The sequence below is a fragment of the Medicago sativa genome, chromosome 6 (assembly GCF_051527215.1).
Source record: "Medicago sativa cultivar Bolivia chromosome 6, Bolivia_mono, whole genome shotgun sequence".
Classification (NCBI taxonomy): domain Eukaryota; kingdom Viridiplantae; phylum Streptophyta; class Magnoliopsida; order Fabales; family Fabaceae; genus Medicago; species Medicago sativa.
The window spans coordinates 28,557,163-28,629,251 of NC_140754.1; the positions used below are offsets into that span (position 1 = coordinate 28,557,163).

The 72,089-nt window shown below is 34.8% G+C and overlaps 3 protein-coding genes, 2 long non-coding RNA genes and 1 pseudogene across 7 annotated transcripts; 3 read left to right on the forward strand and 3 right to left on the reverse strand.

The window, feature by feature from the left end:
• Positions 1–749: 749 nt before the first annotated feature.
• On the reverse strand, positions 750–5,767 carry LOC146914342 (uncharacterized). The gene is made up of 7 exons (XM_085721049.1): positions 5,096–5,767; positions 4,239–4,768; positions 3,060–4,109; positions 2,225–2,810; positions 1,796–2,089; positions 1,414–1,682; positions 750–1,221 (listed from the first exon to the last, which is right to left on the reverse strand). Exons 1-7 carry the CDS (start codon positions 5,765–5,767, stop codon positions 750–752), a joined length of 3,873 nt encoding a protein of 1,290 aa, XP_085577175.1.
• A 9,509-nt stretch (positions 5,768–15,276) lies between these two features.
• Positions 15,277–23,255, forward strand: LOC146914343 (uncharacterized). 2 transcript variants are annotated; one of them, XM_085717196.1, is made up of 12 exons: positions 15,277–15,580; positions 17,709–17,774; positions 17,934–18,009; positions 18,145–18,222; positions 19,077–19,174; positions 19,580–19,653; positions 20,553–20,640; positions 20,853–21,010; positions 21,197–21,239; positions 21,519–21,584; positions 22,174–22,251; positions 22,913–23,255. In XM_085717196.1, exons 1-12 carry the CDS (start codon positions 15,416–15,418, stop codon positions 22,979–22,981), a joined length of 1,059 nt encoding a protein of 352 aa, XP_085573322.1. In that variant the 5' UTR covers positions 15,277–15,415; the 3' UTR covers positions 22,982–23,255. The 2 variants fall into 2 exon arrangements, with proteins under 2 accessions (XP_085573322.1, XP_085573323.1); XM_085717197.1 differs by lacking the exon at positions 20,553–20,640 and having other exon boundaries at positions 15,295–15,580; positions 20,945–21,010.
• Positions 23,256–24,909: 1,654 nt separating this feature from the next.
• Positions 24,910–26,086, reverse strand: LOC146914344 (uncharacterized). Its single transcript, XR_015014116.1, has 2 exons — positions 25,523–26,086; positions 24,910–25,403 (listed from the first exon to the last, which is right to left on the reverse strand). It is a non-coding gene; the product is annotated as an uncharacterized LOC146914344 (long non-coding RNA).
• Positions 26,087–32,947: 6,861 nt separating this feature from the next.
• LOC146914345 (uncharacterized) lies at positions 32,948–35,341 on the reverse strand. Its single transcript, XR_015014122.1, has 2 exons — positions 33,561–35,341; positions 32,948–33,441 (listed from the first exon to the last, which is right to left on the reverse strand). It is a non-coding gene; the product is annotated as an uncharacterized LOC146914345 (long non-coding RNA).
• A 5,038-nt stretch (positions 35,342–40,379) lies between these two features.
• On the forward strand, positions 40,380–43,946 carry LOC146914346 (putative LRR receptor-like serine/threonine-protein kinase At3g47570). Its single transcript, XM_085717195.1, has 2 exons — positions 40,380–43,085; positions 43,178–43,946. The coding sequence occupies exons 1-2, from the start codon at positions 41,771–41,773 to the stop codon at positions 43,558–43,560; spliced, it is 1,698 nt and encodes a 565-aa protein (XP_085573321.1). The 5' UTR covers positions 40,380–41,770; the 3' UTR covers positions 43,561–43,946.
• LOC146914347 (putative receptor-like protein kinase At3g47110 pseudogene) lies at positions 40,385–42,074 on the forward strand (annotated as a pseudogene). Its single transcript, XR_015014121.1, has one exon. The product of XR_015014121.1 is annotated as a putative receptor-like protein kinase At3g47110 pseudogene (transcript).
• Positions 43,947–72,089: the final 28,143 nt, after the last annotated feature.

Genomic DNA, 72,089 nt, shown 5'->3' on the forward strand with positions numbered 1-72,089 from the left:
CTCATTGGAGAGTTTTTCACAATAAAACAAGATATGGGTATAGCAAGAACACAAAAAACACAAGAAACCACTTTCATGTACAAGAAACAACCTTTAAAGAAGAGACAAAACAAAAAAATTTATGCCAAATTTTACATTGAAAACAAGCTACTAGTCATGCCTTTCACTATAAAAACAAAACAAAAGAATAAAGTTCAAGGGAGTTTGGAAACACTACGACTCTAGACACTTTATTAGCCCCCCCCCCCCTCCCCACACACACACACACACACACACTTAGGGGAAGCATTGTCCTCAATGATTCAAACAAAAAGAAATTAAAAGAGAAGAAGGGGTGCAGAAAGCTCACAATGGGCTATAAATAGCAGAAAAATTTGAATTTTGGAGTCTGCAAGCTGGCACGGCCGTGCCAGCCTTAGCACGGGCCGTGCCAACATTCTGTGGCTGGACACCCTTTTTGCTTTAAAAACATGGCACGGCCATGCCAACCTTAGCACGGGCCGTGCCAACCTTCTGGTCCAGGGGGCTTCAAAATTTTTTTCTTTTTTCAATTTCTTCGGATCACACTTGGACAATTACCTATAAAACAACTTAAAACAAAGAAAAACAAACAATTAAATGTGTGGGTTGCCTCCCACGAAGCGCTCTTTTAATGTCATTAGCTTGACAAAAAGAAAAACAACTTTAAGGGGGGTCAATAAGTTTCCAAGCAGCCACTACTTCAGTTCTTTCTCCTACATTGTAAACTTTTAGCCTTTGTCCGTTAACCTTGAATGGTTCGGTTTTTCAGAAAAGATTTCAATAGCCCCATAGGGATAGACCTTGCGTACTTGAAACGGGCCAGACCACCTAGACCTTAGTTTTCCTGGGAAGAGCTTCATCCTAGAGTTAAAAAGTAGTACAAGGTCACCAATTTTGAAGTCCTTTTTAAGGATATGTTTATCATGCCATTTTTTTGTTCTTTCTTTATAAATGCGAGCATTCTCATAGGCATCTATCCTAAGTTCTTCTAACTCACTTAGTTGAAGTTTCCTTTTTTGACCGACTAGATTTGGGTCCAAGTTAAGGTTCCTAATTGCCCAATAAGCCTTGTGCTCAAGCTCAACTGGAAGGTGACAAGATTTCCCATAAATTAGTTTAAAAGGAGTCATTCCAATGGGAGTTTTATAAGCCGTTCGATAGGCCCAAAGAGCATCATCAAGCTTACTTGACCAATCTTTCCTAGAGATAGAAACTATTTTTTCAAGAATGGCTTTTATTTGTCTATTTGAGACCTCAACTTGTCCACTAGTTTGTGGGTGATAGGGTGTTGCAACTTTATGTCTCACTCCATATTTTTGTAAAAGTTTTTCAAAATGTTTAGAAATGAAGTGAGACCCTCCATCGCTTATGACAACCCTTGGCACCCCAAACCTTGGAAAGATAATTTTCTTGAACAATTTCATAACTACATGTGCATCATTGGTGGGGGAAGCAATGACCTCAACCCATTTGGACACATAGTCAACAACCACCAATATGTATTGATTACCAAAAGAAGAAGGAAATGGCCCCATGAAATCAATACCCCATACATCGAAAATTTCAACTTCAAGGATATTGTTTAAGGGCATTTCATTCCTTTTAGTAATATTACCGGTGCGTTGACAATTGTCACATTTAGAAACAAAGAGATGCACATCCTTAAAAAGTGATGGCCACCAGAAACCAGATTGAAGAATTTTGAAAAAGTTTTTTGACTACTGGCGTGGCCACCATAGGAAGAGGAGTGACAATGGTGAAGAATACTACTTACCTCGCTTTCAGGGATGCATCTTCTAAAAACTCCCTCCGAGCCTCTTTTGAAGAGGTAAGGCTCATCCCAATAGTAGTGCTTGAGATCATGGAAGAATTTTTTCTTTTGCTGGTAGTTCAAGTTAGGTGGTAGTACTCCTGCTGCAAGAAAATTAACAAAATCTACATACCAAGGTGCGTTAGTTTGCGCCAATAAGAAGAGTTGGTCATCCGGGAAAGAATCATCCAAAGGCAACTCGTCCTCATTGGGTTCCCTAAGGTGGGACAGGTGATCAGCTAAACCATTTTCAGTGCCCTTTTTATTTTTTATTTCAATGTCAAATTCTTTGAGGAGCAAAATCCATCGGATCAACCTCGGTTTGGCATCTTTTTTGTTTAACAAATATTTTATTGCCGAGTGATCTGTGTAAATAATGATTTTTGATCCTACCAAGTATGGCCTGAATTTGTCAATAACATAGATTACTGCTAACAGCTCCTTCTCGGTTGTAGCATAATTTACCTGTGCCCCATCAAGGGTCTTACTTGCATAATAAATGGCGTGCATCTTCTTGTCTTTTCTTTGTCCCAACACAGCCCCAACTGCATAGTCACTTGCATCACACATTATTTCAAAGGATAAGTTCCAATCTGGTGGTTGTATGATTGGGGCAGTGACCAAAGCTTCTTTTAACCTGCAAAATGCTTTTAGGCATGCATCATCAAACACAAAATCTGCATCTTTAAGGAGCAAACTTGTTAGTGGCTTAGTGATTGAAGAAAAATCTTTAATGAAACGGCGGTAAAATCTGGCATGCCCTAGGAAACTTCTTACTTCCTTTACTGAGGTAGGAGGAGACATTTTTTCAATAATTTCAATTTTTGCTTTGTCTACCTCTATACCTCGTTCAAAAACTAAGTGTCCTAGGACGATTCCTTCTCTTACCATGAAGTGGCATTTCTCCCAATTCAACACTAAGTTCACCTGTTCACATCTTTCTAAAACTTTTTCCAGGTTAGTTAAGCAATTATCGAAACTGGATCCATGCACAGAAAAATCATCCATAAAAACTTCCATTATATTTTCAACAAAATCGGAAAAAATAGACATCATGCATCTTTGAAAAGTAGCGGGAGCATTGCAAAGACCAAAAGGCATTCTCCTATAGGCAAAAGTGCCAAAAGGGCATGTGAAGGTAGTTTTCTCTTGGTCATTAGGGTGGATGGGTATTTGGAAGAATCCAGAATAGCCATCTAAGTAACAAAAGTGTGAATGCTTAGCTAACCTTTCTAACATTTGGTCTATAAAAGGGAGTGGGAAGTAATCTTTACGGGTTGCTTTGTTGAGCTTCCTATAGTCAATAGACATTCTCCAACCGGTGACGGTTCTAGTGGCAATGGATTCATTTTTATCATTCTTAATAACAGTGAGACCACCCTTTTTAGGTACAACTTGAACGGGGCTGACCCATTTAGAATCAGAAATTGGATAGATAACACCTGCATCTAGGAGTTTTAAGACTTCTTTTTTCACAACTTCCTTCATGTTAGGATTTAACCTTCTTTGGTGCTCAACGGAGGGCTTATAGTCCTCTTCAAGTAATATCCTATGTGTACACAATGAGGGGTTTATTCCTTTAATGTCATCAATGGTATAACCTATAGCCTTAGGGTATTTCTTGAGGACGTAAAGCAATTTTTCAGTTTCAACCTCACTCAAGCTTGCATTCACAATAACAGGGTAGGTTGAGTTAGGGCCCAAGAATTCATACCTCAAGCTTGGTGGGAGCGGTTTGAGCTCCACTTTTGGTGCCTCTTTTGGTAGAGGGGCTGCCTCTTCTTTCATTAGCTCTTCCATGCCCAAGCCTTCCATAGGAGGGCTTTCATTCAATAACTCCTCGTAAGCTTTGGCATCTCCTTCTAGCTTTGTACCTGCATCACTAACTAAACATACCTCCAAACCGTCACGTGCAGTTGATGCTAAAGAGCACTCTTTCACACAACGGTCAATTATATCTAACATGCAACAAGAGTCTTTAATGGAGGGATTTTTCATTAGTTTAGCAAGCTCAAATTCAATAGTTTCTTTACAAACATTAAATGCCAACTTACCATTCTTAACATAAATTATAGCCCCAGCGGTAGAAAGGAAGGGCCTTCCCAAAAGTATTGGTACATGGTTATCTTCCTCTATTTCCATCACAACAAAATCTGCAGAGATATATATCTCTCCAATCCTGACAGGGACATCCTCTATGATTCCAGCTGGGTACTTAATGGAACGGTCTTCTAATTGTAGGGTCATCCTAGTTGACTTAAGTTCCCCCAATCCCAACCTTTCATAAAGAGATAAAGGCATTAAACTGACACTAGCTCCTAAGTCACACATCGCCTTTTTTACTATTTCAGAACCTATGACACAAGGTATGGAGAAACTTCCTGGATCCTTAAGCTTGGGTGGCAACTTATTTGGGATGATGGCACTACATTCCTCCGTAAGGTTCACCGTTTCACTCTCCTCAATTTTTCTCTTTTTTGAAAGAATTTCTTTTAAAAATTTAGCATAGGTAGACATTTGAGTTAGGACATCGGTGAAGGGAACATCAATGTAGATTTTATTCATCATTTCAATGAACTTTTTAAATTGCTCATCAAGCTTAGACTTGGCAAATCTCTGAGGGAAAGGAATTTTTGGTTTGAAGGGAAGTGGTGTAACTTCCTCACTTTGTGGTTTCTCACTCTCTTCTTTAGTCATCTCACCTTGTGGTTCACTAGTCTCTTCCTCAACCTCACTAGGCTTGACTCTTAAGGGGTCCTCTAATTTCTTACCACTCCTAAGTGTAACGGCGTTCATTCTAGGTTGGCAAAATTCTTGAACAACTAGAGAGAGCTGAGTCTCTAAGATTTTGTTGTGAGAGGAAATATAGTCTACTTTTGATGTAAGTGTAACAAAAGAGTCATTCAAAAGTCTAGTTTGATTCACAAGCTCCTTGAGCTGTTTGGATTGGTTAAAAAGATAATTTTCCATTAAAAGTTCAAGATTAGACTTTTGAATGACCTTTTGAACATTTGCATAACTTGGTGGTGTTGTTTCTTGAACCAAGGGGTTTTTATTGGGGCTCTGGTTAAAACTTACCCCTTGGTTGTTTTGAATAAAGTTTATTTGCTCAACACTACCTAGTTTGCATTCACTACATGTTTTACAATAGGGAGGTGTAGAAGTAGAAGTGCTAGCACTAACATTAAGTTTTTCAAATTTGTGGGTTAGTGCATCAATCCTAGAAGCAAGGTGGTCATAATTAGAGACTTCGTACATACCTGCCCTCTTTTTGGAGGGTGAAGACTTTGTAGTGAATTCTTCATTGGTCCATAGAAGGAGATTTCGAGCCATGTCTTCAATCAAGGCATAAGCTGTTTCGAAGTCCTTATTCATTAGAGCACCACCTGCAGCTGTATCAACAAAGATTTTAGTAGCATGAGATAAACCATTGTAAAAAGTGTGGATGATTAACCATTCCTCTAGTCCATGGAGGGGGCAAAGTTTAAGCATTTCTTTAAAACGTCCCCAGGAATCATGAAGAGATTCCCCCTCATTTTGAGTGAATTGAAAGAGCCTTGCCCTTAGTTGGCTGATTTTTGACGGAGGAAGGAAACAGATGAGAAATTCTCGCTTCAATTGGTCCCATGAGGTGATAGAACCAACTTTTAGGGAATGGAACCAATTAAGAGCCTTGTTTTTTAGAGAAAAAGGGAAGAGATGCAGTCTTAAAGTTTCTTGGTTTTTCTTATATGTTACAGTGAGCCGCCAAAAAGTTGAGATATGGAGATTGGGATCCTCATCGGGGGATCCCGAAAAATAGTTTTGCTGCACCATCTTAAGTTGGGCAGGCTTAATTTCAAAGTCATCACCCTCAACCGTTGGATGCACAATAATAGCATATGGCTCTTCCGTTGAAGGAGTCACGTATTCTTTAAGAGCATGTTTTTCAGCCATGTTGGTATTATTTTTGTGCTTTCCAAGAAGTTAATGGTGAAAGAAAAATAAAAAGAAAAGAAAAAGGAAGAAAAGATTTGAGAGGATTCTAATCACTAAGAAAAAGTTAATCAAATTAGTTAACTCCCCGGCAACGGCGCCAAAAACTTGATAGGGCCAAACCGCAAGTGCACGGCCTATCGAAGTAATAGTAGTAAGAAAAGTATCGTTCCGCTAGGGAGTTGGTCAATCTAATTAACTTTTAGAAAATGATTAGAGGAGAAAAGAAATAAGAAGTTTGAGAGTTCAGTTGTTGAAAGTAAATAACAATAATAAAAATAGCCTTGGGATTATTGGTTTGTTATAATAACAAATCTTTCACTAGACAAGGCTTTAACTTCTAATTCCATGGTTTACACCGTAATTTCTTTAGACCGGTTTCCCTTTAGCCCCTCACCTTTCTGATGAAAGTCCGGTGAGAGTTTACTTCTAGTAACCAAGCCTATTTCGCTGACTTGATTACTAGAGGATGCTTATAAGGATTGAAACTACTTGTGTCTCAATAATTGCAAAGATTATTTCGCTGCCTTTGCAATTATTGTCTAGATTCACTTGTTCCAACATCAAAACTCCGCTCTTGCTTTATGAATTGATGGTTGGGATAATGGATTAACAATTATCAAACCCTCCGCTTTCGCTTCCACAGTTTGATAATTGTTAATTCATGTTAAAACGGTGAATCTAAATCAGAAATTACGGTTACATAGAATTAGGGTTAAAGCTTGGTTCGTTAGGATTATGTCATTAGACTTTCCCAAAAATCCCAAGACAAAGAAGTCTACTCACTCATGTTCATCGTAGACATGGGGGAAGAAGAGAGAAGACAATAAAAATAAATTGCGAAAGAGAAAGTAAAGGAATAAAAGACTTTATTGAAATAATAACTAAAATATTCTAAGCAAAAGGTGAATGTTTATGGTGGAGAGCTACTCTATTTATAGATTTACAATCGACTTAGAAACTAAGCAACTAAAAGGGCAAAACAGTAAAGCTGCAACAGGGTAACTTGGGCTTGAAGAAAAAGCAGCAAAAGTGGCTTCTGGAGGTGGCACGGCCGTGCCACATGTTGGCACTGGCCGTGCCAAGCTTCTGACTTGGTGGGAACATATTTTTGTTCCGTATCTTCGTATTTTCGCACTGTATTTGCTCCAGTCTCTTTCTTTTGCTCCAAGACACCTTCCACCATATATTCGTTCCTAAAATATAATAAAAAGTAATTTGAAGTAAAATATTCAAAAAGGAAATAAATTGCAATAAAATAAAATCAAATATTTAATAAAACTAAACTAAATAATGCGATGAAATAGACTAATTATTGACTCATCAACCCACAAGTTATACTAGCCTATTTCTCTAGTCTTTTTCAAAGATGAAATGATAGCAAAGTACTTGGCGGCTAAAGCATTATGATCCATAAGGATTACCCCTATATATGCAGCATCAGGAGAACAAATTGAAGATCAATCGGTATTGACCTTTATCCAACCCATAGGAGAGGCCTTCCAATACAACTCAGTTATTGAATTTGAATTATTGTGCCTCTCGGTTACCTCGAAAAAACGAAGAACCACAAAATCTTCCATCGTAGAGGACATACAACCTTTGGATAGAGTGCTACTATGTCTAACCTCAACCATGACCTTATCAATAATCCCTTAAAATATTAATGAATATGAGATATTCGTAAATACTAATAGTAAAATATTACCCTTCAAATAATACAAATTTATTAGTGATATTATAATAGTTCTAAGATACAATAATAAGAAATCCGGGGGGTGTTACATTGGAGTTGAAATTCATATATACTTCTTGGACTAATAAGCCCATCAATGAAATTTAACCTAATTACATCAACAAAGTCTCATGTGAGCTCTTTATAAATTTGTTATTAGGTTAACTATTAGAAGACAAGCACACGTCGCCGCTTGAATTCTTCCTCTTTGTTTCTCTCTATTTCTCCAAGCTATCTTTCATTTGGCTTTCCGATATCTTTCTATCACTCATCTATATATAATACAAGTTCACACGTATCTATATGTACGGTTGAAGTGTGTATGATATGTAAGGGGGATACATCCTTTTTGATATCATTTTAGTCAAATCAATTATGTGTGTTTCTGTGTTTAGTCTATATATTTTATAATATTTCGTCATATATCGATATTTTATTTTTGTCGTTGGGTTCTTTTCTCTTATTTAATCTTGTTTTTTTTTCTTCTACTAGATCTATGTTGAGGCATAAAACCCAGATCCATGGGCTATCCTTCGATGCTTGATCAAATTCAAATCAATGATTATGTTTTGGACTTCTACACATTATCAATTATGATTTGCTGCTACACACTTAGTTTTTGCAATGTCCATGACAAATTTGTGACGGGTGTAATTTCTTTGATTAAATATGCAGAGCAGGTAAGCTTGGAAGAAATATAATTTTCTTTTAATTTTTATATAATATTAAATTAATATAATAAATATATTTTTTTTTTGTGAATTAATTGTTTTTATTTTGATGAGTAATATTTTTATACTTTATTTATATGGTATTCTTCGTTGAGTTTTTCATCTTTTGCTGTGAGTATTTTAGAAATTAGGATAACTTTAAAAGGAGTAATTCTTGATTTGATATATATATGTACTATCTATATTTTTTGGTTAATTTTATAATTTTGTTGATATGATATAGAGTCGATAGTGTGTATTTCGATTTTGTGTTTTAGATCCGATTTTAAACTGAATTTCAAGAGTTTATGTTAAGATCGAACATTGGAATGCGTGAAATTGTAGTTATCTTGATTGCATATAGGATATGTGCCTAATTTTTCTTAAGGTTGAACAATTATAAACCTTTATGGTTTGTTCGATGTTATTCAAAATGAATATTCTTCGGTTACGCAATTACATTGTTAGAGATTAAGATCATTCAATAAAGATCATACTCGTGTTTATATTTGATTCAACAATTTCTAAATCATATAATATTATTATGGCAAATTTTAAACAAATACTTGCATTCCCTCCCATGAATTATGATCCTGGGAAATATGTTGTTGTTACTCCACTTGATTTTATTATCTTGTAAACTATTAAATGTCTTCAATACGATTTGATGCGGCAAATATTTAAACATAAAGATCAACTTGTGAAATTTGTGTCGAAATTTTTTTTCTCTGATATTACTATTAGAATCTTCATGAAATGATGTATTTTCTGACCCTTTACTTTGGCTTGAAGGATTATAATGCAAGTTGCTTACATTTAAGTTTCTTCAGATATGCACCTTTAATCACTGGTGTTCCTAAAAGTTATCATTTTTAATTTATCCTTCTAGAAAACTTATATGTTAGGTAGAACTATGATCATATTTGTTCATTTCCTATCTCATTTTGTACATATATACTGAATTTGGGATTCATTTTAGAAAAACTGAATAATAATTATAAGAATTCATTCTTAGTTTTTGTCAAACAAAAAGAATTCATTCTTAGTGATTTATTTTTCAATCAATGACTATAATCCCCCTATTTTTTAGACTATCTTTTATTTTTCACTTTTATTTAAACCCCCTATTTTTTAGACTATCTTTTATTTTTCACTTTTATTTAAATTTAATTAAACTCATCTATTTTATATTAATACCATAAATATGTATAGTAAAACATATTACAAGGATACTCTAACCAAAGGGTTATCTGATTTGGACCTGGTCCAACAGGGACTCTCCTATTTTTGATAATTTTTTATAAAATGTTATTTTTGTTCTCCACTTTTTATTATTATAAAATACATTTATATTAAATGGTAGAAGTTCACTTTTCAACCATTTTTTTAAGGTCCACATTAGACACAAACCTAATAAGTGAACTACTTGAATATTAATAAGTTGTACATTATTTGAAAGAAATTTCTAATGTAAGTTCTTTGAAATTTTATCTTAGGTTATCGTATGTATTTTTTTTAGGAGATGTCATCTTATTAATGTTTTGTCAAGTATATGTTGTTGCTTGCATAAGTGACTTGTTATGTTGTTGATATAAATTTACCTTTATAATTTTCAGATTAAGTCCTACGTTTGGCTGAATGGATCTATCAAACAAGTGCCATTATCTCTCTCAGATTGTGTCACTACTAATATCTTAGATTTGATCGTTGGTTATTCTCGATTCCACCAAGAAATTGGATATTCTGATAAGGTTCGGAATAGTAATTTCGACTCTCATTTGAAACTTTGTACATAAATTGCTTTTCGATTTTATTTTTTCATTCCTCCAATTTAAAAACTATAAAGTTGAATTATCAAAAAAAAATTAGAGATAGAGATAAAAAATTAAAAACTTGAGACAATTATTATTTCTCTACCTCATTCTTAAAAAAAAAAAAAAAAATCATTTCTCTGCCTCTAGATTTTTTTTGTGTTGATTCAACTTTCTTTATTAATAAGAGTTAATTATTGAGTCTAATTTACATTTGAAAGTATCAATCAAAAGACTTTTAATGTTGGTGATTCCTCTGAGCAGTTCACGGCTGATGCAGGCCCTAAGACCATAGCTATTCAGTCTCCCATCCAACCAACCGGCAAAAGAACCAAGAAGAGAAGAAGATCACCAAAAGTTGCTTATTGGGGCCATCAATTTTCGATGGTGCATCTTCCAAAATGCAATTCAAAGATTTTTCTTCATAATTTGAAGGGAGAACACCGGATTGTTAATTCTGTCACTAAAACTAAAATACATACAAGTCACTCTCTATGTGGAGGATGGACGGATTTTGTCTGTGGCAATAGCATAAAGGTTGGTGAGGATAGAAGACTACTATACATTGGTTCATGTGCAGAAATTTTAAATACGAAAATTTCACAAGAGTTCAAAAAGGAGTTTCTTTGGGCTGAAGTGTCTCTTGTAGAATTGAAATTGGTGCCAATGCACAAATCATTAATCAATGTTGAAATTCTTCAATTATTTTTCAACATGGTGGGTGTTAATCTTATGATGCATGCTGGAAACTCAATGACATGGGATCCAGGAGGGTGGTCTCTTGTTCACTGAAGAAGTCAACATGCATGGGAAGTTCTTTATCAGAATGAGTGTTCGAGGTTGAGTTCTTCTTAGGTGGAGGAGACTGATGTGAGAGGGTTTCCTTAGTAATTTTATTATTTCAGCCGAATTTTAGTAATTTTCTGTTTTTATTTCAATTGGATATTTTCTGCTCATTAGGGGTTTGTTATTTCCCTATGTAAGCTTAACAGTTGTAGCCTAAGAGACGACTTTTATTCATTCAATAATATCTAAGAGAGTTTTTCTCAATTTCTGGTGAATTTCGGAACCCTATTTTCACAAATTTGTTGCTTGCAAACTTGTCTCTTTTCAATCTAGGTTTAGGGCTTGCTAGCCTACGCTTCCAACTGCGTTATGGACGAGTATCATTATTATTATGATGATGAAAGTGATGATGACATATGATATTTTGAAGGACGGATTGAAGAGATTGAGTTTAGGGTTTATGGAGGAGGTATTAAAGATGTTGCAATGTATTGGCCTCCATCTCCATGAACTTTGTTGTTTACTTGGCCTCCATAATTCACACATTTTACTTATTAAATATTTTAGGGTTAATTGTTCAAATTGACCTTGTAGAGAAATCTATAGAAAGTACATCGGATTGATCTGCAAAGTTTAATAGCATTTTGAATATGCCTCGATTTATTTTTATTTTTCAACCGAAACGTGTGAAATTGTTATTTGTTCCGAGTAATATACTAACATATCAAATTCTGTTTGCTTATTTTTTTTAGACATGGTTTGAACATCATAAATACCTTCACTCTGATATTTTAGTGTTTTTAAACGCGAGACAAATTAATTATGAATTATTTAAGAAATTCAGAATTATGGCAATATATTAGGTCCTGGTTAGGTGTAACGGGTGCTGATCCTCATTCCATCAGCGACCATTTTCACCAGTTTATTCATTGCACAGGTATCTCAAGGCGCCACAAATCATTTCTCCAACTCATTTGGCTGTTGGGAGTATGGTTAATATGGGTTAAGCGAAATAACAGGCTCTTAATAACATTCAAACTCCAATGGATCAGATTCTAGACAAAGTTAAATTTTATTCCTATTGGCGGCTAAAAGCTAAAAACACCATGTTCGTGAACGGTTTCGAGAGATGGTGGTCAGACCCTTTGGTTTTTCTAGGTCTTGACTGATCTATATTTTTGTAACTATGTTTTGACTCCTGGTTTGGTGGAGTGGTCCCGTTAGTACACCTTGTGCTAGGGATATTACACTCCAGTGTTAATATATTTCATTTTTTCTTCTTCAAAAATAAAGAATTATGGAAAAATTTATAATTAATTCGTCGCTTCGCGAAACAATTTTTTATAAAGACATAATTTAACCTTCTAAATAATAATAATAATAATAATAATAATAATAATAATAATAATAATAATAATAATAATAATAATAATAATAATAATAATAATAATAATAATAACAACAACAACAACTAGACTCTAACCCTCCTTAAAAAAAAAATAACTAGACTCTAACCCGTGAGATGCACATGTTTTTTGTTAATTCATATGCATTTGAAATTCAGTAACATATTTAACTATGATCACTATTATTTGTGAACAATTTTACATGCATACAAAGAAACAATAAAAATCCCCGTGAACTTAGCTCAATTGATATGGATATTGCTTTTTATATGCAGGGGCCGGGGTTCGAACCCCGGACACTTCACTTCTCCACAATTAAATTGTGTGAGCTCTAGGCACTAGAGTACTGTGAGCTCTAGGCACTAGAGTACTTGACCAAAAAAAAACAATACTCCCTCCGTCCCATATTACTTGACCTATTTAGAATATTTGCATTATTCATATACCATGCTTTGACTCTATTTTTCTACTAATATATAAAAACAAAATATAGCATATAAGATGTTGTTAGATTCGTCTCGATCAATATTTTCAAAATATCAAATTTTCGTAATTTTTTCTACTAGATTATTAAAGAAATTTAAGTTTAAAATTGTGCATTGACATACGTGACAGAGTCAACTAGGTCAAGTAATATGGGACGGAGGGAGTAAAAGAAAAAGAGAAAAAAAAGACCAATTCATAAAATTTAGAGAGCAGGAAAGGAATCTAAAAATCATGGCGAATCTTCAGATCACTTCAAATTATGTATTTCAATATAAGTCATTCAACTCATGCAACCAAAGTTCTAACAATAATTGATACACCAAAATAACTATTTAATTTCAATTCGTCAAGTGAGCTCTAGGCACTAGAGTACTTGACCCAAAAAAAAACAATAAAAGAAAAAGAGAAAAAAAAAGACAAATTCATAGAATTTAAAGAGCAAGAAAAGAATCTAAAAATCATGGCGAATCTTCAGATCACTTCAAATTATGTATTTCAATATAAGTCATTCAACTCATGCAACCAAAGTTCTAACAATAATTGATACACCAAAATAACTATTTAATTTCAATTCGTCAAAATAATTGTTGATCAAATATTTATGAACCAAAAACGATAAGCGTAATTGAAGGGAAGGAAAATGACAGTTTTATGAGAAGTGGAAAATGTGAGATAATAAATGGGGTGCAACTAGAGTACTAACAACAATTAACACACCAAAATAACTATTTGAGAACAAAAAATGATGCGCGTGATAGAAGGGAGAAAAAATAACAATTTATGGGAAGTGAAAAAGGTGGGATAAGAAGTGGAAGGCGGTTTTAGAATTTAAAAGCGAAATTAATTCAACATAAACTTTTGTGGCATAATGGCCAAGACTAAGAAGGATAACCATCTGTAACCTGATTCAACTCTCACCAAGGAATTTTTGTCTCACCAAGGAATTTTTGTCATATACCAAGGAATCAACTCTCACCAAGGAATTTTTATCATATACCAAGGAATTTTTATCATAAAGTTTTTTTAAGCTAATCAGAAAGGTTAAGCTAATCAGAAAGGGCGGGATTAGCGCTGCTTGCAACACTATTTAATATTTAGATATGTCATTGGCCCTTACACTTTGACCATATTTTAGCATTAGTCCTTTCACTTTTTTTTTTGTTTGACATTGGTCCTTGCACTTTCTAAAAAAATTGTAGTTGATCCTTCTATTAAGTCCATGTTAAAAAAAAATGCCCCATCTGCGACTGCTACAAACGATCCCAAATTTACAACACATGAAAATACAAGAAAACCACCCAAAACTTCAACATCGTTTTCAATTATGATATTTTACTCTTTGATGCATCCTCTTTCTTCTTCAACTCCTCTTTCAATCTGATATTTTGCCCATAAGTTGTAGACGATATTTTACTCTTTGATGCATCCTCTTTCTTCTTCAACTCCTCTTTCAATCTGATATTTTACTCTTTGATGCATCCTCTTTCTTCTTCAACTCCTCTTTCAATCTGATATTTTGCCCATAAGTTGTAGACGATATTTTACTCTTTGATGCATCCTCTTTCTTCTTCAACTCCTCTTTCAAACTGATATTTTGCCCATAAGTTGTAGACCAAAAATTGAGAGGCCAGAAGTTGCTGTCAATAGATTCAGACATATGTGGGTGAACAGAAGGACAAGGGCGAGTAGAGAAGCAGCGATGATTGTATCTAGTGATGGTGATTAAGAAGAGAAAAAAACGCAGTGAAGATTGAGAAGAGAAGCACGATGATGGAGAAGAGTATAGAAGCAACAATTTTTATATTCAACAACGTTAATTGAGAAGAAAAGAGAATGAACAGAATTGTACAATATATGAGAAGATAGAGTTCAATTCTAAAGAATTGGGGATTGATTTCAATTTTATGAGAAGATATATGGTGGTGGTCAAGGTTCGAACCCGAACCTTACATATTTTATGCATTGTCCATACTAACTGAACTAAGCTCACGAGGATACGAGAACAAAGTAAATATATAATTTGAAAACAATTATTTGAATTTTAAAGTAATATCACTTTTCTTATAAAAAAAGTAATACTACCTCCGTCCCTAATTATAAGACCCTTTTGATAAAATTTTTTGTCTCTTTTTATAAGACCCTTTTGGTATTTCCAAGTGCATTAATTAATTCTTTACAAACATACCCTTATTTATTTTATATCTTTTTCCTCAATCAACATTAAATATTATGTTGAAAATATAAACTAACTATCTCTCTTAAAGGATAAAATTGTAAAAACAATACTAATTACTAACAAATTTATTACACCTATCAATTTTCTTAATATGCGTTATTTTTTCAAAAGGGCCCTATAATTAGGGACGGAGGTAGTATTACTTTAAGTTTAATCTGACATGGCATGGATGCATATAGTTGAGTGTCAAATAATCTAACATTACGCCACATCAACATCAATTGAAATGTTAGATTCAATTTAAGAAATTGAATAAATCAGCAGGACAAAATTGTGGATTTAATAATCAAAGACCAAAATAAAAAAATTAAGTTAAAACTGGGACCAAAATTGCAATTAAGATTATTTTCAAATCATAGACCCTTCTTCTACCCTCTCTTAACTACTATTCACACAGAAACATTATCACAAACACCTTGGAGGCACTCCAAAACGAGCAATGTTGGAGCCAAATTGTCTGAAGAAAGCAGTGATACCTTCAACTCTGATGAAGAATCCATCTCCTGGAACCATTCAATCCACTCGCCTTGCTCTTCATGTTACCCAATTACGAAGTTATTGTTATGTCTACATTGCCTCTGGTTCCAACATTTATAAGCTTCAGGTTTATTGTTGCGTAACTTCCTTTTTTTAATTTTCAATTTGTTAACCCATTTTTTTCTTATTGATTCTGTTATAAATTGTAGCATGTTGTTTTTTCGGTGTTACTCTGGTAATCCACTTTGATTAGGTGAAGTTTGTTAACCACTTGAGCACAGTCACCTTTGATTAGTAGCATGTTTATAAGAGATGGTGTGACAATGTGTTTATAAGTGGAGGCAATCCTCACCTCACAAGCCGGCTATAAAGTAGGATACAGACACCGAACACACATATACTACACACATATACTGACACAACGACACTGCTAAAAATTTGAAAAAGTCTTATAATTCAGTGTAATTGTATGTGTCGGTGTCAGACACGACACAATTCCGACATGTGGACACACCTAATCCAAGAAGTGTTCGTGCTTCATAGCAAGCCGGTTTTATGGGGTTGTGTTAGGCCCAACCACGATTTCAAATATGGTATCATAGTCTCCTCCATGATATGTTGGGCCACCCTCCATTCATGTCCACGCTCCAGATGTCCAGTAGTGGGTGTGACGGGGTGTGTTAAAGATTCACACATTGGATAAGAGATGGCCTGAGGGCAATCCTCTCCTCACAAGCCGGTTTTGTAGGGTTGTGTTATGCCCAACCACGATTTTTAAGACTTACATGGATGATTTATTTTATAATTTTGTGTATAATCAATTGTCACTATTACAAAGTTGTAACCAAGTGATGGAGGATGAATTGTTCGGGAGAACCCAAATTCAAATTTCGGCTGAAACAATACTTGGCCAGACTTAACTTACCTTTCAGTGAACTCCAGACTATCAGAGTCCTTCTCTGAAAAGTTGAGGGTTAAGATTAAAAAAATGCAATACAAAGTTGTGAACTTTGGAATCGATGGATATGGAAATTTTGAGTAAACAACAATTTTGGTCTCTAAATGTGTGCGACGTTCTCATTATAGTTTTGTGAATGTATCGAAATTGGAAAAACATATTTTAGTGTCTTTTTAGTTAGTTATTTTGCTCTTTGGATGTGTTTTTTGTTAGTAAATTTCATCTATAAAATTACAAACAAAAGAGAGACTTGGGATATCTTTGCATTTTTGATACATTCAGAGACTATAACGATAGCGCCTCACACATTTAAGTGAATGATGATACATTCAGAGACTATGATGATAGTGCCTTATGCATTTACAAACAAAAGAGAGACTTGGGATGTCTTTGGATGTGTGAGACTTGGGATGTATTTGTAACTGAATAAGTTTTATTGTTTGTTGATAGGAATTCTTATATAAAATTTATTGAAAGAGAGTGTTCAGAGAAGTTACAGTGAAAAGATAACCTAAAGAATGAACAAACTGTAATCATTATCTTTCCCTGCTCCCGACATTTCAGCTTTGTCACTAACTCATTTCCTGCCAATATTACTCTGACCCCCTCCCTGGAAACAGCCTCTTGTGTTAAAAAACAGGGTAACTCTGCGTACAATTCACCAAAAATGGTGGGACCCCTTCCCGGACCCTGCGTATGCGGGAGCTTTAGTGCACCAGGATGCCCTTTTATTACTCTGACCCCCCTCCCGCTTAGGACTGAACATTCAGAGTGTGGGCAAGTGCTTGTGGAATAATAATATATTTAGGATAGACTGGGCCATATGGGACACAAGTCCTTGGTTTGGAACCTCTTAAGTTTAGGGTGTAACTCAACTAATGAAACCGACATATAAAGTGAGCACTGTCCACATCATATAAACACTACCTAGGCCATATCTCTGTCGATGTGGGATTCTCAACACTTCCCTCATGCTTAGGACTGTACATTTGAAGTGTAGACTAATACGGGAGGAATAACAGGGATTGCATTACACAGTTACTCATTCATAGATCTTTATTTTTCCTTCTAAAATAATTGTTTCATAGTATGGACCCTTTTTGTTACTGTCCCAAAACCTGACCTTCTCCCCGTATTTAATCCACAATGAAATTATAGAATCAACTGTCATATAATTTTTCGTGTGATTATTTATTTTGATTCAGAACACAAAAACATCACTTTGCTAGTTTATTTTGATTTGTTCTACAAATAATGATTTCCGTTTACTCAACTATAATTTATATTTACTCTCTAGATTGCTCTTCGAGGAACTTCAGTTGCCAAAGGAAAAGACAGTCTCTTAATACCTTTGCCCACTGAGGTATATAGCCTTTTTTTTTTTTTTTTTTTTGTTTTTCTTTTTGAAGAATGAGGTATATAGTTTTGTAAAGCCAATAAACGTGTTTGATTCTCTGCTTATTATGCTAAATGATACATCAGAGTTTTAGTACGTTTGGTTTCTTATCATAGTTACTTGTAGGTTATTGACCCTTCGCGAGTCAAACGCTGTCCCCATCGCTCAGAAATTCAGAGTATTGTTCTTGCTGATGCAGAGAGTATGTAATTTTGCGTCATGAATTTTCTTTTAATTTTTTGTTTAGCCACTTTAAAATAAAATGTTTGATGTTTCTGCTGTTGTAATGTTTATGAATAGATCAATTGTAATATTTTTCGCTTGTGATGCTTTCCAGGCCTTGGCTACTACCTGTTGGGAAGTGTGGATTCATACGGTCATCTTATTGTATCAAAGCTTGATGCGTCTGGTAGAGGTAATTTTTTTGTTTTTACCTGATTTAACACTCATTTTACTGTCTACAACTTCAGCCCTTTTGGCAAACTATTGTTTGAACTCGTATATTTTGGCAACTAACACTTTGAGAAATCTCCTACTACTTGTCAAAGGGTTCTTCACTACACCTTGAGAACTCGTATGTTTCATTAAAATATATGAAGATTCATAGAAAGAGATGAGAGGATCAGAGGTCCTCCGTAGAAAAACAAAAATACAACCAAAAGTGAACAAAAGCGAGCAATGAAGCAAAGCTATCCAGTTCCTTGCCATAACGATACTGTTAACTTAGCCTAAGTAGAAATCAAATGACCCGACTTATTATGTAGAAGCTTGAGATACAAATTATGATAATTAAACTTAACCTTGTGCACCAAAATTTAGCACATGCAGCTTTGTCATAAAAAATTGTTCCAAGGACCTAGAGCACACTGAATTCTTGAAAATGCCAAACAATGAATTCCATAAACATAATGATACAGAAAATTGCGTAGTTGCATATGTGCTTTCACCTAACACACCAAACATAAAGATGTTGGAAATCCAACCAAAATGAGGAATCTCCTATACCTCCAAAAATTTAACTTGAGAATTGTGAGCCGTTATATATTTAGCATCTCAGTTCTTTTGGTCCGAGTCGTGCTGACTCACAAAAACGATATTTTTGTAAATCAATTTTTCAAACCTTAACCCAGTGTCGTATTTCATATCATATCTGTAGCACCTGAACAAATCTAATATGTCACATTAATCTTAATTTTAGCTTTTTCATGCTGAGATTTTAAATGCTATCACTGACGAACTTCTGTTGGATGCATTTCCCCAAATTTGCAGGCATTGACAGACTTACGTATTCAGCATTGCCGCCTGATAATGGTATTGGGGAAGGAAGTTGGTCAGGACTCAGCTTTAGCCCATATCAAATTTCTATGGTGAGCTCTTTCAGTACCATTAATATTGGTTACCTCTATACATTTATTTTTCATGTTAAAAAATGAATTTTTTTTTTCTGGAAAAGCTAAACTTTTACATTTAGTAAATTCTTAGATAAATTTTAAAAGCATCTGTCATTTTTAATCTCACGTTGATAATTCACTGTTGACACTTTAATACAAGCATAGTGAATCTTAGTTTATAGATTTTGGTCTTATAAGAAAATCATTAAAAAAAGCAATAGAAGCTGTGTCACTGACCAAAACTTCAGTCTAGTATTACCATCTTTTCAATTTAAAGAAGACAAACAGAAAAACTAATTGTCTCCATCTTAGATCTTATTGATTTCTCACTGTTTCCTGTATGGGTTTTGCCTAATTGTGTTGAGCGGTTCCTTTACCCAGGCAGCTGTTGCTCGTGGCTTTTGCAAAACCATTGATATTTTTGACCAGGACATGCATGTTCGCAGATTACGACCGTAAGTGCTTTTATTTATCTATTTGCGTTAAATTATAGGCAATTGAAAATTTGCATCTATCTTTGTTTATCTCTATGTCATTCATTCTTATTCTGATTTTTATCATGTGATTGTTGTGATTTTTTATGACAAGCACCTCTGAATCATCATCCTTGATACTTGTACACAAAATAATTACATAAACAAATTTAAGTAAAAGTATATTTTACATTTACAATAATGATAATTGATAAGACTTGAAACTGAATACTTGATTGTATAATGTTTGTTGATTTAGCACGAGACAATGTTGTTTGTACAAATATATGCATAGAGAATCTAATGAACAGTCCCTAAGACCCGAAGATCACGAGTTCAAATCCTAGAAACACCCTTTTCGACATCTGGGGTAAGGCTGCATACGTTTACCCTCCCAAAGTCATACTTAGTACGAGACTCATGCACCGAGCTGCCCTTTATACTGATTTTATATAATGGAAGGTCTGAAAAAGTTTCCCTTTTACACTTTTTGATGAAACCTGGTTTGCCTATGTTTTGCATTGCTTTTTGTGTAGACAATTTAAGAAGTTTCAATTCTTATTCCTGTTTCTTCATTTTGACTTTCCTGGAACATAAATTATTTGATACTTAAAAATTTTGAGTTACTTGAACCTATGCAAGCATTCTTCTTGGTTAATTTAAAGGGGGAGCCTTGGCGCAACGGTAAAGTTGCTGTCACGTGACTGAAAGGTCACCGGTTCAAGTCCTGAAAACAGCCTCTTGTGTTAAAAACAGGGTAAGGCTGCGTACTATGCACCAAAACGGTGGGACCCCTTCCCGGACCCTGTGTGTGTGGGAGCTTTAGACTTTAGTGCACCGGGCTGCCCTTTTTCCTTCTTAGTTAATTTGTCATCTTGCAGGCTCTGGGACCCTACTTCAGTAAGCTTCATGCAAAATGTTGTAAATGGAGATCAAAGTTCTATGTTAGCTATTACTGAAGGAAGCCAGGTAATTTTATAGATTTATAGTGATAAATTATAAAAGCATAGAGACACCGTTTGGTATTGTGTCTGCTTGTTAGAAATCTTGTTTGACACAACATGCGTCCAACATATGTCTGTCCTACATGTGTGCCGTGTCACATACTGTTTCAACCCTTGTACTTCATAGGTTATAATGGATTCTGCTTTGTGTTTTCCTCATCTGTTTTTCAATTGCAGCTTACTATGTGGGACTTGAGAGTGAAAGAAAATGGTGGTTGTGTACATCGGATTAGCGGTACCCCTGGTGATACTTTATATTCTGTTTGCAGTTCTTCCACTGGTAATATTGCCGTTGCTGGGGTTGATCGTACTGTGACTATTTATGATCCTCGCAGGTTAGCTTCCGTCATCATTTCATGAATAACACTTCAAAAGTAATGTCTGCTATCATGACTCTGTATACATATTTAACCTATGTAAACATGGTGTATGCCTATGACTAGATTGTATATATTTTCTTAATTGTTTTTTAATTCACTTTTACATTTTCCTAACTATGCTTCATAAATCACTTCATATAGATGGTCGTCATTGTCTAGATGGGTGCATTGTTCAAAATTTGAGGTCAGTTTTTAACTTTTAAAAATGCACTAATCCTTGATCTTCCTACTCAACATTGATTACTGCTTTGATGATTTTTCTTAAAGAATGTATATTGCAGTTTTAATTTTATCTTCATTCTGATTTGCTTACATCAAACATATAAACAGAATATTTTTGCCTGTTCATTCTGAATTTTATCTTCAGTTGTTTTCCTCTGTTCAAGTAGAAAAGCAATATTTTTGCATGTTTACTATTGCTTCTATTTATGAATGTAATTGACTGTTTTCATGAGTACTGCAGATAACAGGGCTAGCTTTCTCAACAGTTGATCCAGACTATATCTATATTCAAGGGGTTGATTATGAGGTAATTCTTTTATGAAAAATTTTACTAACCAATTTATTACTTCTATGTTCAATAATATAACGAGGCATAAGAAAATATAGGATGAGTGTGAAATCAACAAAGGGATTTATCTTTTATGACCAAGTGGTCTAGAGTTAAATCTTCGTCATCCCCAGTTGACCAAGAAGTTCAGTTTGAACACAAAATACGTCGGCTTTTGCACTAGGTAGCACGTTAGTATTATAATACGTTAACCATTTTTGTTTATATCTAACTGATTAAGCTTTTTTCTGATAGTTGTTTCATAATGTTTTCTTCAAATCGCCGCTGATAAATGTTTTAATGGGTCTGTGAAATTGTACAATATGCATGTTACGAATTGAAAAATACAACTTTTTAAATGACAAGTATGCATGCATTACATATCATAAAAATCTAAAACACATTTGAGGAGATTAAGATGAGTGATAAATGCTAGTTTATTCCTTTGCAAAATCCTTTTGAGATTATATTTCTGGTTTATATTCGTGTAGATACTTCTACACGAATTCTACAATTTGGTGTTTATATTCGTTTATAATCTTTCTACAATTTGGTGTAACAAATTCAGGTGTTTTGCGGACAATGGAAAGAACGCAACAAGTTATTTTCATTTAGAGGAGACTCGAACTGGCTTGGCTTTAGTAAGGTACTGTGTTTCACAGCTCCTATATACATTTCAGATGTGTATGCTTTTGGGTTTGTTACTCTATGAAAAGGCTTAGTCTCATTCTTCTCATGTTTTTGATAATCATCATTATATTTGTTTAATTTGCACATTTCAGGTCTGTTTGTACCCTGTTCATAACATGTTCAATTTACTCCCTCCGTCCCAACATATATGTTACTTTAGCACATGGCACGTGAATTGAAAAATGCAGTTAATTTTGTATGAGAACAAGAAATTATAACTTAGTTAACAAAGTTACCCTTCATTAATGGTATGGGAAAGATAAAACCAATTATGTAACTTCACCTAGCATCTTAAGCATTTAGAAAAGTCTGCAGTAGACATGATTTGCAAATCATTGCTCCCCAAATACTAGATAGTGGTTTTCTTATTCGTACATTAGTTAGTTAAACTATTGAAAGTTGGAATTCCCCAAGGATCGTGGTTCTTTTATTAGTGTTAAATAATGTCAAATTTAAGCACAACACTACCACTCACATTTGTTGTTTTACCAGGCACATAAATAACCTTGGCAGAGTTCTATTTTCTTTTTGTTGGAGCTTTTTCTATACTTATTTTTAACATTTGTTGGCTCAAACTTGTGTACTTCTGTTTAATATTACTGTATTTTACTTTGCAGTGCTCCAACAAAGATGTTTTGGGTGGTTGGTGTGATTCAGGTAGCATATTTGTAGCTGATGTTGCTTGAATGATATTGATAAGTTGGTCTGTCCTGTAATCTTTCCAACTATGTATATTTTTTGTTGGTTCAGTATATTTAAACCATGGTAGAGCCCCATGTTTGAAAGGAAAAAGAAAATCAATGAATTTATTTTGCAAAAAATCTTCCCGTGCAAAATGTTATAATGCAATTCTAACCACAAAATGTGAGTTCATGTTATGGAATGCATTAATTTGTGCTATTTCAATGTTGTAATGTTTCAGTAAAAAAAGGTTTAATGTCCATTTCAAATTTCTATTTATTTAAGGTATCAAGTCTATTTTATAGTTTACAAGGAAGACCAGACCATTATTGCAATATAGCTTTGATCATGTTTATGTTATCATTCAATGGGAAGATATGTTTGAGGTGAACAATCGATGGTACCACACCCAAAGATGACCGGGTTGGTCTCCCGAGAATGCAATTGGATACAAACTTGTAGGGGAAAGGCATGGAAGTGGACGCTCATCGTTCGTTCGGAGTTCCCTTTTTCGAACGTTACCGAGAATTCAACGGCCCTCCCTGGGATGGGTTATTGACCATCAACCCAAGTTTCATGAACAATTCTTCATATCAACCAAGATTCGGGAGGCTTCATGGCCGGCCATTGCAGCTATGATCACCAGAGGATAGGTCGGGCACTGCCTACCATTTTGTCGTTGTCGAACCCCAGGATAGGTCTCTCATGTCGTATGTTCTGCCCTAGTAGGCTCTGCCCTGGCTCCTTAATTAGACCCACTAAGAGCATTTCAATGATCTTCCTCTTTGTCGCCTCCTTTGGAGGTGTTATGGGAAGAGGAAGTCCTCTTGTAATGATCCTATTGAGAGACACTTCCCGTTCAACGTCTGGTGGTTGTGGAATCACATCTTTTGTATAGGAGGAGCAACAACAACAACGATTTGTTTGTGAGATGGGGAAAGAGCGATGGAGGTGCTTTCTCCAAGAGTAGGAGAGAGAATTGTGTTCCTGTTATCTTTCAGCAAAGGAGAGAGAATAAGAGCCACAAAGTCTTGCAAGATTTGTACCGCAAACCAGGGATTTGTGGCGACATTCTCGAAGCCGGCGGAATGAGTTATGGTCATCGAAAATTGATTTGTGTGTGAGCAAAGCACAAAGATGATTTAGTTACGGTACTCGTGTTGCGGTGAACCGGTACCATGAAGGAGATGCTTCGATGAGGTTTCCGGTTCCATTTACAGTGGTGGTCGACAATACCTGCAAAACTGACACCCTCTCCGAAAGGAATTATGGAATAATAAATTATAGGCCGACTACATGGTTTTCTACCTAGTTCGAAACATATCATGCCGACGACATGGGTTTCTACCCAGTCTAAAACAAACCAGCACTGCTATACATCGCGAGAAAATTCTCGCGAATGTATCCTGAATCCAAAACTGCTTTGCTACAAAAAAAACAAAAAAAAAAAACTCCCATTAACAATCAAGCGGTTACAAAAGATAAGGGATTTTTGTTGTCACTATGTCGTGAGTTCCACGAATTTAGAATTCGCTGTAAACAACAAAAATACCTTATTTTTTGTAACCGCTTGATTGTCAATGTTAGTTTTTTGTTTTGTTTTTTGTAGCAAAGCAGTTTTGGATTAGGGATACGCGAGAATTTTCTCGCGAGGTACAGCATTGCTGAAAACAACAAAAAAATCGATCTTGCTAAGAAAATTTTAGTAACAAGTATTTGTCTAGTGCAAGATTTTTATATTAATGTATAAATAATATTTTATTGTCATACCCCAATTTTTGACCTAAGGTTCTACATTCATACACTGACACGCGTCCTTTGACCTTGATCAGTCTCTGACTTTTCAGTGAAAAATTCGACAGAGAGGTATTTTAAAATACCTCATTTTTTTTTATTTTTTTTTTTTTTTGTTCCGAGTCAGACCCTCTTATCCTTTTATTTTTTATTTTTTTTCATTTCTTATTCTCTATTTCCATCTTTTGATTTTAATCTTAATTTTGTTTTTAATTTTTAATGAATCAATATTTCCTTTTATTTTAATTACTTCTTTTTAGGATAAGTCTAATTGTACAAATTTGCAGTCACCCTTTTTATTATTATTTCTTTTTATTATTATTATTTGATAAAACCCCAAAAAATATGCATAGTCATCCTTTCTTTTATTTTCTTTATTATTTGTATTATTATTTTATTTTTAGTCCAAGTCCAAAAAGTGTCCACGTTCAACCCAGCCTGTCAATCCCAATCCATGTTCAAGCCTCATCTGCAAAGAACACATTTACAGGAACAGAACGTGTTTCCCTTCTCATTTCAATCCAAAGTGCAGATTTTTTCTGCTCTTTCAACAAACCCTAACATCCCAATCCTTGTACTATAAAAGACACCTGCAATCACAACATTAAGGGGGCCGATTCCCAACACAAAAACCTGCAAAGAGAATATCAAATTTTTCAGTAAAAACACACAAACAACCTCAAAAATCTGCCATTCACAACACAACATAAGCCAACACAGTTCAAGCCAATTCAATCATCAAATACACGAACCAATTTTTCAACCAATCTGATCCACAATCACAACGCCGGCAACCGACGTTTGCAAATCCGTCGAGTCCAATCACGATCCAACCACACGAAGTCAGAATTGAATTCAAAGCCCTCAAAACCAATCGGCCTCAAGCACACACGCGCACACAATTCAGAACAGCATCATCACAGTCTCGCGTTACAATCACTGACCCAATACAAGACCGAACCGTACAACCGCAAACCGGTCGAAAGCTTCAAACCATCAACTGAACAACATCAACTCCACGATCAATCGGCCCGAATCGTGAAGCCAGAGGTATACCGTTTTCATTTTTCTTTATTCCTTTATGTATACGTAAGTTTTTTAGGAGAAATTACGGAACCGAAATTCAGAATAAAAAATAAAAAGAAGCAGTGAGTAGAAGAAGTAGAAAAGATAGTAGCAAGGATCTTGAAAAATATATGAAGGAAGAAGAAAATTAAGAGAAAGAACATAGGAGAAGAATAGAACACATGAAGAGAGAAAGAGAGAAAGACGAGAGGATTGAGAAGGAAAAGAGAGAGAAAAGACCTTTGAAAAATGATAAAACCGGCCTCTCACCTCTTTTTAAGTGCTCACCGAACCGGTCCGGTTCTATTGAACCGAACCGGTCTGAACCCAGCCCATCTGCGCCTTGCACTATTCTGAGGCCCAATATCTTTTTTTTACTTCTGCACACCTCCCTACTTGCTGCCTACACCCCACTTTTGCATATTTTTTTTTTATTTTACTTTCTTCATGCATTTTAAATTCTCTTGCATTTTTATTATTTCTTTAGCATGTTATCATTTCTGTATTTAGTAGATTAGGATGCAAATTTATCGTTTATTTGTTCATTGCATATTTATTTTCATCTCATTTATTTTCATAGCACAGAATTTAGTTTGTACATTAGGTTTGAATGTAAATAATTCATGCATTTTTAGTCTAGTTTACCATGCATTTTAATTTATTTTATATCATTGCTTGAGATTAGAATGTATAAATTAGGCATTATGTAATTTATTTACTTCTCTTTGTCTCGTATAGAATTTAGAATGTAAATATAGGCTTAATGTAATTTATTTATTTCCTCGCAGACCATAGCATGTATAATAGGTTTTATGTAATAGTCTTAGGAGCATGGGTGCGTGCGTGTGTGTATGCCTTTCTTTTTATGCTTCTAGATTAGGTCAAAGGTCCTCGTGGTGGTCCAACGCCACCATAAGGCACCTACGCTTTTATTTTTTATGCTCCGTCAGTTTAATTTCATTCCAATCATTCAAAAATAACAAAATCATGCAAATAGTTCAAAAAACACAAAAATATTTTTCTAAATAAACCTTGATCTTAAATCAAGTGACGTCTTTTTTTATTTTCTTTCCTTAGTCAAACTTCAATCAATTTAATCATATTTCAAGTCATTTTTTCTTTAATATAAAAAATACAAACAAATTCATTTTGCCATTTGGCTTTTCCATTTTAAAACCTTTTTTCAAACTAATAAAAAACACACAACCAATCAAACGTCAGTTTTTTAACCCCGAACTACGAGGTTTTGATCCCTCACGGGTACGTAGGCAGAGGACCATGTCCTTCCAAATCAATAAAAAATGTAGATAAATAGGTCTTCCTTTTTTCATTTCAAATCCCTTTCTTTTTTTCAAAAAAAATAATAAGCAAGTTATAGCACATTATTTAAATAAAAACCAAGAGGTTCCCGTAGAGTACTACGGACATAAAGGGTGCTAACACCTTCCCTTTATGTAACTAACCCCCGAACCCTAAATCTTTTCAAAATGGGGTGTTTGAACTTTCTTCCCCTTTTCTTAAAAAATAAAAATGTTCGGTCGTGAAATAAATTTAGTGAGTCAAAAAGCTAATCAAATAGCCTTGATCTCCGAAAAATGACGCGACAGAAATGGCGACTTCACTGGGGACCCCCTTAAGAGGGTTGAGCCTAACTTGGCTTTATTTAAAATTTGTGCTATAACTTGCTTAAAATCAAAAAAAATATAAAAGATGGAAATATCTGTATACATGTTCTCCCTTCTTCTTTCTTCTTTCTTCTAACGTGAGTGGTAAGATAAGTCCTACACCCGGACTTGAGAGAAATTTAAGATAGGACGGTGGTATAATCATAGTGCCTTGCCAAGAGTGAATTTTGGTTTGTGACACATGTGATAACCCCACTCAACTGAGGGATCTTGGAAGTATACTATGTTGGCATGAGTATTCGTGTTTGGCATGTTATTTTCAAGTGACTGTCGAAAGTTGAGGACCTTTAGTTACCTTTAACCCCTCTTGGCCTTTTAGGACGTGGTGCGGTGGCTAATCATGAGTAATCTTGGTTTAGTTGACACGCGATACCACACTCAGACAAGACTTTCTTACGAATATTATTGGAACGGAAGTATTTCCGTAACCTGATAGTGTTCGGAAGTGGTTGATAACTCTGGGAACTTGGTAGAACCCGTGATACAGGTACATTTGAAAACCATAGTCCTTACCAATGGCGTTGTTACCCTTGACTCCAACATGTGGACTTAACCTCACCATATATTCACCGTTTGTGTTAGCATAACCATGCATACATGCATTCATTCATAAAAACTTTTTCCCATCAAAACATCGAAAGACTTAGATAAGTTCTTGTAAACATCGGAGGAGTAGACCTTATAAAGAGGGACACCAAGGAATACAGTTTCAAAAGTCTTAAACTAGACCTTAGCTTTGTTGGGGACTTTGTCTTTGGCTTTGCATTTGTTCTTAAAGGAACCGTTTTTAACATTTCAAATTATCAAATGAAACAATATTCCTTATGATGTTTACAATTACTTTGACAAATCCTTCAAAAAATGTGTCTATTTTTGCATAAGCTTCATGCATCATTTTGCATTTCATAGTCTCAATTCCGAGTCTCACAAATTTTTCTTTTCCATACAAAGGTCAACCCATTTCAAAATTGGTCCGATGTCTTCATTCAAATTCAACTCGCAAATGCAAGCATTCGTGCAAACACAAAAAATGGATCAGCTTGAACAAGAGATCCACGAGCTTCGTGAAGAGGTAACAACGCTTCGGGCCGAGGTAGAGAAGTTAACTAATTTAGTATCTTCACTGATGGTTACACAGGTTCAGCCACTATGTCCCCAACAACCTCGACAACAGGCTCTGCAACAGTTTACTCCTCAAAACCAGGCTAAGGGGGCACCGAAGTTTGATCCAATCCCTGTGAAATACGCGGAGCTGTTTCCTACACTGCTTAAGGAGGACCTAATCCAAACAAGACCACCTCCTCCGGTGCCGAAAAGATTGCCAATGGGGTATAGAGCTGACCTTTCTTGTGCATTTCACCAAGGGGCACCAGGTCACGATATCGAGCGATGTTTTGCTTTCAAGACTGTAGTTCAGAGGTTAATCCAAGATAACACCTTGTCCCCCGAAGGTCAGCTACTTGTCCAGCCACAACCTCAACAACAGGCTCCAAGAGCACTGCAGTTTGATCTGATTCCTATGAAGTACGCGGAGTTGCTTTCGTATTTGCTTAAAAAGAGCTTCGTACAAACTAAGGCACCTCTTCCAGTACCGAAGAAATTGCCGGCTTGGTGGAGACCTGATCTCTTTTGTGTCTTCCATCAAGGGGCACAAGGTCATGATGTTGAGCACTGTTTCTCTTTGAAGATTGAAGTCCAGAAACTGATCGATGACAACGTCTTGCCTTTCAAGAATTTGAATCCGAGCGTGTAGCCACAATTGGGTCGCTGTCAATGTTCTTTCTACTACTCATCTGCTCATTTAATGTGTTTGTTGTTTGTCTTTCCAAAAAAAAAAATCCTTTCGTCCTGCCCGAGACGAAAGTGAACTTGTGTAGGGCTTTTCGCTTCATGTATTTTTCATCATTAAAAAAGTCGCTTTGATCCCGACTTTGTTTTTATTTTGTGCTTTTTTTGAAAAATGGTAATACAAAAAAACCAAAAAATAAATTTCATTCTCAAATATCTGCATAATCATAACTTACACTTGTCAAAATCAATAATCAAATCATGCATTAATAAACCCGTTGAACACATTAACCATGTACTCTCTTCCAACTTTGAGTTCCCTGTGTCCGAAGCTGAAGAAGGGAATGAAGAGATTCCCGACGAGATCTCTCACATACTGGGGCATCTTAGTCATCGAAGCTGCCAACAAAATATCAAGGAGATTATCCAGAAGATGACATTCAATTACAAAGACTGGCTCGGGGTGCTACCATTCGCTTTGCTCAAATATCGTACTTCAGTACACATTTCAACAGGGGGCAACCCCCCCCTCCTTCCCCAATATGCAACATGGAGGTCGTGCTTTCCGTGAAGGTCGAAGTCCCGTCAATAGGAGTTCTGCTAAAGTCCAAGCCTAATCGAATTTAAATACACGACGACCTTTGTACAAATATATCAAAAGAGGTTTGAAACAAGCTTCTAACAAGAAGGCTCGTCCCCTTGAATTCAAGAAAGAGACTTTGTGCCCAACTTTGTACTACTTTCCAACCAGACTCCAGGGGCAAGTGGACGCCTAATTATGAAGACTTGTGAGCAATGACTCTTACAATCATGGATGGTGACAAACTCACATGTCCTATGAATGCCGGTGCAGTCAAGAAATACTTTGTCAAAATAAAAGCTCGATAAGTCGCAAACCTGAAAAAGTGACTTAGGCAAAAATGAGCGTCTCGGTGGACTGAAAACCCGAAAGGGCGGTCCAGGCAAAAATTTGAGACAAAAAAAAATGATGGTTATCCTGATAGATTGAAAACCCGAAAAGGGCGATCTATGCAAAAGTTAAGGATCATGACAAGTAACTGCATCAGTCAGCACAGTCCACTTGGGGCATCCAGCTGTCAAAAGACCTCTGATTCGAAGCATCTGCAGATCAAAGACTCGGAACTGGAGCATTCAAAGTTGTCAGGGAGTATAACGGTTATTGTGGTCAATGTACCTTTCCCATATATTTACTATTTTCCAATTTTTTTCAAAGATCCGTGGAGCCATGCCATTGGTAGGCCACCACTCAATTCATCAAATTCGAGCCTGTGCCCATTTATTTGGAACTCTCATTTATTCTATTTGCAAATTTCTTCTATTTTTGATGGCAATACTTGAGGCAAAAATTTTTTCAAAATACAAAAACCTTTTTTTACATCTTTTGAAAAGTGTGAACAACAAACGCACTCTCTTTGAACTTGTGAGTAGTCGAAGCGTACATCAGCATCCGCCTCGAGAACGGTTACATTCCGGAAGAGAAACATGTCTAAACACAATGGAGGGGACCTCTGCTTCAAGCAAGATGCTTTCACAGTCAAAAAAAAAAAAAACAAAAAGAAATACAAAAATAAATGCTCTCTAAGTTGAAAACCTGAAAAGGCGGCTTAGGCAATAGAGAGCGTCCCGGTGGACTGAAAACCCGAAAGGGCAGCCCAGGCAAAAATTAGGGGCATAAAAAAAGGAATATATTCCCGGTGGACTGAAAACCCGAAAGGGCGGTCCAGTCAAAAGTTAGGGATTTTCAAAACAAAAAAAAATATACAAAAAAAAAACATGACTGTTGAAGCATGCCAGAGGAAAGGCACTCCGCGCTGATTTACAAATGGTGACTTCTTCCAGACTTTTGGTTAAACAATGGGCTTTCTCCCCAAGATTCATCGGTTGCTATTCACCAGTTGCTACCTTGTGCCAGGTTTCACACCGTCAACGGCTCGATTGGTTCACAATAATATCATCTCCAAGGAAGTTTGTCGAGTGTTTGTACTGCGATGTCAATCCGCCTCCCGTCTTACCTGTCGTGTCATGTCTCATCGAGTTCACCGGTCATATACAGTTCGTACAGTCATACAAATTACGTTCAGACATTTATACATTCATACATTAATACTTTCACATATTCATACACAACATATACACAATATCAATTCATACATGGTTGCATCAGTCACCTAGTGTTTGGTCATATCTTTTCGTTTCAGTCTTCAATTGTTTCAAGCTGCCAGTCCTAAACAACGGACCGCTTGAGTTTACTTTTTGTCTTGTTTCAAGCTGCCAGTTCCAAACAACGGACCGCTTGAGTTTACCTTTCACCATGTTTCAAACGATCAGTTCCAACTAATGAACAGTTCGAGGTCACATTTTATTTTCACAAAAGTGACGTCCCCTGCTTTGTCAGAAAACGAGATGTCACTCAATCTTTATCTTCTCAAGTATCTCATTCCCCGCATGGTCGGATTACGGAATATCAAACGTGTCTTTCCCCGGTTTGTCGGATTACGGAAGATCAAAACCATTCCCCGGTTTAACGGATTACGGAATATCAAATCATCATTCCCCGTTTTGTCGGATTACGGAATATCAAGTGTTTCATTCCCCGGTTTAACGGATTACGGAATATCAAATCACCATTCCCCGTTTTGTCGGATTACGGAATATCAATTATCATTCCCCGTTTTGTCGGATTACGGAATATCAAGTGTTTCATTCCCCGGTTTAACGGATTACGGAATATCAAATCATCATTCCTCGTTTTGTCGGATTACGGAATATCAAGTGTTTCATTCCCCGGTTTAACGGATTACGGAATATCAAATCATCATTCCCCGTTTTTTCGGATCACGGAATATCAAGTGTTTCATTCCCCGATTTGTCGGATTACGGAAGGTCAAAGTCATCATTCCCCGTTTTATCGGATGACGGAATGTCAACAGTGTCATCTCCTGGTATGTCGGATGACGAGACGCCACTCAATTTCTGTTCTCTCAAGTGTCGTTCCCCGTTTCGTCGGATGACGGAATGACAAAAGTATCATCCTTAGTGTGTCTGGTTCAGAGATGTCACCAATCAAATTTAATTTCAAGTGTCAGTTTCTACAAACCATCAGTTTACAAATACATTTCAAAATTCCCAGTGTCTGTTCAAGATTTTGTTTCCTTTCATTTGTCTTCATATCATCAACACGATGGTAGACAATTATTTTCCCCAGTGAAACTACATTCCCCCTAGCGGAGTCGGATCCCTTTTTCTACAACGAATTTGGGCATCTCGTTGTTGTTCCTCGTCTCAGTCAAGTCATCTTTGGCGTCCTGCATTCATAATTACATCACAAGCATTCATAGCATCTTAGGTCCAAAATTGGTGTACTTTGTATTTAAGTCTCTTCGATCCGATCGAATCAAAGATTACATCTTCAAATCTCCGGACGAAGAAACTTAAATAGGGGCATCTGTCATACCCCAATTTTTGACCTAAGGTTCTACATTCATACACTGACACGCGTCCTTTGACCTTGATCAGTCTCTGACTTTTCAGTGAAAAATTCGACAGAGAGGTATTTTAAAATACCTCATTTTTTTTTATTTTATTTTTTTTTTTGTTCCGAGTCAGACCCTCTTATCCTTTTATTTTTTATTTTTTTTCATTTCTTATTCTCTATTTCCATCTTTTGATTTTAATCTTAATTTTGTTTTTAATTTTTAATGAATCAATATTTCCTTTTATTTTAATTACTTCTTTTTAGGATAAGTCTAATTGTACAAATTTGCAGTCACCCTTTTTATTATTATTTCTTTTTATTATTATTATTTGATAAAACCCCAAAAAATATGCATAGTCATCCTTTCTTTTATTTTCTTTATTATTTGTATTATTATTTTATTTTTAGTCCAAGTCCAAAAAGTGTCCACGTTCAACCCAGCCTGTCAATCCCAATCCATGTTCAAGCCTCATCTGCAAAGAACACATTTACAGGAACAGAACGTGTTTCCCTTCTCATTTCAATCCAAAGTGCAGATTTTTTCTGCTCTTTCAACAAACCCTAACATCCCAATCCTTGTACTATAAAAGACACCTGCAATCACAACATTAAGGGGGCCGATTCCCAACACAAAAACCTGCAAAGAGAATATCAAATTTTTCAGTAAAAACACACAAACAACCTCAAAAATCTGCCATTCACAACACAACATAAGCCAACACAGTTCAAGCCAATTCAATCATCAAATACACGAACCAATTTTTCAACCAATCTGATCCACAATCACAACGCCGGCAACCGACGTTTGCAAATCCGTCGAGTCCAATCACGATCCAACCACACGAAGTCAGAATTGAATTCAAAGCCCTCAAAACCAATCGGCCTCAAGCACACACGCGCACACAATTCAGAACAGCATCATCACAGTCTCGCGTTACAATCACTGACCCAATACAAGACCGAACCGTACAACCGCAAACCGGTCGAAAGCTTCAAACCATCAACTGAACAACATCAACTCCACGATCAATCGGCCCGAATCGTGAAGCCAGAGGTATACCGTTTTCATTTTTCTTTATTCCTTTATGTATACGTAAGTTTTTTAGGAGAAATTACGGAACCGAAATTCAGAATAAAAAATAAAAAGAAGCAGTGAGTAGAAGAAGTAGAAAAGATAGTAGCAAGGATCTTGAAAAATATATGAAGGAAGAAGAAAATTAAGAGAAAGAACATAGGAGAAGAATAGAACACATGAAGAGAGAAAGAGAGAAAGACGAGAGGATTGAGAAGGAAAAGAGAGAGAAAAGACCTTTGAAAAATGATAAAACCGGCCTCTCACCTCTTTTTAAGTGCTCACCGAACCGGTCCGGTTCTATTGAACCGAACCGGTCTGAACCCAGCCCATCTGCGCCTTGCACTATTCTGAGGCCCAATATCTTTTTTTTACTTCTGCACACCTCCCTACTTGCTGCCTACACCCCACTTTTGCATATTTTTTTTTTATTTTACTTTCTTCATGCATTTTAAATTCTCTTGCATTTTTATTATTTCTTTAGCATGTTATCATTTCTGTATTTAGTAGATTAGGATGCAAATTTATCGTTTATTTGTTCATTGCATATTTATTTTCATCTCATTTATTTTCATAGCACAGAATTTAGTTTGTACATTAGGTTTGAATGTAAATAATTCATGCATTTTTAGTCTAGTTTACCATGCATTTTAATTTATTTTATATCATTGCTTGAGATTAGAATGTATAAATTAGGCATTATGTAATTTATTTACTTCTCTTTGTCTCGTATAGAATTTAGAATGTAAATATAGGCTTAATGTAATTTATTTATTTCCTCGCAGACCATAGCATGTATAATAGGTTTTATGTAATAGTCTTAGGAGCATGGGTGCGTGCGTGTGTGTATGCCTTTCTTTTTATGCTTCTAGATTAGGTCAAAGGTCCTCGTGGTGGTCCAACGCCACCATAAGGCACCTACGCTTTTATTTTTTATGCTCCGTCAGTTTAATTTCATTCCAATCATTCAAAAATAACAAAATCATGCAAATAGTTCAAAAAACACAAAAATATTTTTCTAAATAAACCTTGATCTTAAATCAAGTGACGTCTTTTTTTATTTTCTTTCCTTAGTCAAACTTCAATCAATTTAATCATATTTCAAGTCATTTTTTCTTTAATATAAAAAATACAAACAAATTCATTTTGCCATTTGGCTTTTCCATTTTAAAACCTTTTTTCAAACTAATAAAAAACACACAACCAATCAAACGTCAGTTTTTTAACCCCGAACTACGAGGTTTTGATCCCTCACGGGTACGTAGGCAGAGGACCATGTCCTTCCAAATCAATAAAAAATGTAGATAAATAGGTCTTCCTTTTTTCATTTCAAATCCCTTTCTTTTTTTCAAAAAAAATAATAAGCAAGTTATAGCACATTATTTAAATAAAAACCAAGAGGTTCCCGTAGAGTACTACGGACATAAAGGGTGCTAACACCTTCCCTTTATGTAACTAACCCCCGAACCCTAAATCTTTTCAAAATGGGGTGTTTGAACTTTCTTCCCCTTTTCTTAAAAAATAAAAATGTTCGGTCGTGAAATAAATTTAGTGAGTCAAAAAGCTAATCAAATAGCCTTGATCTCCGAAAAATGACGCGACATTTATATATATATATATATATATATATATATATATATATATATATATATATATATATACTAGCGGAAAGACGGGCTCTATCGTGCTCATCTGTCCGCTCTTTCTACTGCGCTAACACATGTGATTATTTTATTATGTTAATAGCAAAACTTAGTCTAACGGGAAACTGTTTTCTACTAAGCACAAAAGGAAGTCATGAACTTGCATTTGTTTTTAATTTAATTATGGGCATGAATGCTTTTTTTTTTTTCCAACATTGCTTCCTGTTAGGATTTCCACATCTAACATATTCTTAAATAAACCACAACATAACAACCGTGTTCCATTACGTAGGTCATATCAAGGGTCTATGTTTCGCAACAACATCAAATGTGCATCTTTTTTTACCTTTAAAATATGTGGTGGGATACTTCCTTGAGTAGTTTAGTTTAGAAATTCTTGTTGATATAAGTTATGAGGATTCCCTTCAACCTCGTTAAATAACAATAAATTATGTTATTCTCTTGGAAACTACTCTCTCCGTTCCTTTTTAAGTGTCTTTTTAGAAGATTAACACAAAAATAGCTATGTGTATTTTTGCATATTTTCTTCCTATTGTATCCTCATTTTAATCCACCATAAGTTCCTATTTTTTTGCACACACCTTATCTTTCCAATAAATTTAATATGTTATATTTCTCTCGTAACAAACAATTGTCAATTTTCTAAATATTGTGCATATTTTTTTATTTATTTTAAGTCAATATAAAAATTATTCCAACTTCTTCTTCATTGTCATCTTGCTCTTGTTCTTGTATCTTATCAAATGAGTTTTCAACTATTTCTCTCTCTTCACATCTCATTAGCAGTTCCAACGAGTATTCTACTTTTTCTTTCTTTTAAACATTCATGGAATCTTTTATTTTGTTTCTCTCTAATCCGTTCTTTTACTTTGCACTTGAAATTTTTAACAATTGCTACTCGTCAAATTTATAGAATTTTAACTCTTCTTGGAACTATTGTTTGTAACAAAATTTTGTTTAAATTTGAAGATAACAAGAAACAAACTTTGTTTAAAAAAAACAATCAAACTATGTTTAAAAAAAACCAAACATTAGTTTTCCATATAGATAACATTAATTAGTTTTACTGAAAAAGATTTAAGTAATTGACAAATGGTATAATTGACAAATCGTACCCTTAAAATACCAAAAAGACAGTTAAATAGGAACGAAAAATTCACCCTAAAAAGACACTTAAAAAGGAACAGAGGGAGTAATTGATAATTATGTCATTCAATTTTTGAACATCATCATTTGTAGGTGTAATTATGTCTCTTTCGACCATATATGAATTATGATATTGCTCTTCACCTATGAATCACATACACTCCTCATATTAGATATGTCTGAACACGTGTTGCATCCGCATCCACAAATATTAATACCCTAAATTATGTGATTTTCTTAAATTAACGTTATTGGCGTGTCAATATCCGTGTTATATCTGGTGTCGGTGTTAGTATCCATACTTCTTAGCGGTCCTTTCTTTTTATGGCATCTCAAATGGTGGTTTGAATGTAACCAAAAACAAAAGATGGTGGTTTGAAGTTTTCTAGTGTTTCTGTTTTTAGTTGTTGGTAACATGAGTGTGATTATCGTTTAACAATTTTGAATTGTTTAAATGGTTTTAACACTTTGATTTCTTTGTATTTTGTTGGGTTGAATTGTTTAAATGTTTTTAACACTTTGATTTCTTTGTATTTTGTTGGATATTGGACGGGGACCATGGGAGCAGTTTATCAATTGTATACATGCAGAACGTTTGGAATCACAAAGAAAAAAGCAATGCTTTTATTGCCTTAAACGGCAGTGGAAGGAGCTTAACGGCAGGGGATGTTATTGTTTATTTTCCCTTTATTTAATAATTAAAAAAAACCATAGTTCTCTTTATATAAAAAAAAACCACGCTATCATAGTTTGTATAAACAATTATATACCAGCAAAATCAAATAATTCTTAAAATTAATCGTAAACAATTGAATCATAATCGCTTATAAACCAACAAAGTCAAATATATAATCCATAAAATTAATCGTCTTTGATTAGTTGTAACATGAAAGAGACAAAAAAAAAACTAAACAGGTTAATTTTGAATTCTGAAGCAGAGGGTTGAGAGAGGTTGAGAAAAACTAAACAATGCGGGAACGAACTATTAACTGTGAGAACCCTACTTATTAATATTTAATATAGTTCTAACAAATCTTTTTCTAAAATATTTTTAGTCCTAATCTTTTTTAGAGGATTTAAATTTCAATCTTTAACATTATATTTTGGTCATGTTTGTTACTAATCTTTTTATCAGAAGATTTAAAGTCCAATCTTTATTTTTTGTTCACGTTTGTTACTAATCTTTTTTTTAGAGTATTTAAAGTCCAATCTTTAACATTATTATTTTTTGCTCACGTTTGCTACTAATTTTTTTTATAGGATTTAAAGTCCAATCTTTAACATTATATTTGCTCACGTTTGTTACTAATCTTTTTATCAGAAGATTTAAAGTCCAATCTTTATTTTTTGTTCACATTTGTTACTAATCTTTTTTTTAGAGTATTTAAAGTCCAATCTTTAACATTATTATTTTTTGCTCACGTTTGCTACTAATTTTTTTTATAGGATTTAAAGTCTAATCTTTAACATTACCTTTTGGTCAAGTTTGTTACTAATCTTTTTTTAGAAGATTTAAAGTCTAATCTTTAACAATATTTTTTGCTCACGTTTGTTACTAATCTTTTTTTTAGAGGATTTAAAGTCTAATCTTTAACATTATTTTTTGCTCACGTTTGTTACTAATCTTTTTTTTAGAGGATTTAAAGTCTAATCTTTAACATTATCTTTTGGTCACGTTTGTTACTAATATTTTTTTAGAGGATTTAAAGTCCAATCTTTAACATTATTTTTTGGTCATGTTTGTTACTAATCTTTTTTTAGAGGATTTAAAGTCCAATCTTTACCATTATTTTTTGCTCATGTTTGTTACAATTGATCAAAGGCTAAGGAAGAGTAATTATATTAATAAAATATTAAAATAATATGGAAATACTATTTTTTGTGGAAGTAATAAAATAATATGGAAATATTGTTTTTTGTTGAAGGGATATGAAAATACTTGGCAATCTTTGTTGGTTGTATTGAGGGGAACAACACAGATGTACAACATAAAATCGGCTGATAAAAAAGTAACATGAGTTTTTGTTTTGTGCTAGTTTTTTGTGAGTTTGATATGTGGTTAACGGAGGTAAAAGAGGGTTAACAGAGACGATTACTGACATGCATTAGTAATACACGTGTTATTTTATAATTGACTAATAGTAAGAACTTATAAGGAATTGTGCGTAAGTTTTCTCCTTAAAGTAAATTTATTCTTATCTTTTTTTTTTTAAGGAAAATTTATTCTTATCTATTTGTTACATGTGTTATTTGTATTTAAAACTAAAATAAAAAATTAAGGGTATTTTTGGAAAGAAAAGTTCAACTCAAAAGTGTGCTGAAAGGAGTAGTTTTCTTTATATATAGTATAGATTAATGAGATTCAATTGAGAGGAGATATAAATAATATATTATAATCACTCGCATTTTTATTTAGAAGATAAAGAAAAATATATTTAAATAATTAATTTATGATAAATATTTGTCTCTTGAATGAATTATACCTTCCAATAGCTTCTTTAGAGATTCACTTAAAAAAAACATGAAAAAATTATAAGTGATATATTTGTTTATGAATTAAAAAAAAAACTTTAAGATTTTTAAAATTTAAGAACATGAATTTTCTTCATTAAGAGAAATGCTATAAAAAATTATAATTCTCCCATTTCATTTACAAAGTTTATCCATTGCAAGGAAAAAATCTGCTAGCAATTGAAATCCTATCCAACTCAAGCAATTAGCCTCTACGGTCCACATAAAAAAATGTGTGTGCATTATGTGAGAGGTCTCAACTCAACCCATCCCTAAAGCTGTTGTCCACATAAAAAATGTTGGCATTATCTTCCAGTTTTCTACCCCAAAAGAAACGATTGTCATGTTGAAATGGTAGTATTTGTTTTTATCATAAAAATATCATCAATAACGTATTAAGCAGGACATGATTAATGATGATAGTAATACTTTTATTAAAATTATATTTTTATTTAAAACTAATTTGCCCTTATTATTTGAATTGATAGCAGCAAATTATCATCAATTTTGACCATAAATCAAGTTTTGCACTTTATTAATTTCTCAATCCCCTTCAAATTGTGTTTCCTTCTTTTATAGTTAAATAAGTAATTTTCACATCTTTTCTGTCATTTTAGTTTGTTTTTGTGTTTTCGTCGTCTTTGAACGATTCTGTTTGTTTTGACTTCCCGCTTTTGTGCGCTTTTTGATAGCAGCAAATTATCCAAATTGTACTCTATTAATTTCTCGGTCCCTCCAAATTGTTTTTCCTTCTTTTATAGTTAAATAAGCAATTTTTACATCATTTCAGTCTTCTTTAGTTTGTTTTTCCCGCTTTTAGTTTGCACTGTTTGTTTTGGCTTCCCGCTTTTGTGTGATGTGATTTTTGATTTCTCGTCTTAGTACAACGTTTACTTGATTTAGATTGAAAGATTAGCTTTAAACATGTATATTTAATCAATAACTTTTGCATCAAAAATTATCGAAAGGTGATTAATTATCTTAGTATATATCTCAAAAATTGGCTCCCATGTGCTGTTCTTCTCTGTCTGTTCGTTCAATTGACTTGACTTACACTTTGAAAGATATTTTCTTTAAGTTGCTCTTGCCACACCAGTATTTAAATGCATGTTCCCTCTCTATTTCCACATCATAACTATCAAACTCAAACAAAACTAAATAGCATAAACCACTTTCTTCTAAACCAAATGAAGTCTTTTTCTTTGTTGTCACCTACACTTTTATACCTTCATCTCCTTTTTCTTCTTACCTTAAATTTAATGTGGTTTGGTCCAAACAAAATTAGGGCAGTGGCTACAATAGGAAATCAAACTGATCATTTGGCATTGCTCAAATTCAAAGAATCAATAACTAGTGACCCATACAAAGCTCTTGAATCTTGGAATTCTTCCATCCACTTCTGCAAGTGGCAGGGAATCACGTGCAGCCCCATGCATGAACGAGTTACAAAGTTGAGCCTAGAAAGATATCAGTTACATGGATCTTTATCTCCCCATGTTTCCAATCTCACTTTTCTGAAAACTCTCGACATTGAAGACAACAACATCTCTGGAGAAATTCCACAGGAGTTGGGTCAGTTGCTACATTTGCAACAACTTTTTCTCAGCAATAATTCTTTTGTAGGTGAGAATCCTACAAACCTGACATATTGCTCCAATCTCAAATTATTGTTTTTGAATGGGAACCATCTCATTGGTAAAATACCAACTGAAATCGGCTCTTTGAAAAAGCTTCAAGCAATGACCGTAAAAATTAACAATTTATCCGGAGGAATACCTTCATTCATAGGAAATTTTTCAAGCTTAACACGTCTATCAGTTTGTCGTAACAATTTTGAGGGAGATATTCCACAAGAAATATGTTGCCTCAAACGCTTGATAATTTTAAATTTGGGTGAGAACAATTTGTCCGGTAAGATTCCTTCCTGTCTTTATAATATCTCATCACTTATTATTCTCGAAGTAGCACAGAATAACTTTCACGGCTCTTTTCCACCCAACATGTTCGACACCCTCCCCAATCTTAAAATGTTCTATTTTGGAGCAAATCAATTCTCAGGTCCAATCCCTATTTCGATTGCAAATGCTTCTGCCCTACAAATATTAGACTTAGGATACAACATGAATTTGGTTGGACAAGTTCCAAGTCTAGGGAATTTAAAAGATCTTTCCATTATAAATTTGGGAACAAACAATTTAGGTGACATTTCAACTATGGATTTAGAGTTTTTAAAATATTTGACAAATTGCAGTAAACTACGCTGGATTTCGATATCTTATAATAATTTTGGAGGTCAATTGCCAAATTCCATAGGCAATTTATCCACTGAACTTAGACAACTATATATGGGGTTTAATCAGATATCAGAAAAAATTCCTGCAGAATTAGGATGTCTAGCTGGCTTGATTCTCTTGACCATGGAGTCTAACTACTTTGAAGGAATTATTCCAACTACTTTTGGGAAGTTAAAAAAGATGCAGTGATTACGTTTGGGGGAAAACAAGTTGTCAGGAGGTATTCCACCCTTCATAGGTAATCTCAGTCAATTGTATTTTTTAGAATTAGGTCATAATATGTTTCAAGGAAGTATTCCTCCAACCATAGGAAACTGTCAAAATTTACAATATCTAGATCTTTCTCATAATAAGCTTAGAGGAACCATACCTGTAGAGGTTTTAAATACTTTTTCTTTATCAAACTTATTGAACTTGTCACATAACTCTTTGAGCGGTACCTTACCAAGAGAAGTGGGTACGTTAAAAAATATTGATGCATTAGATGTCTCTGAGAATCATCTATATGGTGATATTCCGAGAGAAATTGGTGAATGCACAAGCTTAGAATATATTCATTTGCAAAGGAACTCCTTCAACGGAACAATACCGTCCTCTTTGGCTTCTCTCAAAGGTCTTCGATATTTAGACCTTTCAAGAAATCAATTGTCTGGATCAATTCCTGATGGTATGCAAAATATCTCCGTTTTAGAATATTTAAATGTTTCTTTTAACATGTTGGAAGGAGAGGTACCGACAAATGGTGTATTTGGAAATGCAACCCAAATAGAAGTGATTGGAAACAAAAAGCTTTGTGGAGGTATTTCCCACCTGCATCTACCACCATGCCCTATCAAGGGTAGAAAACATGCAAAACAACACAAATTCAGGTTGATAGCAGTGATAGTTAGTGTGGTTTCTTTTATTCTCATACTTTCATTTATCATAACTATCTACATGATGAGGAAAAGAAATCAGAAGAGATCTTTTGATTCACCAACAATTGATCAACTAGCTAAGGTTTCATACCAAGAATTACATGTTGGAACCGATGGGTTCTCGGATAGAAACATGATCGGATCAGGAAGTTTTGGTTTCGTATACAGAGGAAATATTGTTTCAGAAGATAATGTTGTTGCGGTAAAGGTCTTGAATCTCCAGAAAAAGGGAGCTCACAAGAGTTTCATTGTTGAATGTAATGCACTCAAAAATATTAGACACCGAAATTTGGTTAGGGTTTTAACATGTTGTTCTAGCACAAATTACAAAGGTCAAGAATTTAAAGCTCTAGTTTTTGAATACATGAAAAATGGAAGCTTAGAACAGTGGTTACATCCTGAGACTTTGAATGCAAATCCTCCAACAACATTGAACCTTGGTCGTAGATTAAACATCATCATCGATGTTGCTTCTGCATTACATTATCTTCATCGAGAATGTGAGCAGTTAGTCCTTCATTGTGATCTAAAGCCAAGCAATGTCCTTCTTGATGATGACATGGTTGCTCATGTGAGTGATTTTGGCATAGCAAGACTTGTCTCAACCATTTGTGGTACCTCTCATAAGAATACTAGCACAATCGGAATAAAAGGAACAGTTGGTTATGCTCCACCGGGTATGTTTTAAATTCTTGAATCTTCATTGATTTTTTGAATCTTCATATGTTTCTACGTAGATATATATAATACCTTTTGTTACATGTTTTAGAGTATGGGATGGGTTCAGAAGTATCCACTTGTGGTGACATGTATAGCTTTGGAATCCTTATGCTGGAAATGCTTACCGGAAGAAGACCCACCGATGAACTCTTTGAAGACGGTGAAAATCTGCATAACTTTGTTACAATTTCATTTCCTGATAATCTTATAAAGATTTTGGATCCACGTCTTTTACCAAGATTTGAAGAAGGAGCAATAGAAGATGGAAATCATGAGATTCTTATTCCAACTGTAGAGGAGTGCTTAATTTCACTTTTTAGGATTGGACTTTTGTGTTCATTGGAATCACCAAAAGAAAGAATGAATATTGTGGATGTCACTAGAGAGCTTAGCACAATCCAGAAAGTCTTTCTAGCTGTTGAGATGAACTGATATTCTTATGCTTATTTGAATTATAACTAACTCATTAATTGGTTATGGAATTAGAATTTTATTCCTAAACTACAAAATATAATGGTAATAATGGCCTTCTTGATTTTAATTTCAGGTTTTGAACAAAATTTCTAAGTCAATTGTGGAAAGAGAAGTTATACAGCATATTGTACTTTGGTTAAGAAATGAATGGTCAGCTGGAATCACATGTGGCTATGCTTAGTTATCGTATATTTGTTTGCAACATACTAGTTGCTATAAAAAACAAAGTTGTCTGTATTGCTTTCTAATTAAATGAAGTGAGAATTGATAATTCTCCAATATTTATCTTCATTCTCATAAGAATTGTCAATGTAGTTAATTCAATGGGTGTCGATTTAATCAAATCTTTATTAAAATGTGTATTCAATTCCTAAGTATCTTAAACTTTTTTTTTTTAAGAATCCTAAGTATCTTAAACTTTGTTTGTCCAAATAAAACAACAAACAATTCATTGCGAAATGATTTGACTTCTTACTATATTACTAGATCTGAAGGAGTTACTTCCATGGCGGTTAGAATCAATCTTAATTTTAAACTCTAAAGTCAATCATGTTAATCATAAAAAATAGAAGATCAATATACGTAAGCATACCTGAATTTATGATCCGATATTGTTGATGTGATATATCTTTCTAGATCAATCTTATTATATAATACAAAGGTACACAATGCATACCTTCTTTTCCCAAACCCTAATGCTTTTTGGCGGGATTTTTTTCACCTGTTTACATTTAAAGCTGAAATTTGAATTTCAAATGCAACACTGCAGCTTCAATTGAAAAGTGTGCGGCTGTGTTATTACCAAGACTGGTAGCACATTCAAATCAACATTCTTTTTCCAATGCTGGTTGAAATGTCCATATTGTATGCACACTGCTCCATATATAATTAAATTCGGTCACTCTCTCTCTTAATTTATTTTCCTCCTTTCTTTCTCTCTCTCTTTCTTTCCAACTTCTCCTCTGCCTAGCTATTATCTTCTTCTTCCTCCTCCTTCCACTCATTTCCCCCAAAAATGTCCTCCACATTTTCTTTCATCTTTTTTGTTTATCATTTATGAAATGTGTTGTTTTTTCTTATTTTAGGGATGGCTGTGTGGCTAGGATTAAGATCATATGTTGAAGATGATGGAGAGTGAGACGTTCGTTGATGAGAAGATGTTGCTTTGACATGTTTCTTTCCTCTTAGGTATTTCACTTTTCATTATTTTCTTTTTACTTTTCTGGCTGTAGATTTTAAGAGGGAGAAATTTGAGAATCGGATTTTGTTTGAGCTCAAATCCATGTGTATGGCTGCATATATATTTGTCATCTCTTTGTTTTCCTTTTTTATATACTTTTATGTGTTTATATGTACTTGGGATTTATTGGTGTTTCTGTTTTTTTGGCTGGTCCGGATTGTATTGTTCTGCTGGGCGTGTTTTTTTTTTTTTTTTTTTTCTGTTTTGCTGAGTATGTATCAGCCGGTGCTCTCTGTTTTCTGCTGTTGGCTTTGTAGATTCAGTGGGGGTTCTGTTTGTTTGGTGCGTGGGGAGCTTTGTCTCACTTTTAAGACCAAAAATAAAGGAACCCGTGATCATATTAAAGCTGCTAGCTAATAAGTTTAAAACTTTGTCATGCATTTGGGATTAATTTTAAGCATTTTTACTACTTCATTTGTGCGTTGTTGAGATTTTAAATGGTGAAGCCAATGAACCAGTTACATGAATGTTTATTAAATACCCATGTTATATAAATTCTTTGGAAAGCAAAGTTTCTTGGGAGAAAAAAATACTTTTGGTATAATGTTTGATCCATATTTCTTAAAGCTTAAATAATGGGTTTAACAATTTTGGTGAATTGAGCATTGGGAGCGAAATGCAATTGAGTTTATATCATCACTAGCTTATGGAAACAATCAAAATACTTGGTTGTGGCATGTGCTTCTGTAGTTAAGTTCAAATTGATTTTTTTTTTGTTCATTAGTCAAATACATTGTTATCTTTAACTATACTATGTAGCATGATTGATTTTTGCAGCTTATGTAGCTTTTGTTCAGTTGGTATCTTGAGGGATAAGAGCTGACTCCTTTTTCAATTGTCTTCTTTCCAAGCATGAAGGGACTTAGAATAGGATTTGTGCTTTTACAAACTTGATTCTCTCATTTGGATGTGTATCTCTTTTCTCAATTTTGTTTGATGGCATTTTTTTCTGCTGTTGTGTCTCATTATTGATAAACAAAGGTGGTTGAAAAAAAATCTAAGAAGAATATGTTGACTTTAATGATGTTTTTATCTGTTTAGCATATGGTACTACAATAGTAATGTCGTACAATTCTATAGTTTGACATGAGTATCTTATATTATATGATCGTGATTAACATTATCAATGATTGCTTGGTTATTAGAGTTGATGTTGTCCTTCGTCCTTCAATATGTGGAGCAACCTCATTTGGATGTGGCTCGGCTATTGGTGCTTCATTTGGGGTTTCTTGCTTTGCTGTGCTGGGGTTTTTTGAGTTTGCTGGTGCTTTCTGTTGTTTTAGCTTTGGTGTTGTCATGTGTTTTAGTGCTGGCAGTTTGAGGGTTTTTGATAGGGGGTTGTGTTTTCTAGGTGCTGCAGCGGTCTCTGTATCTGTTTGTGGGCATTGCTGCTGTGTTGACAGCAGGTTGTGCAGTGGTGTTGTCTGTTGTGCTTCTTTTGTTGCCGGTGGCTGTTGCGGTTTGGTGTTTTGGTAGGAGGCATGTCAGGTTGATGGTGTTGTGTTAGTTGTGTGGTTTTGTTGTCTTAGTTCCTGCTACTGTTATGGAATTAGGACTATAGGTTTTTTTTAGAGTTATTTTGGACTTAATTGCATTTAGAATATATTGTTTTCCGATTTGATCCCATCTGAAAGAAGTGTCCCCATGGGATATGAAATCAAAGTTTTCTTATTTGTAGTTTATAAATCGAATTGTAGTTCAATTGCAAAGTATTTCACTGGCAACTAAAAATATAGCAGGAGACTTTCAAAATTGAAGATAAAGATACATTGTCCATATAACTCAGCCATGGAGATATTATTGAGAGATGAAGGTGGTGAACATGTTTCTAATATGATCTATAGAGAAAATCATATCAAATGTGTATATTCTAATATGATCTATAGTTCTTAATTAATTTGAGTGCTTATCTATACTTTTTCTTTGTTGATTTTTTTCTCTTACGACAATTTGTTATTGGCAATGGCCTCACTGGTCCAGTTTGGTAAGAATATCCACATGCTACATTTTTGTGTTTCTTTCTACATTTTGGTTACATCTTTTTTAGTAAGTGATTTCTCTGCTTTCTGTTCAATATATATGAAGTGGGTTTTGATATTGATATTGTTGTTTATCATTTTTGTGTGGCTGAAAATAGTTATTGATTTCACTCTCTTTTCCCCATATTCAAAATTTTATATTTTTTCTTCTTATCTCTTGCTTTCAATTTTAATATGTATTTTGAGGTGAGTATTTCAATGAGAATGGTATACTTGCTTAATACTTCATTAGTTGTTGATTACTATAGTCTTTAGAAATTTATATATACATAAATGGAAAAAAATTAAGGAAATTTTCCGCAATGTACCAACATGAACCACTTTTTTATTGTAATTTTATTATTTACATCGTATTTTGCATCATAAGCACATTATTTTCTATATATTTGAATGTTCTATTTCCAATAAATATGACCCGTGCAGCAGCACGGGTGCAAGGTCTAGTACACATATATTCTCAGTGAGAGAACCCTTTGTTATTGTCTCTATCCCTTTGAGTGACCTAGGGACCATAACCTCTTTATTTATAACTCGATTATGGTTAATTATTAGTATTTCTATTTTATCCATCATAAAAATAGAATTACCCTTTAGTCTCTAGTATTTACACATTAAAGGCTCACACCCTGTTGTTATTCGTTCCACGTCTCCTATTAATTCGTTGGATGAGAAGTCACTTAAATCTGGATGTGCAGCAGCTGCTGCTTCTCTTGCTTCCCAGATGGCTCTCTCGATTTTATCGATGTCTTAGTCGAATAACAAGGTACCTGAATCTACACCATGCATAAAATAGCTAGCAAGGTATCTGAAAAACGCTTGCAAAAGAGAATTAGACTGCCTAACAAAAAGAAAATAATATATATAACTTCCAAGAATCTAACCTAATCGAAAAACTAACCTAAACTAAGACTAAAAATAAAAATAAAAATTAATCCTAATCTGAAAATAGAAAATAAAACCTAAATATTTACAAAATAAATTAAGCCAATTACCTTGTCGAAATATCAACAATTCTCAACAACGGAGCCAAAAACGTGATGGATTTATTAGAAGTAAAAGCAATAAAAGCGATAAAGTTATTGCATGATTTTAATTGTCTTGCCCAATGCAAAATTAGATTTGTTTGATTCAAATGTTAACAACAATTAGGGAATCGTTAAATCCCATCTCATTTCTTTGATGGAATTAAAGCGGTTAATTATTAGTTTATTACTTGTCTTTGATTCACGAAAGTAGGACATGACCGCGTGATATAACAGTTGAAGTTTAAATTTTATGTAACCACATTTTAACTAGTTATAGTTACAGCATTCCCTAACGATGAGTCAAAATCCTAACGATCATATGAGACTCAATTAAAAGAGATTAATTAGAAAATAAGCAATTTATTTTGTCTTGTTCGGACGGAGGTAGGATCATGAGTCTTATACCTTCACCTAAAGATCGGGCCACTTGTTGAATATTATTGGAAACGGGCATATCCAAATTAAATCAGACGCATGAATCATAAATTAAACTGATTTGTCCGATAAGAACGGAAGAGTGGCATCGATGGCGGATAATGCTCCGGTATGACGATAACGGCTTCAGGTACGGCGGAGTTGACTCTTCGTGGTGGAACGGAAGGTGCTTGCATGCACATTAGCACTCCGACACTCAAGTCAGTAATGGAACTGAGAAAGAGTGTGTAGAAAGTGTTGTGAAAAGTGAATCATATCTTGAGAGTGAAGCAAGTTCACTCTTATATAGGGGCGTGTTGGGCATAACCGTCTCCAGGTTATGCGTCATGTGATTAGGGACGATTAGAGGACACATGTAGAGTGATCCTCGTGCGGGGGCATGCTTGTGTGCGGCACGGTGCACATAAGCTGACATGTTCCCTTAGGCGCGGGGCCTTAATGCGGTGTATGTTATGTCACGCGTTAACGTGTGATTGGTTTTCTGACCGGTCCAGAACATAAACAAAAAAAATTATTAATTGAATCCAACAAATAAGATGAGGTTCATCTTGCAACCTAGAGTTTGAGTCTGCGTAATTATAAAACAATGAAATAAATATACCCTAGAGAGAACAAGAGAAGGAGGAAAATTGTCTGCCTGAAAAGGTTGATGCTTGACCCTTGTTTTATAGAGCTTTCTAAATGAATAAAAGTGTGCTCATGGTCTCAATATATAGTACATTATCATTAAAGTCTCCATTTACAGTGCATCAACATATTTAGCAAGGTTTTAAATAACAATTGAGGTTTCGGTCGCGGTCGCGTTAAGTTTGTCGCGATTTTGGCTATTACGAATGTTGCGTTACAGATTGCGGTCGTCGCGGTGTGAATTAATCACAACAATGCACAAATATTATTAAATCATTTATTCTATCATATAGTGTATAATAACTTAAATTGAACTATTATTTTATATATTTTAAGATGGTTAAAATAAATATAATAATTACAACATTACAATACTATACAACACCAAAATAGGCGATGAAAGGAATATGTGATACTATTGGTTCATCACAGTCTCTCATTATCTATTTTTCCTTATGAACGGTGTTGTGTTTTTCGCTTCCGTAATGGTGTGTCGCATTTGTAACGTAGTTTTACGGTTGTATCGGCTTTTTGTCACGGTCGTAACAGGCGTTTCGGTATGATTTTTTATCTCACCCTAAAAACAGGTAAAAATGGTATCGATGGCCACCTATACCTTTTTGTCGCGGCGTAACGACCCGTATTTAACATCTTGATATTTAGGGTCTCCATCATGTATGCCGTGTCACATGTTGTTTCAACATTGGTACTTCATAGGTTATAATGAATTCCCTTTCACAAAAAAAAGGTTATAATGAATTCTGCTTTGTGCTTTCCTCATCTGTTTCAATTGCAGCTAACTATGGTGGTTGTGTACATCAGACTAGTGGTACCCTTGGTGATATCTTGTATTCTGTTTGCAGTTCTTCCACTGGTAACATTGCCGTCAGTGGGGTTGATGGTACTGTGTATGTGAACACTTCTAAAACAAATTCTGCAATCATGATTGAGGAAGGGATTGTTTCCTTCAAGGAAGAAGATGAAATTGTGCACGCGTTTTCTGTTTTGTCGTTTCTGCTCTTTTTTTTGGAGAGAGGGATCGATTAGGGTTGATACCATGTAAGATAATGGAATGTTTGTCTTTCTCATTACTGAATGGATTGTATATATACAAGTGTAGGTCAACTATCTAATTATGTTACGGCATAATTATAAGGAAATCATTAACACTAATTATAACAAATATTCTATTCTATCAGTGAACACTTCAAAAACAAATTCTGCAATCATGATTTTGATGAAATTTATTAATCCAACAGATTTGTCATTGTTTTTTGTGAATCTGTGTACATATTTAACCTATGTAAACATGGTGTAGCCTAACTATGCTTCATAAAGCAATTCATATAGATGGTTGTCTTGTCTAGATGGGTGCATTGTTTAAAATTTGAGGTCAGTTTTAAAATGCATTCATCCTTGATCTTTCTACACAACTTTGATTGCCGCTTTTGATTATTTTTCCTATGGAATGTATATTGCTATTTTATATTTATCTTAATTCTAGATTTCCTTACTTCAAACCAATGTTATATGTGTTAATTTTACATGATGTACAATTAATATATAAACAGACAAGAGTCAATGATCCCTAAATTTGAGAGTTGATATCGTCATCTAACTAATCAATCTAAAGAAACAGTTGATGATTTTTCTTGAAGGAATTAATGCTTCAGTTGATTTCTTCTATTCAATTAGAAAAGCATTTTTTTGCTTCTACTTATCAATGTAATTGACTGTGTTTTCATGAGTACTGCAGATAACAGGGCTAGCTTTCTCAACAGTTGATCCTGACTATACCCATATTCAAGAGGTGGATTATGAGGTAATTCTTTTATGAAAAATTTTACTAACCAATTTATAACTTCTATGTTCAATAATATAACTTGGCATAAGAAAATATAGGATGAGTGTAAAATCTACAAAGAAGTTTTGGGGGGATGGTGTGATTCGGGTAGTATATTTGTAGCTGATGTTGCTTAAGTGATATTTACAAATTGGTATGTCCTGTAATCATTCCAAGTTCCAACTATGTATATTTTTCGTTGGTTCGTTATATTTAACCATGGTAGAGTCCATGTTTGATAGGAAAAAGAAAATCAATTTTATTGTGCCAAATGTTGTAATTCATTTCTAGCCACAGAATGTGAGTTCATGTTACTGAATGCATTCATTTTGTGCTTTTTCAATGTTGTAATGTTTTAGTGAGAAAGGTTTAATGTCCATTTTAAGTTCCTATTTTGATATTTCAATTATTTAAGTATCAAGTGTATTTTATGTTTTGCAAACAAGACCGGGCCATTATTGCAGTGTAACATTGAACATGTTTGTGTTATCATTCAATGAGAAGATATGTTTAAGATTTAAGAGATCCATACATACGGCCACGACCTCGTACCTGGAATTGTTGTACTTCGTTTTGAGGTGAACGGTCTATGGTACCTCACCCAGAGATTTCAGGGTTGATCTCCCAAGAATAAAATTGGATAAGTAATATTACATGAGCTATATTTGTCAATCAAGATTTGGGAGACGTCATGGCCGACAATTGCAGCTATGATCACCAGAGGATAGGTCTAGCACCGCCTAACATATCGTCATTGTCGAACCTAGGATAGATCAACTACGAGCATTTCAACGATCTTCCTCTTCGCTGCCTCCTTCAGAGGCGCTATGGAAAGAGGAAGTCTTCTAGTAATGGATCCTTCGGTTCAATGTCAGGTGGTTGTGAAATCTCATGTTTTGTGGAGGAGGAATGACATCGACGATTTCTTTGTGAGCCATGGAAAGAGCGATGGCGGCACTTTCTCCTTGAGTAAGAAAAAGAATTATGTTCTTGTTATCATTCAATGCAGGATAGAGATTAAGAGCTGCACAATCTTGCAAGAGTTGTACTGCAAAACGGGGATTCGCGGTAGCTTTCTCAATGTGGGCGGAATGGGCTCTGGTCATTGGAAAGTGTAACAGAATATGGTTATGGTTGTGGATTCAAGGAAATCCAAAGGAATAGATACAATGATTCCCCTCCTTCTAACACCAATGATCTGAAGTGGGCCTGACCAATGAGTAATTAGTGAAAGATCCCATGCATGACGTTTTAAGCTGCGGCAGCAGAGGTTCTTCGGTGAGGGGGAAATGGACCTGTAAATGAGGTTAGTACTCCGACGCTCAAGTTAGTAAGGAAGAAAATATGTGTCATAGTAATGAAAATGTGATTGTAACTAGGGTGTAGCGCAAAGCTGCACTTATACAGTGGTGCACGGTTGTGACTGACCTTTTCAAACCCGACACTCAAGTTAGTAAGGAAGAAAATATGTGTCATAGTAATGGATTTGTAATTTATGGTTTACAAACAAGACCGGACCATTATTGCAATATAAATTCAACATGTTTATGTTATCATTCAATGAGAAGACATGTTTAAGAGATTCATGCATGAGGCCACGACCTCATCCTTGACATTGTTGTACTTCGTTTTGAGGTGAATGATCAATGGTACTGCACCCTAAAGATGCCATGGTTGTTCTCCCAAGAATGCAATTGGATACAAACTTATGACTAGAAAGTGGATACTCATTGTTCATTCGGAGTTCCCTTCATCGAACTTACTGTGAGTTCAATAGCTCCCTAGGGGTGGATTATTGAACCATCAACCCAAGTTTCATGAACTATTGTTCATAGATAATGACAAATGAGCTCCCTTTGTCAACCAAGATTTAGGAGACATCATGGCCAAACATTGCAGCTATGATCACCAGAGGATAGATCTGCCACCGTCTACCATTTTGTCGTTGTCTACCCTAGGATAGGTATCTCATGCTCAGGCTCAACCCTGACTCCCTAATTAGATCAATTACTAGCATATCAACGATCTTCCTCTTCGCTGCCTCCTTCAGAGGCGTTTTGGGAAGAGGAAGTCCTCTGTAATGGATCCTACTTAGAGACATTTCCTCTTGTGAAATCACATGTTTTGTAGAGGAGGAGCGACAACAACGATTTGGTTGTGAGCAAGCGAAAGAGCGATGGTCGTGCTTTCTCCAAGAGTAGGAGAAAGAATTTTGTTCCTGTTATCTTTAAGCACAGGAGAGAGAAAAAGAGCCGCATAATCTCGCAAAGATTTTTGCCGTAAAACGGGGATTTCTGCTGAATCAGTTCCTATCATTGGAAAGTGATTTGGGTGAGAACATAGCTCAAAGACGATTCAATTACGATATATGTGTTGTGGTGGACCAATACAGTGGAGGAGATGCTTCGATGAGGTTTTTGGTGATAGGTTAATAAACACACGCTCCGACACTTCAAAAGGAATTATAGGTTAACAACCCTTCATATATTAGGCTGGCGATATGGGTTTCTATTCAGTTCGAAACAGAAATACAGATTTCTTTAGTTTCCACAAGCTCATCTTGACGATATAAAATTGAATTGGATATTCCCTTCACTGCAAATCAAATCACTCCCTAACATGCTTTTTTCTTCTTCTTCAATTAAGATTTGAATTTCAAAGAACAAACAATTCGAAGAAGGAAAAACATGAAGAAACAATAGACAACCGCCAAGTCCAAAGCTATATATAGTCCTTTAATGTTAAATTTTCTTCACAAAACATTTTGGAAATTTTACAAGTTAATGTTCCTACTTATGGTAATAAAGAACAATCAACATAGTTTCAATTTAAAAAGTTTCATTTTTCAATGTAATAAATTACTCAAGTGGTTGAACAATTTTCAAATGGTGTATCTAATATAGACATTTTTTTAAATGGTTTAAATGCAGACCATTGCCATTTATAAAATGGTAGAAAAAAAATTTATGAACCTGTCTGATCTGATATCCTTTGTTGATGGCGTTGAATGGCGTCTGAGTAGGGTTACAAAAATTTTGGTTTTTTTTATTCTTTTTATTTTACAAAAATTTTGGTTTTTGTATGGCCTATTAGGGGTATTCTGGAAAAAAAACTTTTACAGGGGGTAAATCAAAAAAAATATTTTACAGGGGTAAACCTGGAAATGACCTATATTACAGGGGGGTAAAACACCATTAACCCTAAAAAATATTACTCTACTTATAAATCAAGTAGAGGATTGCTCCTTTTAAATTTCTCCTAATTTCTAAATTACCTTCAAAAAATATAAAAAAACATAATAAATAATATCAAATAGATAAACTATATAAAATATTAATCATTGAAATAAAATCAAATAATTCAAAATAAAATATAATAGATTAGGAGATTATATATTAATTTAAGAATTATTAAAAATTAAAATAAAATCATGTTTCTTTTAGGCTTACCTTTTCTCAAAATTTAATCAATGAAATCTTAGGCATCAGAGATTTGTCATGGATATCGCAAAAACTAAATATATAGTCCATGGATCTTGTTCTTCTGCCTCATCGTAGATCTAGTAGGAAAAAAAAAACATAAGATTGAACAAGAGAAAATAATCCAACAAAAACTATGTATCAATATCTAACAAAATAAAATAAAAGTCCTTACTTGTCAAAAAAATAAAACAAAAGTCCTTAGATCGAATACACACGTATAATTAATTTGACTAAAATGAAATCATAAAGGAAGTATCGCACCTTCACATAGGGGTGTTCAAAACCGAACCAACCCAATAGAAAAACCGCAAACCAAACCAATCCAAACCGCAAAAAACCGCACTTGGTTCGGATGAATTCGGATGACTTTTTCACTGAACCGCGCGGTTCGGTTCGGTTTGCGGTTCGCATCTCAGCAACCGAACTAAACCAAACCAAACCGCAAGAATAATGAATATTACTTAAATATGTAGTAGTCCAATTACATAGCTCAAAAATAATCTCTTTTGATTCGATTTTTCCATCGTTGAACCATCAGTTTGATTATAATTCCTTTCCATCTCTTTCAATTCATTTCTAGTGATGAATTTGTTTTCTTTACTTCCCAATAATTTGTTTCATGCTTATGTTTTCTTAATTTTACCTATTTTGATATAAGTTTTACCTAATATTTTATCATATAAACATCAAAATTGTTGGGTATTTGTGTTAGCTGCATTATTGCTAAAACAAATGTCCTTGTTCTGTAAGTTGGAACCAATGTTTCAACATGTGGATAGACAACTCTGTAAGATGTTGGATACAATGTTCCAAACATCCTGGCACGGTTCAGTGTGCCTGAGTTCTTGCATTCATGTACGTGCACCCGTTATTGTTTAAGGAAACAATATTTCCTTAACTTATTGATCAAGCAACGCGCATATCATCTAAGAATCAGCTGTGGAATATTTATAAAGTAGATATTTTATTTTAGGAAATATTTGTTATTATTTGGAACTCTCCTATAAATGTTCCGACATTTTAGGACTTTCTAGAAATGTTTCTGATTCTTGTTTTGCAGATTAGCTGAACCGATCTGCAAGCTACTGAAGCCCAATGATTTATTTAGTCCAAGCTGCTTCAGTATAAAAGGAAGACTTCAAGACCTAATTGCTCATTCAAGCCGTCATTCTAAAAGTTAGATTTTAGGGTTTGAGTCTTCATGTATTCTACTCTTGTATCGGTTGTGATGCAAGTTTAGAATCTCTTATTGTGTGCCTTTCTTGTGTCGCCTGTGATACTTGTTTAGGACTGAGTGTGTGAGTTTGATACTCTTGTGCACTAGACCGAAGTTGTGAAACAAGGTTCTAGTTGATTGTGTTGGAAGGTAACTTTTACTTTTGTTTTGGTTGAGGTCTGATAGGTCACTGGGGTAGTGACTGACCATTAGGATAGTGAGATGGGATCTCAGATCTAAGAGTTCCTAGGTTGAAGTCTAGACGGGTAGGTCTTAGGTCATATAGTGTAAACAAGGAGTTTGCTGAGAGCTTTTGAATAAGGACTACACTAGTGGATTTCCTTCCTGGCTTGGTGGCCCCCAAATGTAGGCGTGTTGTGCTGAACTGGGTGAACAAACTTCCTGTGTTATTTACTTTTCTGTCGTTTATTTTCTTGTTTTTATTTTCTGTTTATCTCGTGAAACATTAATCGAAACATTGTAAATGTTGAAACATTAATCGGAACACATATTGAAGAAAGCTCTGTATGGCTTGAAGTAGGCACCTAGGGCTTGGTATGAGAGACTCACTCAATTTCTTGTTGGTCAAGGGTACAAGAAAGGTGGTACAGACAAGACTTTGTTTGTAAAAGATGACAATGGTAGACTGATGATTGCCCAGATATATGTTGATGACATTGTTTTTGGTGGAATGTCGAGCAAGATGGTTCAACATTTCATTCAGCAGATGCAATCTGAGTTTGAAATGAGCTTAGTTGGTGAGTTGACCTATTTTCTTGGACTTCATATTAAACAAATGGAGGATACAATCTTCATCTCTCAGAGTAAGTATGTCAAGAACATTGTGAAGAAATTTGGGTTGGATAATGGTGGTCACAAGAGAACTCCAGCTGCCACTCACCTGAAGCTGACAAAGGATGAAAGTGGTATATCTGTTGAATAAAGCATGTACAGAAGCAAGATTGAGAGTTTATTATATCTTACTGCAAGCAGGCCAGATATCACCTTTGCTTTAGGTGTGTGTGCAAGGTATCAAGCTGAACCAAAGATGAGTCATCTTACTCAGGTAAAGAGGATACTGAAGTATATCAATAGCACCAGTGATTATGGGATTTTATACTGATCCTGTGAAAACTCTAGGTTGATAGGCTACTGTGATGTTGACTGGGCAGGAAGTGCTGATGACAGGAAAAGTAGTGGGAGTATGTGATAACTCTGGAGAATGTTTCTTTCTAGGAAATAATCTGATTTCCTGGTTTAGTAAGAAACAGAACTATGTGTCTTTATCTACTGCTGAAGCTGAATACATAGCAGCTGAGAGAAACTGTTCTCAACTTGTTTGGATGAAGCAGATGTTGAGGAGTATAATGTGGAACAAGATGTTCTAACCTTATACTGTGACAACCTAAGTGCTATCAACATTTCCAAAAACCCTCTCCAACATAGCAGAACAAAGCACATTGACATTCGACATCATTTCATCAGAGATCTTGTTGAAGAAAATATTGTGACACTTGAGCATGTAGACACTGAGGAGCAACTGGAAGACATTTTTACCAAGGCTTTAGATGTTAAACAATTTGAAAATCTAAGAGGCAAGTTGGGAATTTTCCTGCATGAGGAGGCTTGATCGTCTGGGGTGAGAGGCGTGCTGTAAATCTATACTTTTGCACGTCTTTGTATTGTGGGGTATACAAGCTATGATGTACTCCTGATGTTCTCAACAATTTCTGTTTGGCATATTTTGTGGCTAAAAAGGGGGAGACAAATTAAACATATGTGTCCCTATGCCTCTTTGAATGTATCTATCCATATGCATGTGGTTGTTTGTGTATGCCTGACTATTATAACTGCTATTCATGTTGTTGCATTTATTTTGCAACTATGTTAGTTTAGGTGTAGATATTGGCCCTCATGTTGCAACATCTTGATGGTCTTCATGATCTTAATGATAATTTGATGGTCCTCATGATCTTAATGATAATCTGAGAATAATCTGAGAATCCTGTTCTCAGTAGTTTAGAAATGTGCATGTCCTTACTGATGTTCTCTGGAATGTTGGGACATGTCTAAGAAGACTAGTGTAGATGTTAGCACTTGTGCTAGAACATCTCTATGATGCTTCTGAGAATCTACTTTTCTCAGTTGATGTACATGTTCCCTGCAACTGCTCACTAAAAGGTTGGAACATGTCTGTAAGGCCCTGTGCAGATGTTGGCACTGAAGCTGCAACATCTTGATGTAATTCTGAGAATTCATTTTTCTTAGAATTCTTAGTGTACATGTTCCCTGCTACTTCTTAATATTTTGGAACATGTCTGGAAGAATTTTTAAAGTCTCAGTGTTTGTGTGACCTTTGATAGGTCTGATAAAAATTGAATGTTTAGCCATAGATCAATAGATACAAGTTACATCATATTATCAATGATAAAGAAGGAAGAAGAATTGTGTACCTTTATATTAGGTTGATGAAGGATAACCTCCGACAAGTATGAGAGGGATGACTACCCTCATTCCGTCTGGCTTTAGGTTTTCACAATGCTATTCAGAATAATTAACCGTCTGATGGGATGACGTTTAAATAGCTAAACGGCTGAGGGCAGGGACCTCTCATTGGGCTTAGCTAAATGGTCCAACCCATCACGGTCCATTTAGAAAGAATATATATTCATCAACTAATTAGTGCTTAACACAGTAGACCATAATTTATAATATAATATTAACTTATAATAATTGATTATTGTCAATCCATAATTGATTATTTAAATAATTAATTCAACAGTTTCCCACTTGGATGACAATACTCAATTACTAAAAGAATATAAAATTTCACTTGTCATAAAGAATTTGGTCAAAGCACTAATCAATCAAAAGAGAAGTGAGCTTTAATGCTGCAGAAATTGAATCCGATAGGAAAAACAAATCATACAGATCGAAGACTCATTTTTCTAACAAATGATGAATTTATAGTGACACGTTTGAATTAAAAAGAATGTGTCACTAAAGAATATCCCAAGCATTTTAAAAATGCTATAACAAACTCCCACTAACCGAAAATAACATAGACTTAATCAAATCATTATGAGTTACAATACTCATATATATAAGTCTGTGGTTAGTGGTTCTGCTAATGAGTTTTCATTATTACAGAAGTCATATATCCACATAGGTACATGAATAGTAATTACTTATAGGGATAGCCTATTAAGAGAGTGTAATTACATATAGTCAAAATCAATAAATGTTATACGACATTCAATTAATCCAAGTTTTATAAAAAAAATGTGACTAAGAAAATCCATAAAAGCAAAATAGGAAATTCAATAATCCCCAAATTGGATTAACATAGACACTTAGTTTAAAGAAAAGATGTGGATTAATGTGGCCACTAGAATGTCAATAACAAAAGAACATTTATGATCATCTCAAATTATAAGTACCACAAGAACACAATATCATACTCGATAGGAGTATTGATATTATACATTGTACTTACTATTTATGACCTCATGAAATGTGGAATGTTGGTAAAACAGAAGCACAATGTATATTTGCATGCCAAGAAGTTATTGTGCTAATTCCAACAAAATTGACTTAAGCATCCAATTATGATGCTCATTGAGATATATAGAATTTTAATATATATCTCAATATAATAGAATGAGACTAAAGTTTAAAGTCTCTTAAGCTATGCCATATTTTAAAGTGTGCACAAGAGTATATGGCGATGACGAGAATAATATTGTGTACACATTTCTCTTGATCTCACATATATATAAATAAGAGTGAGATTTCTCATTTGAGCTCGTAACATATAGTGTTGTGTACACACTCCCACTGATCTCACATATATATAAACAAGAGTAAGTGGGATTCTCATTAGTGATCACTGATATTAAAATTTTAAAATAATGTAATATTCAACAGTGGGATACTTAACTGCTAGTGCAAGATTATCAACATAAGTGGTTATATAATTTTAACCAATAGAGTTTCATGAACTCAACCACATATTGCACATGAGCATAGCAGAATTATTAACACAAGTGGTAACTCAAGGATAATATGAAACCCCATAAATACAAATTTTATCAAGGGCAGATATTTTCAAGAATTGGGTTTCATAGTTAACCACATATTCTGCATTTAGAATTAAGGAGAAGTAAATTTTCATTTAAGAATTTTATAACACAAGATCTCCTTTTTCACAATTAAAATTTCAAAGAATTTTATAAATATAGTAACCTTTATATGACATAGTATGATGATTATATAAAAGGTTTATCATCATATGTGAGATAAGTCTCTATTATTATAAAATAGGATATGAGACTCTATTCACAATTTTAATAACTCACTCAAAACTCAAATGCTACAATTATACTTCCACACATTTGAGAAAAAAATTAGGTTACAAGCAGCGAAAATACACACTCATATTTTATTATTACTGTGGATATAAGAGAAAATAGTCATAAGCTTCCATAAGTATTAAAGAATAGCAATAGCATAATTAATATCCTCAATATAAGTCTCTACAATAATTTTATATCTAAAGTTATGAAACAAATAAATATATTTGTTTATGAGATATAGTTAGTTGACATGTAGAATTTTTCTCACTTGTTGAAGAATGATATTTTCTCCACTTGGTGGAGAATGATAGTTAAACTATCTTACCCAAAAAAGGATGATTATGTTAAGTAATGTCATACCGATAGGGTATGTCCATCACATTACACAATACATAGCAATGATTCTCCCACTAGATAGAGAACTAATCATGGTAGTTGAATTAAAAGTTTGAAAATATTTTAAATAAAATATTCAACTATTTCTCTATCACAAAATGATATGTTAAGTAACGTCACACCGATAGGGTATGTCCGTCACTCACATAACAAAGGGATAGTAGCAATCTGATATATTTATATATATAAAAAATCACATTTAGGTAGAAATTTAATTCAAAATGTAATAATATTGGATTGCAATATTTGTACAATTTTCTACATGTCTTTTAATAGAGTAACTTACTTTTTGTAATCACTTTCAAGAACCTTAAGGATAATAATAAGTAAGAACTATATCATCACAATGTACAATTCTTATGTCTCAAAATTTAAACATTGATAGAGTATTCTAATTATAATTGACATAAGTATAAACATTTTAGGTACATTGAATAAAAACAATTATATTAATAACAACACACCGATAGGGTATGACTGTAACCAATATAATGCTAATCTATTTAACAAAATTCGCATAATTGTACCCACGGTAGGTGAGATTACAATTATACAAATCAATAATATTTATGCTTAAGAGAATATGATACAATAATAGCATGCATAAACAATTGTACTTAATTTACTCAACTTCGGTCATATTCAAATTAGCACATCAATAATAGAAAAATGTGCTTAACAATATTTTAAATTAGCACATCATAAATATGACTTTAGAATTTCTTTTATATGAAGTAGTATAATAACAAAAGTTATTATTTGGAATACAAGTGTGTCAAATAGTTTTCTAATTTATCCAGAATAGAACTCTTAGAATAAATTTTTTCAATACTCCCACTATATATTAGAAAGAACATAAATACAAAATGGAGCATTATATTAAGAAAAATAGTATATAACAAGAGAGTTTTGTTTAGAATATTCTGGAAAAATGATTTCATTTCTATATAGGATATCATAATTGCACAACAAAAGAGAAGAAGAACTAAATTTCTTCATATGTGCAATAATAAGCAATAACTCACAAGAGGATAAAATAATTAAATAACAACTTACCTCGCAGAGTGTGACATTCATCCTTATACTTAGAGCCAATGACCTTTGATGACTTAACGAGAATATCTTATAATATAGTCATCTCAAAATAATCATGAATAGAGAATAAGCAATTATAAATAAACATACGTGAGACTCTACTTATAAATCAATATGATTTATATAAGAATTCAGATGTAAGGATGATAAATATTCTTAAAAATTGCCTCAATTCTTAATAAGTTGTTTTGATAATAGTTATGGATAAACAACAAAGAGGCGTACAAATTTTAACTCATAATTAGAATTTTAGCATAAAAAGAAATGCAACAATGCATTATTCACTATATATTTAATTGCGACAAGACACATAATTAGATAGTTAATGATGTTTGTCATAAAATTTAGAGTAATAAACCATGGGTCTAGATTAGAGAATATAGTAGAAAGCATAATGTATATTATAGAGAAAAATGTCAATTAAAGACAATATGAATTAAAGAATATATTATATTAGAATATTTATAATGCCAAGAATATTTTAAAACCGTAGAATTTAAATTAATTATATTTGGCATTAAAATAAATAAAATTGAGCCTTCTATAAATACACAATAGTAACATTTTAATTGATTAGATAGTTGGTGCTACTAATATAAGAGTGAATTTTCAAAATAGTTTAGGCTCAAATATTGAGAATATATTATTTGAAATAAATTATTCTCAGTTTAATTAATATATGATCTATTCAAGATTTGACAAAATTTTAAAACCCACAAATCAAGAATATATATGCCATAATAGTCAAATTACTCTTGACTTAATAAATAATTGAGGGTATCAATAAATCTCAAAATATATATTAATATAGAATATTTAATATAAAATATTTGATGCAAGAATATAAGTCCGAGTCTAAGAATTTTCACAATTATAACACTTTAACAGAATAATTCACATATGTGTTATTAATTTTTTGAAGGAATATGTGTTATTAATATAAAAGGATATTTTCTTATAGAATATTTTAAACTCAAATCTAGAGAATACATGATTCAAAAGAGTAAATAATTCTCATTTTAATCTGCATCAAATATTTATGTAACATCCCGCTCGTCAGCTAATGGGAAATTTCATCTGTTAAATGTATCAGAGGACTAAGATTCATGGAAAGAGATTTTGGTGAAGAATGTTAAGTACAACGAAAGATATTAATGAGTAATATCAGTCAAGCATGGGCTTAAGTGTCAGTGTCAGATAAACACGACTAAGGCGAAGGGCAAAGTGGTAAAACGTCGCGAGCGACTATATAAGGCCACAAAGGCCATTTTCCTTCATTTTCTACCCACACTTTCTCTCTCTAGGTTTTTGGGAAAACCTTTCTCTCCTCCTTCTCTCTAGAATTTCGCCTCCCTCTCCTCTCTAAGACATCCAATCTTCTTCCAAATCATGATCAAGCAAGGATTAAGGCAGCTTATCAAGCAAGAAACAAGTGGAGGAAGAGATTAAAGCATGGTTTGGAGGAAAGGGCTAAAGATCAAGAATGAAGAGGAAGTTAGGGTTGATGCTTGAAGCTTGAAGATCAAGTGCTAATCATTAGGTGAGTTCTTAGATAGAACCCACCTTTGGGATTTTGTGTTTAATTGCAAGCAAAACATGATTTTTGTTAAGATTAGAGAAATATGAGTTTTAGTACCCTAGCCTTGATCTTGCTTTGTACATGTTAATATTGCTATGAAAGTTGTTTTATAAAGTATATATATGTTGCTGGATGTTCTGGTGCATTGCAGGAACCATTAGATTGAGTTTTGGGTCAAAAATTGGAAATTTGGTACCACAGACCCGAAGAACTACTCTATTAGCGAAATCTACACAAATAGCGAAATTCTTCAGATGACCCACGCTCCAGGGGCGCTATTAGCGCAGCCCTCTGGTTTGGCCAACAAGCTTTTGGCCTGTTGGTCCATCCTGGGGTCCGTGGGGCATTCCGGAGTCTTTCTTTCGACGTTTTATAACTTTATAACCCCAAAACAACATCTAGGCAATGCACATAACATCAAGCGATTCCTGGAAGAAAATCATGGCAATCTTAACATGAATGGCAAGAGTGATTCAAGAGAGATTAGCCGAATTACTAGGGTAGCAAAGAACTAGGCATGGGATGAAAGTAGAGCCTTGACATAGCTTGTCAAGAACTAGAATAGTTAGTAAAGAATAGAATGCTAGGCATGAGTAGTATGCTTGATTAGATGCGAAGTGATATAGAGTATTCTCTTCGTATAGAAATTAGAGTGCCATACGAGTATGGCAAGACGTGAATTGATTTTATATCCATTCACAAAGTAAGTTGAGCAAGCATAAAGTTACCTCTAGTGGGATCGTCTAGGGATCCGAGGTAAAGAGTTTGCATGTTTAAGTTAATTTTCATGCATAAGACTAAGACTTTTAAGAAAGAAAGAGTGTCATGTCTCTTGTTATCCAAATTGGATTCAAGGGGCTCCCCAAGGGGAATGGTTAAGCCGCAAGGGAGCCGCATTTCACTAAGTTAAGGTGTCGTGTCTTTTGTATTCCTTCCAAGGTTGGGTACAAAAGGTTCTCCAAGGGGAACGGGGTAAGCCGTAAGGGACCCACACGTTCACTAAGGGAGTCCGGTGCGCTCTTGCTAAGCATTTCACCGGTAGTAAGGGATTAGATTCCGGGGTTACTCCACTCGGGACTATTCCGTAAAATGAACTCAGATAAGTTGTTTGTCACACGCTAACATAATCAATGAAGCTAACTATGCATATCTATTATACATGTTTATGTTATGTCATAGAGCCTTGACGTAGATCGTCAAGAACAAGTAGAGACTTGGCGTAGTTCGTCAAGATGTAGTAAGATAGCAAGAATCACTTAGGTGATAAGAGATGATATGTTGTAGATACAACATATTAAGCAAGTAGAAGCAAGTAAAGAAAAATATGCCGACGACGATCTTAGGTTACCCCTAATCGTCCGGTTTAGAGTCGTGTCATGATAGAGATATAAGAGAGCCTTGATGCTTAGAGTGTACTCTTGGCAATGCGGTTTTAGTTCCCCCTTCACCGCCATGACACGTATAGTAGAGAAGCCTATAACAAGTTAAGAATACTAAGACGGCCCTAGCATGCACCGCTGTCTAAGAAAGCATGTCCCCACACACGTATAATCAACCGGCAGGTTGTATTTTAGACACGTGGTGACTGTAGGTTTCCCCTGAGGTCACCTATAGCCTAGGATTAGGCGGAACTCACTGAGACATTATGTCTCATCCCAATCCTTATTTGTTTCAGATAAACAGGTTGGATTAGCAAGCTAGTAGCCAAATGGATGATGCGACAAGTGTTCGTTCGTACCGCTGCAGGACGATGTGGATATTTAAGGATGCATCTAATATACTTTAGAAAAGTTGAGTTGTATCATTATGTACGAACGCATTTGGTTGTATATATATATTCATTCGTAGTTGTATTGTTGTAAATTCTTAATGTATCCAGTACTAAACTAATACACATGCTAGACTTTCTAAATACGTCTAGTATGGGTGTTACATTTGGTATCAGAGCAGGTCGATTCAGATCGTGCCTTGGGTCATTAAGTTACAACAAATGTAGTGGGACCATTGGGTTCCGGGTAAATGTTCTAGTGGTTGATGTTAGTTGAGCCTGATCAACTCAATTTAACATTCAACGATTAGAACGGATGCCTGAGAGCTGAATAGGACCCTGGAGGAACGAAGTATCTGATGAAGATGCACCGGAAAGTGTGAACTCAGAAGTAAGAACTCGGAATGAGCATTAGTAAGAGTTGATCGTGCCAAAAGGTGGTCGGTGGACTAAGTAGCAGAAGTATGGATCCTCCGGGAATATAAGATAGTGAAGAGAAGGAACATCCTGACGACGTTGGGTAAGTTGTTAATGAAACTTCGTATACCCGTAAGTGAAGAATACAGAAATATCTTAGCAGGACCTGAAGCTTCAGTAAGGGTCGTAGTTGGAACGGAATTGTATTCCGGAAAGTAAGCGTAAGGCTACAAGATAGAGAGCAGTCGACGTATGTTGATGGAATTAGTGGACTCTCAGGATTAGTGTTATGTTATTGAAGTTATGGACTTGAATGTTCAAAGTGAACAAGGTTTTAGTGTTCGGGAAGCTACGTTAAGCGACAATGCAGAGAAGTAAGCTACTCGTAGTAGAAAAGGATTCAGTGAAAGTTTTATGTTATCAGGACTGAAGCATTAATTTCCGACGTGCCGAGAATTGTATCGAAATAGCTTGATGTGTGTGCCATGCATATGTTATAGAATATTTTATGATGCTAGGAAAGAATGATGTGCATTAGGTTACTTGAGAAATAAGAATTTTTGTGCAAAGAATGTTTTTTCGGGAAATTAAGCTGAAGAAACTCGCCGATAACGAATCTGGGGCAAAGTTTTTTTGGTTTCCGAAAGCTGTCAGTTTGTCTCCAGGATTTGCAGTGACTCGGGGAGTTGTTTTCACAAACTTTTATGCGACAAAAACCTTTATAACAACAAGTGACGAATGCATATCATATCCTAAAGTTTTCAAAAGGGAAAAAGGCATGGGCAACCATCAACGAAAATCGATTCGGTTTAACGTGACTTTGGAAGTTAATGTGTCAAGAAATAAGAATGAGTTTGGACCAAGAGTTTAGAGGCACCAGTATCTAGAATAGAAGTCACAGATGTGAAATCATGAAGCAAGAAGTTAAATGGTGCAAAGTCATATGAAATCACGAGGATTTTGGATTTCGCAGAGTTAAGAGTACCCCTCGAATCTATGTTTTGCTTGATGAACTTGTGAAGGCTCGTTAGGATGCTAAGTTGTAAAATTTACATGATTTTAGAAAGACATACGCATATGGGTGATTGAAGTTGACATTTTTTGAAATTCAAAATGAAATTTTGTAGGTACTGGTATGTTACGACTCACGTAGTTTGGGCTAAACTCACTAGGACTAAGATTTGATGACACATACGTGTTATCAACTCGTCCTGGGATTTTAGAGTAACGACTGGGACCTAGATTCAGTATATGTTTTATATATATAGTTGTAAATCATCAACGTCAATGACCCGTGTGCTAATTTACGAAATTTTATTAGAAAGAAAAATTAACGAGCAAGCATAGGAAGGATTGAGCAAAACATAGTATGCGAGATACGAAGATACAATGTTAGATGCATTAGGAAGTATGTCTGAGTGCAAGATGAGTCTACCATGGGAAGATGTAAGAGCGATTCATGGAATAGTAGGTATGTAATAGCAAAGATGTGCTCCTTGAGTTAAGTTGCTCGGGAATAAGAATAAGTATGACATTGATATGTCCAGAGGTAAGTTTCCCCAAGATTCAATCTTACCAGCAAGGAGTAGAGCGAGGTTGCAGAGTAGCATGCAACATAGAAGTATCGAGCAGAGTTCAAGCAGATAATAATGTAGGGATAGAAGAAGAATAAAGTTCACTCGTCTCAATGGATCAGAGTATTGGTTGAAGCCAACCGGTGGGAATCAGAGTAGCGCAACGGAAGTTAATTACTTAAGTTGCGAACAGTAGCCTTGGAACATGGAATTTTGTAGTAAGAATCTTTGTGAAAAAAAAAGTTCGAGATAGAAATACCATTTCAGTGGGAAGTATTATGTGGAAAGCGAGGAGTTCTTGTTATGTTAAGTAAGTATAGATGCTTATGCAGCCAGTAATGATTAAAGTAAAAGTTTAAAGAAAGCATCTTCACTCAGGTAAGATGAGAAAGACTAGAGTTACACAGATGGATTAATCGGGTTGCCTTTTTGGTGATGTCGAATGCGTAGAAGAGCTATTGGTTAGACAGAAAGGAAATTGTGATGTGATAAAAGAATACGATTCATGAGATATGCACGGAGAAGCGCATATCATTTTATACCATACTTGTTAGGTGATAACGGTACTTTCTAGAATGGTGTCAAGCCACGATTTTATAACTTTTAAAGTTACGATTGGTATTGAGGAACTTGGGAACGATGTTTATTTTAAAAACATGAAATTTCACATTGTTAAAACTGATGAGATACATTGAAAGCGAGTAAGCTCACTTAAGACGTACAGACTTCAGGACCAACTCGCTAGAGGCAAGTGTGAAGGAGAGTTGTAAAACCTTTTTCAGATATAGAGACTCGTCCTGAGATTCTGCAGTACTAGAATAGACTCAGTTTTAAAATGATATTTTCTTTTAGTCAAGAAATTGTTCGTTCGAAGAACCTATGTACCAAACTTTAGAGATTTCTAGAAGCAAAATGCTAGAACGAGTATCGTTATTAACTAACAAGGAGCGGTATATGAGAAGTATGCAATTACTATGGAAAATATGGTTCATGTAAAGGCGGCGGTGTCCGTGTGATATCAATAGCATGCGGGATGCACGGAATTTAGTTAAGAATGTTCAAGTGCAAGTGCAAATGGACTTACTAGAAAGTTTCAAGAGCATATGAACCGTCAGACAGGCTAATAGATTGACAGATGAATCAGTGTAGTTGATTTCGCTTCTTCATGCCAAGTTAGACAAGTTACCCCTGGATTCGGGTGCAAGGAGACTATGAGAGATAGAAAGGTTTCGTAAGACTCCGAAAGGAGATGATAGATTTGTTGAATCATTAAGATAAGTAGCAACAGTAAGAAGCATAAATCGCAATGTGCGGTAAGAAAGATTATGTGTGCGTGATAAGATGTATGCACGATAGGATGTGTTAGATAGAAGTAAACACTGCAGGGAAAACCTGGATATCTGTAGAAACCCAGTTTAAAGGCAAATCCTGAGTGTTTTTAGATAATGAAAGGTTACCTAGATGCATGGTTATGCTCAGTAGATAAATTATGGATTCAGGACAGTCAGTCCACTTGTAGAAAGAGTGTGGTTCAAACACGATGTTTTAAGACAGTTCGGTAATTTTTATAAAGATAGTAAGATTGAAGAGACCATATTCAATTATATGCAGAATAAGAAAGAGGAAGAATTACATGCTTTGTTGAGAAAAGTATCCTTCAACCTCCCTAGAGTGGTTTTGATCAGATATTGTATAGTAGAAACCAAAGGAATCAGATTTTTGTTGCGATGGTTGGTAGATGAATTCTAAATTTCGAGGACGAAATTTTTTTTAAGGGGGGTAGAGTGTAACATCCCGCTCGTCAGCTAATGGGAAATTTCATCTGTTAAATGTATCAGAGGACTAAGATTCATGGAAAGAGATTTTGGTGAAGAATGTTAAGTACAACGAAAGATATTAATGAGTAATATCAGTCAAGCATGGGCTTAAGTGTCAGTGTCAGATAAACACGACTAAGGCGAAGGGCAAAGTGGTAAAACGTCGCGAGCGACTATATAAGGCCACAAGGGCCATTTTCCTTCATTTTCTACCCACACTTTCTCTCTCTAGGTTTTTGAGAAAACCTTTCTCTCCTCCTTCTCTCTAGAATTTCGCCTCCCTCTCCTCTCTAAGACATCCAATCTTCTTCCAAATCATGATCAAGCAAGGATTAAGGCAGCTTATCAAGCAAGAAACAAGTGGAGGAAGAGATTAAAGCATGGTTTGGAGGAAAGGGCTAAAGATCAAGAATGAAGAGGAAGTTAGGGTTGATGCTTGAAGCTTGAAGATCAAGTGCTAATCATTAGGTGAGCTCTTAGATAGAACCCACCTTTGGGATTTTGTGTTTAATTGCAAGCAAAACATGATTTTTGTTAAGATTAGAGAAATATGAGTTTTAGTACCCTAGCCTTGATCTTGCTTTGTACATGTTAATATTGCTATGAAAGTTGTTTTATAAAGTATATATATGTTGCTGGATGTTCTGGTGCATTGCAGGAACCATTAGATTGAGTTTTGGGTCAAAAATTGGAAATTTGGTACCACAGACCCGAAGAACTACGCTATTAGCGAAATCTACGCAAATAGCGAAATTCTTCAGATGACCCACGCTCCAGGGGCGCTATTAGCGCAGCCCTCTGGTTTGGCCAACAAGCTTTTGGCCTGTTGGTCCATCCTGGGGTCCGTGGGGCATTCCGGAGTCTTTCTTTCGACGTTTTATAACTTTATAACCCCAAAACAACATCTAGGCAATGCACATAACATCAAGCGATTCCTGGAAGAAAATCATGGCAATCTGAACATGAATGGCAAGAGTGATTCAAGAGAGATTAGCCGAATTACTAGGGTAGCAAAGAACTAGGCATGGGATGAAAGTAGAGCCTTGACATAGCTTGTCAAGAACTAGAATAGTTAGTAAAGAATAGAATGCTAGGCATGAGTAGTATGCTTGATTAGATGCGAAGTGATATAGAGTATTCTCTTCGTATAGAAATTAGAGTGCCATACGAGTATGGCAAGACGTGAATTGATTTTATATCCATTCACAAAGTAAGTTGAGCAAGCATAAAGTTACCTCTAGTGGGATCGTCTAGGGATCCGAGGTAAAGAGTTTGCATGTTTAAGTTAATTTTCATGCATAAGACTAAGACTTTTAAGAAAGAAAGAGTGTCATGTCTCTTGTTATCCAAATTGGATTCAAGGGGTTCCCCAAGGGGAATGGTTAAGCCGCAAGGGAGCCGCATTTCACTAAGTTAAGGTGTCGTGTCTTTTGTATTCCTTCCAAGGTTGGGTACAAAAGGTTCTCCAAGGGGAACGGGGTAAGCCGTAAGGGACCCACACGTTCACTAAGGGAGTCCGGTGCGCTCTTGCTAAGCATTTCACCGGTAGTAAGGGATTAGATTCCGGGGTTACTCCACTCGGGACTATTCCGTAAAATGAACTCAGATAAGTTGTTTGTCACACGCTAACATAATCAATGAAGCTAACTATGCATATCTATTATACATGTTTATGTTATGTCATAGAGCCTTGACGTAGATCGTCAAGAACAAGTAGAGACTTGGCGTAGTTCGTCAAGAAGTAGTAAGATAGCAAGAATCACTTAGGTGATAAGAGATGATATGTTGTAGATACAACATATTAAGCAAGTAGAAGCAAGTAAAGAAAAATATGCCGACGACGATCTTAGGTTACCCCTAATCGTCCGGTTTAGAGTCGTGTCATGATAGAGATATAAGAGAGCCTTGATGCTTAGAGTGTACTCTTGGCAATGCGGTTTTAGTTCCCCCTTCACCGCCATGACACGTATAGTAGAGAAGCCTATAACAAGTTAAGAATACTAAGACGGCCCTAGCATGCACCGCTGTCTAAGAAAGCATGTCCCCACACACGTATAATCAACCGGCAGGTTGTATTTTAGACACGTGGTGACTGTAGGTTTCCCCTGAGGTCACCTATAGCCTAGGATTAGGCGGAACTCACTGAGACATTATGTCTCATCCCAATCCTTATTTGTTTCAGATAAACAGGTTGGATTAGCAAGCTAGTAGCCAAATGGATGATGCAACAAGTGTTCGTTCGTACCGTTGCAGGACGATGTGGATATTTAAGGATGCATCTAATATACTTTAGAAAAGTTGAGTTGTATCATTATGTACGAACGCATTTGGTTGTATATATATATTCATTCGTAGTTGTATTGTTGTAAATTCTTAATGTATCCAGTACTAAACTAATACACATGCTAGACTTTCTAGATACGTCTAGTATGGGTGTTACATTTGGTATCAGAGCAGGTCGATTCAGATCGTGCCTTGGGTCATTAAGTTACAACAAATGTAGTGGGACCATTGGGTTCCGGGTAAATGTTCTAGTGGTTGATGTTAGTTGAGCCTGATCAACTCAATTTAACATTCAACGATTAGAACGGATGCCTGAGAGCTGAATAGGACCCTGGAGGAACGAAGTATGTGATGAAGATGCACCGGAAAGTGTGAACTCAGAAGTAAGAACTCGGAATGAGCATTAGTAAGAGTTGATCGTGCCAAAAGGTGGTCGGTGGACTAAGTAGCAGAAGTATGGATCCTCCGGGAATATAAGATAGTGAAGAGAAGGAACATCCTGACGACGTTGGGTAAGTTGTTAATGAAACTTCGTATACCCGTAAGTGAAGAATACAGAAATATCTTAGCAGGACCTGAAGCTTCAGTAAGGGTCGTAGTTGGAACGGAATTGTATTCCGGAAAGTAAGCGTAAGGCTACAAGATAGAGAGCAGTCGACGTATGTTGATGGAATTAGTGGACTCTCAGGATTAGTGTTATGTTATTGAAGTTATGGACTTGAATGTTCAAAGTGAACAAGGTTTTAGTGTTCGGGAAGCTACGTTAAGCGACAATGCAGAGAAGTAAGCTACTCGTAGTAGAAAAGGATTCAGTGAAAGTTTTATGTTATCAGGACTGAAGCATTAATTTCCGACGTGCCGAGAATTGTATCGAAATAGCTTGATGTGTGTGCCATGCATATGTTATAGAATATTTTATGATGCTAGGAAAGAATGATGTGCATTAGGTTACTTGAGAAATAAGAATTTTTGTGCAAAGAATGTTTTTTCGGGAAATTAAGCTGAAGAAACTCGCCGATAACGAATCTGGGGCAAAGTTTTTTTGGTTTCCGAAAGCTGTCAGTTTGTCTCCAGGATTTGCAGTGACTCGGGGAGTTGTTTTCACAAACTTTTATGCGACAAAAACCTTTATAACAACAAGTGACGAATGCATATCATATCCTAAAGTTTTCAAAAGGGAAAAAGGCATGGGCAACCATCAACGAAAATCGATTCGGTTTAACGTGACTTTGGAAGTTAATGTGTCAAGAAATAAGAATGAGTTTGGACCAAGAGTTTAGAGGCACCAGTATCTAG

What these genes read in the sequence shown, in the direction of transcription:
- LOC146914342 (XM_085721049.1), bottom strand. Translation starts at nt 5,767, where the DNA reads ATGGCTGAAAAACATGCTCTTAAAGAATACGTGACTCCTTCAACGGAA. An exon ending in CTTCACCCTCCAAAAAGAGG is followed by an intron (nt 4,769 to 5,095) that starts GCAGGTATGTAC and finishes CAATCCAAACAG; the next exon opens with CTCAAGGAGCTTGTGAATCA. An exon ending in AGTGCCATCATCCCAAATAA is followed by an intron (nt 4,110 to 4,238) that starts GTTGCCACCCAA and finishes TCTTTATGAAAG; the next exon opens with GTTGGGATTGGGGGAACTTA.
- LOC146914343 (XM_085717196.1), top strand. Translation starts at nt 15,416, where the DNA reads ATGTTGGAGCCAAATTGTCTGAAGAAAGCAGTGATACCTTCAACTCTG. An exon ending in GCCCATATCAAATTTCTATG is followed by an intron (nt 19,175 to 19,579) that starts GTGAGCTCTTTC and finishes TCCTTTACCCAG; the next exon opens with GCAGCTGTTGCTCGTGGCTT. An exon ending in TGCATTGTTCAAAATTTGAG is followed by an intron (nt 21,240 to 21,518) that starts GTCAGTTTTTAA and finishes TGAGTACTGCAG; the next exon opens with ATAACAGGGCTAGCTTTCTC.
- LOC146914346 (XM_085717195.1), top strand. Translation starts at nt 41,771, where the DNA reads ATGTTTCAAGGAAGTATTCCTCCAACCATAGGAAACTGTCAAAATTTA. An exon ending in AGTTGGTTATGCTCCACCGG is followed by an intron (nt 43,086 to 43,177) that starts GTATGTTTTAAA and finishes TACATGTTTTAG; the next exon opens with AGTATGGGATGGGTTCAGAA.